Source organism: Budorcas taxicolor, chromosome 18, assembly GCF_023091745.1.
Source record: "Budorcas taxicolor isolate Tak-1 chromosome 18, Takin1.1, whole genome shotgun sequence".
NCBI classification, from domain to species: Eukaryota; Metazoa; Chordata; class Mammalia; order Artiodactyla; family Bovidae; genus Budorcas; species Budorcas taxicolor.
Genome location: NC_068927.1, coordinates 46,914,526 through 46,975,473, shown reverse-complemented (window position 1 = coordinate 46,975,473; position 60,948 = coordinate 46,914,526). Strand labels below are relative to the sequence as shown.

The following is a 60,948-nucleotide window of genomic DNA, read 5'->3' as shown; positions in this document are numbered from 1 at the left end:
TCAGCAGACTCATGGCAGGTGGGCTGAGTTTCAAACTGAGGGTGGGGTCCAGCTTTCTGCTTTTTAAGAGTTCTCCAGGAGATTCTGATGCAGCTGAAGTTCGAGAAAACTCACTTCTAAAAATCCTGAAAGATTGGTGCTATTCTTTGTTTTCCTTGACCACTCTGTGAGGCATACAGAATCTTTGTTCCCTGACCTGGGCTCAAACCTGCACCCTCTGCAGTGGAATCATGGAGCCTTAGCCACTGGACCACCAGGTAAGTCCCTGACTGGTGCTATTCTTATGCTCACTGCACAGAAGAAACGGAAGCTCAGAGGGGTTGAACTGCTCCGGGTGACATGCCTGCTAAGTATCAGAGGTAGGATAGGGCCAGGCCACCAGTTTGTCCTTGGAGCCTCCCCACACTGGATCCTGATGGTGCAAAGCTGCTTAGGAATCCCAGGTCACGTTGGTGTCTGTGGCCCCAGAAAATGGATCATACGCCCCTCCTACCGCAGCGGGATGAGAGTGTTACAGGAGGCTCTCGCCACTCCCAGGGCCCTGCAAGGACAATCACAGCCATTTCCAACCTTTTATTGGGGCTCTATCACACCCCAAATAAATATAATACATTAAACCCAGAGCTGAGGGAATCGTGCACCCCAGGAGGCGCCCCCACAGCCCCAGACGGGCACAATAAGTTAGTGGGGGGCCTGGCAAAGGCCGGGCCAGCTCCCTGGCAGGGCAGGCGACGGCAGCTGGTCTAAAGTGCATCTCGGTTCAGTGGTCCCCGTGTCTGTATGGCCCCTGGCCAGGCCACTGGGAGGGGTGGGCGGGAGGCTCCTGGTGCTCACACTGTGCCAGCAGTGGCCACCGAGCCTCTGTGTCTATCTGTCCGTCTAGAAGGATGGCTGTGTGTCCTCAGGAGAAGCTGTCGTCAGGCTGTGGCTGGGAGTCGAAGGGAGGGTCTGAGACAGTGATGCCTTGATGTAGCTTCTCCAGTGAGAACTTCATCTGCGGGGAGAGGTGGGCAGGGTGGGGGTTGAGTGCTGGCAGGGGTGATACACCCCCACCACCTGCAGCTGAGGAACTGGCCAAGGTCAGCCTGTGCTGAGAGAGGAGCCTTTCCGCATCCAGTCTGACTTCTCACAGGCAGAGAACGAGATGGTTGGGTGGTATCACCGACTCAGTGGACATGAGTTTCAGCAAACTCCGGGAGATAATGAAGGACAGGGAAGCCTGGCCTGCTGCAGTCCATGGGGTCGCCAAGAGCTGGGCATGACTGAGCGACTCAACAACAGACAGCAACAAGGGCAGTATGTGGAAGGGGCCCAGATGGCCTGGGTTCAGGCCATTTTATGGGATAACCTTGGGCAAGCCCTTTAACCGTCCTGGGTCCCTCAGCTGAGACACTGGTCAGTAACATTCCTACATCATAGGGTTACTTCAGGGATCTCCCGGGTGTACGCCTAGGACCTGGCACACACAGTGCTGGGTGCATCTTAGCTAGTCTTACTCCCTGCCACGCGACCTTGGGAATGTCCCTGCCTCAATGTTCCCATCTGTTACATGGCAGGGGGTGGGAGGGGTGGAGAGGTAACAAGAGCATCCCCCTCGAAGGCTGGCCATGAGAAACAAATCAGTTGGTCATTTTAGCTCTTAGAACCAGCTGGCTCAATCAATGTCTGTTGTTAATTTGTGTAGTCGATTCCACGCCCTTGGCAGAGGAATATAATCAGAACTGAACTCAGGATGGGAAGGCCCTGACCTCATATCTCTGAGCGATGGCACACAAGCCTCAATGATCCCTCGTCCCTGTCCTACACAGCCCTTCTCCTTCCTCCTAGCATGATTTCAGGGTGCAATGAGGCCCCTAAAGGTGAACCTCAGCATTACCAGAAAGGACTTTTAGCATCACCCAGCAACGTGGGCTATGATGCCCTTGGGCACCCAGTCAAGGCCAGATGACCCAGCGCCTGGCACCTGTGCTGACCCACCACCACATTTACTGAGCACCTGCTTGGCAGGATCCCGCTAATAACAGCAAACACAGGCGAGGTGTTTACGTGAGCTGGGTGCTACTCACAGGATAACTCCTTTCTAGTTAATACTATTTTCTGGCTACACTCCACAGCATGTGGGGCCTTAGTTCTCTGACCAGGGATCGAACCCACAGCCCCTGCAGTGGAAGCTTGGAGTCTTAACCATTGGACCATCAGGGAAGTCCTGGATGCTAACTCCTTCAATCTTCCTGGCAGCCTTTGAAGTAACACGGATTATCATCCCATTCACAGAGGAGGAAGCCAAGGCCCCAGCAGTGAAGTCATTGGCACAAGGTCATAGGTCAGAATTTGAACCTGGCTGTCTGAATAGACACTGCCAGCAAACTACAGTGGGTGTCTGGGGCAACCCCTCCTGGAAATGAGATCCCTAACTCTTGGAGAACCTCTTTCCCACCCTCACATGGCCCCTTAGTCACCTTGCAGGCAGGAAGGGGTTTAGGGACCAAACCTCGTCTACCCCTGGCTTTTGTGACTGGTTGGGATATGGGCACGTGACCCAGTAGCCAGTGAGAATGAGCTCCTTCCTTTGGCTGCTACCTTGGAGCTGCAGGTACCATCTTGGTCAACCTGGGATGCCCCTGCAACAAAGCCAGCCCCGGGGGTGGGCAGAGTCAACAGAAGGTAAGAGAGACTGATTCTTATTACTGGATCCAGCCATGCCTGAAGTCAAGACATCCTGGGCTTCTTCCCCAGGATGAGAAGCAATAAATTCTATCTTCCATCTCACTGATTTCTCTAGCAACCCTGGGAGGTGAGGACTATGAATGGCTTCCTCATTTAACACAGGAGGAAAGCGAGGCCCGGATGCATTATGCCGCATCTCGGGACATGACTGCAGGCCCCGCAGCCCACGCCGCACCTCATCCAGGAGCTCCACGGAAGCCCGCAGGATCTGCCTCCACTTGTGCACCTCGACGCTGTGGAACTGCTTCTGCAGGGCCAGGATCTCCGCCCACTCCGTGGCTGTCTGGGGGAACTTACTGTGGGGAAGACAGGGCCCGAGTGGGGTCTTGGCCTCCCCCACACCTGCCCAAGCTCCCAACCCCCTGGGGCTACCCACTCACCCCTTGGCCAGGGCCAGACTGTGCCAGGACTCAAAAGTGTGAGCTGTCCTCTCCAGGGACCAGAGGCGGTAAAAGAGGAGGACGTTGAGGGCAATGAGGACGATGAGGCTGGGGAGACGAGGTCAGAGGTCAGGGGTCAGGACACCAATGCTCCCACAAGTAGGGGGGCACCCACTTGACCATACCTTAAAGGGGCACCATGACTAGCCCTCTTTCCAGAGGGGGAAACCAAGACTCAGACAGGGTGAGTGACATGCCTGGGGTCACACAAGCCAAAGCCAGGGTTCAAACCCAGCTGGCCTGATGCCCGAGACCGTAACTGCTGCTCCGGTCACCTCGCTGGGGGAGCTGGGGGCACGGAGTAAGGAGAAGGGGTTGCAGCAAGGGGGCGAGACACGGGAAGGGAGGGCAGGACGCAGGACCCTACCTCACACAGATCCTGAGAAGGCAGAGAGAGGGGGAGACAAAGAGATGAGAGCTGCCCAGCCTGTCCTGGCCACACCTTGACCCCCAACCCCAGCAGCCCCAAGCTGAGCACGCCACACAGCCCCTCATGGACCGCTGTTACTGGCCAACCAAGGCCCAGAGGCTGAGCGTGAGGCTAATCTCTCACTGCCCATGGTCTGGCAGGAGCATGGATCTCATTTCCATCTCCTCAGAGCGCCCTGTTCCCAGCTCAGGCCCGTACATGTGGGAACCCCCCTACCAGGCCAGGATACCCCCAGGAAAGGCCTGTGTGCAGGTGGGTCCCCTAGCCCAGGCCTCTGTGAAGGTGGGTCCTCCAGCCTAAACCCACTGTGGGTGGGGGGTGATCTCAGCTCAGAGTCCTCTGCTTTCCCAGGATGCCTTCCCCAGTGACCCACTGGCTGGCCTGGAGGAAGCCTTCCCCGGCCTCCCAAGGCTTCCTTGTCGGCCTCACCCATTCCTTCCATCACAACCTCATCCCTTTGATCTGGTGCCAGACCTGTCTCGCCCCAGGACTGCTGGTCACTACTGTGTCCCTCGTGTGACACAGCTCAGGGCTGAGCACAGAAAACCTGAAACCTCCATGGGTAAATCTCTCCTGGCTCACCTAACTCCACCTCTCCTGGGAGCCTGCTCCTCCAGCTCCCTGGGTGAGGCCACACCCACTCTGACCACTACCCCAGAGCCCCAGGGTTTCCACCTCCCTGCGGGGACTACCTCTCCATGACAAACTGAGCGATACAAGCTGAGGAGCCCTGCTGGGCGCATCCCAAACATCGCCTCCTTAACCCTTGCTGTGGGGTGAGCCCACGCTCCCACATAAGCAGAGGCCTGGAAAGGCCAAGCACTGGCCCAGGGATGCACAGCCAGGGTGCAGATCCAGGCCTGTATGATCCCCCCAAGCCCGGCCCCCTTACTCACACAATGCTGATGAGAACCAGGGCGCTGGGGGTGCCCGCCCCGGGGCCCTGGTCCACAGACGGTTCCGAGAAGCGGGAGCTGAGGGAGCCTGTGGGGGAGCAATTCCGAGTCAGATGGGCTCATCGCTACTCACCCCAGCCAGGCCCCCAGCTCCTCCCCGGCCCCCCGCCAGGCCCGACAGAACCCACCCGAGGTGTGCATGCCAGTCCGGGCACAGGGGTCAGGGTCTGGGTGCGGGATCCCATCACCGTGAGCCCTCCAGCTCAGAGGCCGCTTCCGCCGGCGCAGGCCGGACAGCAAGCCCCGCGCATCCTTCCCGCTTTCCTCCAGGGACAGCTTCTCGGCCTTGGCGAGCTCTCGCTCTGCGGACACAGGAGAGGGCTCTGCATGGCCGCCCCGGCCCAGCCGTGACCCCAGCTGCAGCCCGTCCGGGCCCCTGCCCCCTACCCAGGTGGTGGAAGTAATCTTCGATGCCGCTCCACGAGTTCTTCTCAATGAGGGACTTCACGAGGCTCCAGGGCTGCTTCCGGTAGCGGATCTCGGAGGACACCCTGGGGAACAGGGCGGAGGGAGGCGGTCAGGGGCTGCCTGCAGCCTACTGTCCCATTCCCCAGGGGGTGCGTGCCCTCTTCTAATTCAGCGAGGGCCCCGTGTCACCCACACACAAAACACACACACCCCCACCCCGGCAAGGGTTCCCTGTGATCCCCACACAACACCCCACTCAGCCTGCAGCCCCTTCTCTGTCCACACCCGCGACCGTGGCAGGTCTCCCACCTTCAGTGCTACCCCAGCACTGCCCACCCAGACTGCCATCCTAGCCCGCACCTCACCCTTGAACCCCTTCCACCCTGCGGGTGTGTCCACCCCCACGCGGGAGTCTGAGAGACACCTCAGCATGTCCCAAGCTGAGCTCCTGGTCTTCTTCCAAGCCCTCCCCACCTTGCCCTCCTGGTCAGTGGCGACTCCGCCCTTCTGGTGGCTCAGGTCAACCACCTCGGGGTGTTCCTGACTTCTGCTTATCTGCCAGGGTGGCAACCAGCATTCTGCGGCTGACTCGAGACAGGGAGAATGTGGCAAGGAGCCCTGGGACCACCCGGGTGTCAGGCGGCGGGGCCAGGGCGCGGCTCACCGGAGGCGGGCCTTGTTCCGGGCAAGGCCCAGGATACAGTAGCGGTGGGCAGTGTAGAAGTAGTCTTGGTAAGGGATGCCCTGCGTCAGCACCTCGGAGTCCACCACACACCCTCCCGCCTGGGGGCCGCGCCGGAACAGCGTCTGCAGGGTCAAGGCGGGAGCCAGGAGTCAGCACCAGCCTCCCTACCCCGACCCTCGGCCCCCCACCTGCCGGCCACCCTGCCCGGCTCACCTGTGTCTCCACCACAGAGGCGCTCTTGGGCCCCAGCGGGTTGTTGATGGGAATGGTGTAGGTCAGCACTCGGCGCTGGTGGCACTTGCTGTCCCCGCTCCAGGGACTCAAGGTCACGTCTGGCGGGTGGAGGGGCGGAGTGAAGACACCATTCTCCAGTCCTCTGCCCTCGGGCAGTAGGAGACCCAGCCTTTTGGGGAAGGTTCCAGTTCTCTGGAGACTGGCTCCTAAACCCGCACCTCCTCCCTGCTCCCACCCCGGTGTCTGCCCCATCTTCCTTCTAGATGCTGATGACCCCTGGAGCCAGGGCCTCTCTCCTGCCCATACTTCTCAGCCCTCCTGGGCAACTGCATCCACTCTGCAGCCCTACTCTCCATGCTACCAGTCCTGGTTTCTCCCCTGAGCCTGAGACCTAGGGTCCTTCAACCTCTTGAAAACCTCCCCCAGAAGTCCTCAGGACCCTGCACAGCCACTGGCCTCCCCAACCCCTGAAACATGGCCCTCTTCACTGGGCCCCACCGTCCTTCAGGCTCCCTGCAGAGCCTTGGGCCTCATCCTGGACACTATCTATTCACTGACTGCCTGAGCACTGTCCTCATTCATCCCATCCTTGCCGTTCCAGGGCACCTCTCCAGCCTCCCCTTGAGGTTCTGGCGTCTATCTCCAGCTCTGGTCCAGGGGGAGCTTCTAACAGCCAAGGCTGACCCTGTCCCTCCCTACAACACTTTGTGACTCCCCAGTACTGCTGGACAGTCTGAGCTTCTCAGTCTGATGTGCCACTCTCTCCAGAATATAAGTATGGTTTGGGGGGATTCGAGAGCTCCCAACCTAAGGCAGTCTTACCCATTCTGCAGAGGATGCTGCATGGTTCTTTTTCATCAATCAAGAAAAGACACAGGCCTCTCCCCTACTTGAACCTCTTTCGTAGCCTCCCGAGCTCCCTGCTGGTCTCCTGGTCGGCCCTTCCGCCTCCCCTGGTGCTGTGGCTTTCCCCCTCCACACCTGGCCTCGGGGGCCCAACCCCAAGGGCCTTCTCCCAGTGCCTGCCTCCAGCTCCAGGAGCTTTGCAGGCACCCTGCTGGCCTCCCTGGACTTCCTCTCTCCCACCCCGTCCCATTTCCCTAGGAAAGTTCCTCCCTTAGGCCTTAGTTTCAATTCCTATCCTTCCAGCATCCTTTCCTGATACCCCCTAGATCACAGCCAGCCCTCTGATACACATGCTTATCTGTGTCAGTATCTCTTCACTGCTATTCCCACTGGACTCGAGTTCATCTGTCCTGGGCTCTGCACTGGCCTGACAGAGCAGTCTTTAATTCATATTTATTAAATGGCTTCCTATCTGCTCCTGTTCTAGGCGCTTCCCCAGTACTGACTCATTTAGCTCTCACGAGAACCTGACAAGGCAGATAAGAGCATCACACCTGCCCCACATGGAAGAAACTGAGGCACAGAGGAGGTCTGCCCCTGGCCCGAGGCCACCCAGCTGGTAGGAGGTGGAGCCCCTCTGGTCTCACAATCGCTGCTTTTCACTCCCTGACCCACCGCACCCAATTTGCTTGGCGGTTCCTGCCGGTCCCCTGGCCTGCTCCTCCCCGCGCCCTCCCCTTGCACCCCAGCCACCTCAGCCCCTGACCTGTGAACTTGCACTGCTGCAGGAAGTCCTGCAGGAAGGGCGAGTCTGAGAAGAGCATCTGCTGGAGCCGCTCGGCACCCACATGGAAGACGGAGTTGATGAGGAGACGGCCGGAGAGGTCAGGCAGCAGGGCCGCCAGGTCGGCTGGGCGACAGAGAAGGATAGTGCAGGGGGCTGCCTGCGCTCCTCCGGGCCCCTTGTGGGGGGCGCTCCTCCCCACTCCCAGGCCTTGTGGGGCGGTCGGGCAGCCCTGTCCTCCTGGACCAGAGTGGACACTGACATGGAGCAACTCCGCTCCCTCCACCACGGGATGGCTTTAGGGTGGGCGTGTGCCCCAAGCCAGATAATCAGAGCCATCACTGTGGGTTGAAGGTGGAGCACACCCTAGGCCCACACACTTGGAGTCCCAGCGACAATGGGGGTGGCCCTGTCACAGGCCCAGCCTCAAGCTCATAACCTTGAGCCTTTGGCCAAGGTGATTGGTTCAGGGTGTGTGCATGTGGGCATGCACAAGTGTGTGTGATCCAGGCCAAGCCATCAGCCACAGCTATGGGACTCAGGGGTAGGGGTGTGTGTGTGCGCATGCATGTGTGTCCCAGGCCAGCCACAGTGATTGGTTCAGGGTGTGTGTATGTGTGCGTATATGTGTGTGACCCAGGCCAGGCCCCGAGCCACAGTGGTGGGCTCAGGGGTAGGCCAGCTCTCCAATCAGAGCCAACCCTAGAGCTTGGGGCAATCACTGGGAAAAGCGGGCTTTCTTTCCACTAGGCTTATCCGGCACAGGGCTGGAGCTCTCTCTGCCCCCACAAGAGTAGAAGCTACCTGAGAATGAAGTGGGCATGCAGAAAATGGAAAAGCTGCTGCCACCAATGGAAATAAGCCAACACTTACGGTCTGGCCCAAGCATTCTACATGTATTAAGCCATTTAATACATAATGGCTTAGGTATAACGGTTGTCTCTTTGTGACAACCCTATGAAGTAGGCATTATTACTGCCAACCCATTTTTCAGATAAGGAAAATGAGGCTCAGAGCTTGAATAATTTGCCCACGTCACACGGCTGGGAAGTGGCATGGCCAGGATTTGAGCCCCAGCCATCTATGGGGCTGTATCTATGCTCCTATCCACCTTGCTAAGCTGCCTTCAAAGCAGAGCAAAATACAGACAGATTTCCAACAAGAACACGTGAATGCCTTCTTTGCCTGTGCTGTGGATTTTTCAGTCCTGTGAGCCAGCAACTCCCTTGGTCAGCCCGTCTGAGTAAAGTCTGTCTGGTGTAGCCAAAGCAAACGAGTCAGGCCACCTGCCTCACCTTCCTCCCCCGTGGACGAGGAAGAGTTACTTGTGTCTGTCAACAGCTCCTCACTGGGCAGCAGATCCAAGGGGCCCAGGGAGGTGGGCCCGTCAGGTGGGGTGGGCTCTGTGCTCGGGGGTTCAGCCACCGGGGTCACTGTCTGGCTGGAGGAGGCGTCTGGCTGGCTGTCTGTCTGCTCCTCCTTGTCCTCCTCTGCCTGCAGAGAAAAGCTTAATCCAAGCTTGTCCCTTGGGTGCCCACATCCAGCAGAAGGCTTCAAGACTGTAGGAAAACCAATGCTGGGGAGGTTGTGTGTACCGAGAGCTCATAGCTGAGTGGCGAGAGGCGCCGGGGCCACCCGTAGGAGGACTCCTCACAGCTTCAGTCAGGCGTGTCTTGGATGCCTGGGCCATAAGCTTTCTTATGCCTGTCCTGTCCATGCCTCATCTGACTGCACCCACCTCATCCATCCATCCATCCATTTCTCTCTCGGCTCTTCTCTCTCTCCCCCTTTCCATCTATCTACCTGTCCCACCTCTGTCTGTCTCTCTCTTTCCCTACCTGTACTTGTTTTCCATGCCCATCTTCCCAGGTCCATCCCATTCCTCCATCCATCCGCTCACTCACCCCTCCAGCCACCTCTTCTCTGTCCATTCCCTGCTGGTGCCCTCAATCTGGGAGTCCGTTCCTCTCCCCAGCCCCACCCAGCACCCTCCTCTCTCCTCTACCCGCCTGCTCACCCCATGGTCTGCATCACTGCTGGCCCGGGACAGGTTGGGGGTGATGCGGCCACGGCGTGAACCTGCAGGGCTTGGCTCCTGGCTGTGGTCAGCTGCCCCCGAGGGGGTGATGTCGCTCAGGGCGATTACATCGCCCACATCCTTGGGGCTCCTGCAGAGAAAGAGAGGAAGTGAGACCACTGTGATCTTTGAGATCCCACACACCCTCCTTGTCTCCCAAACTTTTGTACACCCACCTCGGTTCACCCAGGATTCCAGGAGCTATGTACACAGTCCCCTGTGTCTCCTCCCAACCCCCCGGAACCAGCCACCAACCATCGACTCACCCTAGGCCATTCAGCTGCAAGGGGCAGACATAGTCCTCGTCCTCGCTGGTGAGGCCCAGCTCTGAGCCGTAGCACTGATGCACCAGGTGCCAGAGCTCGCGGGGACTTAGAGTCTGGATGGGCAGAACACTGGGTTGGCCTCTGCCTTACAGTCAAAGCCCTTCCCTCTCACCCACACCAGCCTCAGCCTCAGCAGTCCCCCCGGTGTCCACAAGGGGGAGCATGACTTCCCATCGCAGACCTCTCTCAACCCACTGAGTAGGAGCCAGTATACTGGGGAATTTTCCCTTAGGTCCTCACAATACTTCCACAGCTACAGGTTAAACTTCCCAGTTTTATAGAGGATAATATGAGGCCCAGAGCGGAGAAGTTGTGCCTGAGGTCAGCTCTGAAGTTTAAACCCAGACTCCAGAGCCGATGCTCCCACCCGCCATGCAGTCATGCCCCCAACTATCAATGCTTCTCCCAGGCGTCCTCAGGAGGTACCCATGGCTAGAGTGGCTAGATGAGGCTGATGAGATAGTAATGTTAATAATAGTAGCAGCAGCAGCAACTGACATTCACTGATTCACTGAGTAGTTACCATGTGCCAGGCATTCTTCTAACTCTTCATGTGTGCCAACTCAGTAAGTCTTCAAAACAATTCTGTCAAGTAGGTAGGTGCTAATATTATCATCATTTTAAGATAATGACAATGAGGCACAAAGGTGCGTGTGTGTGTGCTCAGTCGTGTGACTCTTTGCTACCACATAGATTGTAGCCCGCCAGGCTCCTCCGTCCATGGGATTCTCCAGGCAAGAAAACTGGAGTGGGCTGCCATTTCCGACTCCAGGGGATCTTCCTGACCCACAGATTGAACCCACATCTCTTTCATCTCCTGCACTGGCGGGTGGGTTCTTTAGCACTGGCGCCACCTGGGAAGCCCCACAGAGGTGGCGTAACATCATTCAATTAGAAAGTGGAGGTACTGAGGTGATCTCAGAGTGTTGGTTCAGCCCTGGAGCTAACCATTGGACTGCACTGCCTCCCAAGAGCTGATGTGATGGAGCACTTATTCTGGGGCCAGCTCAGCTGCTACAAGGAAGGAATGGTCCCCATCTGATGGATGGGGTTCAGTGACTTGCACTCAGTGATAGGGCTGAACTCCATCCCCAGCAGTCTGCCTGCCCTCAGCCTCCCTGAAGACTTTGATGCTGCCCTGTCCCTCCCTCAGGCTCCTGCTCCAGGACTCTTGCCCCTGAGGATGGCCACAGCTGCAGCCCCCTTGGAGGACAGGATGTAAGCCTGTTTGGGCCTTCTGAGGTGCTGCATGCCAGCAGTAGCAGACCCCAACATCTATCCACCCTCCCTTCCTGCCAGCAGGACCCTGATATGTCTGAGGTGAAAATCTTCCCCAGCCCCAGCGAATTAAAACTGGCTTATACCAATTCATTTTTTCATTTGCCATATAACCCATATAACTCTGCAACCACAGGTGATCATGTGACCAAGTTTTAGCCAAAGAAATGTACGGAAAAGTCTGCTGAAAGGGGCTTTCCCTTCCTGGTAAAGGAATGCCCACTTTCCATCCATCCCTTTCTTCCTTCACATTTGGGATAGTTAAGTGAGGGCACGGCATTTGGAGCTGTAGCAGCCATATTGCAACCGTGAGGCAATAAGCATGTGGACAAAACATCAACAGCAGAAGGATGATGGTGTGAAATAATGGATAAGAGTTTGGGTCCTGAATGACGCAGGGAGCCCCCAACCCCTCCCCCTTCCCGGGATTGCCTACCTCCATGCCTCTTGTTACATCGGCATCAGTGTGATTAAGTGGACTCTAGAACCTGACTACAGTCGGTCAGACCCCCACTCAGCCACAGAAAAGCATATGTGACCATGGGCAAGGCTTTCCCTCTGTGCCTCCTTGGTGGAATAAAGATAACCATATTGCCTCGAAAGGTGGCTGTGATGATTAAGTAAGTTAATTCATGGAAAGCTCATAACAGTTCCTAGCACCCAGTAGCTCTGTTAAGTGTTAGCTATCATTATTACTACCTGAAATACTTCAGCATCTGTTTGCTCAAACCATTGTCTGGTTGGGTTTTTAGCTGCTTGCTGCCAAATTCATGCTACATAAACTCATTCAACCATAATGGGCATTCCAGGACAGCCCACTCAGAGTTGGCCCATAATAGACTACCAGAATGTGATAAGTAAAGGTCTAAAATCCCTTACTCAAAATCTTTGGGGGTAAAACTTGATTCAAAATTAAGAAACTTGGAGATATAAGAAACATTTTACAGTGCCTATACTGCAATACCCAAAATATCTGTATTATATTAGTATCCAGTAAGTGCAGAGTCTACCAGAGGTTCTCAAAGTGTGGTCCAATTTCTGGGTGTCCCCTAGACCCTTTTAGGGAATCCATGAGGGAAAAATTATTTCCATTAAGTATGATAAGTGTTAGTAGCATAAGATATTAGATATTACTTGCCTTTTCCACTTTTATTCTTTTATGACTATACAGTTGGGTTTTCCCAGAGACTGTGATATTATCATTGTTCTGGTGGCTAATCCAAGTGTATTTGTGTATCTTATGTTTAAAAAGCTCCCAGTTTCAATTTCTAATCCAGTATATACTGACAGATATATTGCACTTAAACAAAACCTCCTTGGAGTCTATAATTAAAGAGTGTAAAGGGTTCCTGAAACTCTGGTTTGAGAATCACTGGTATATTCTATACTGGATACTATAATTGTATGTTGAATCACAGTTATATTTAAGATTGACCCCAGTCATACACATAAATATTTTGTGGCCCATTAATTGAGACAAATACAGACCTGTGTTATATAAGAAGCACACAGGATGTTTTAGAAGTTTAAATTAATTCAAACTGAAATTAAATTAAAAATACAGTTCCTCAGTCACACTAGCCAAGAGTTCAACAGGCACGTGTTGTCAGTGGCTGCCGTATCAGACAGCATAGCACCAAGTTCTGTTAGACGGTGCCGACAGGGATTGTAAATCTCCATGTTAGCTCAAGTCAGGTTTTGTTGCCAAACATACCCCAAATCTCCCCATTTTCAGAGCTTTTTTTTCTTTTTGGCCAAGCAGCATATGGGATCTTAGTTCCCTGAGCAGAGATTGAACTCACGTTCCCTGCATTAGAAGCTCAGAGTCTTAACCACTGGACTGCCAGGGAAGTCCCTTCAGAGCATTTTCGATTCACTGGTGGTTACTAACGGGCCATGGGTATGCATTTCTTGTGGGCGGGCTATAGCACTGGAGCCCGTGGAGGCCCTCTGGGCAGTGGCGGGGGCGGGGTCGGGGGTGGCCTATGGAGAAGCTACAGGTACGCTGGACCTGCTGCCCATGAGGAAGAGCTGGAGGGGTCCTCCGAGCCCTAGCATCCCTGGCTCCATGGTCCCCCCTCCCCCGCCTGGCCTCTAGCCCCCTTGTCCAGGACTCGCCCAGGCCCACCTTTTCAAGCAGCGCGTTCTGCCAGAGGCGGAAGATGAGGAGGAAGCAGCGATCTCGGGCCCCAAAGGAGGTGAAGAAATGCTGCAGGAGGGAGAAGGGTATGAGCGGTGGGGGAGACACCAGGCCAGAGGGAGGGGGAAGCTCCACCTGTGCACGCACTGTGTTCCCGGCTCCCCAGCCCGAGGTAGCTATTCAGTCATTCCCTCGCTCACCCCACAGAATGTCGGTTCTGTGGCCAGCCCAGCAACGGTCAACTTTGGAGTCCCAGTGATGAGGAGATGACCCTAGCCCTGCCCCGGGACTCACAGTCCAGGGCAGGAGACAGGGCCAGCTTAGAGTGGCTGGGCTGCTCGGGGGAAGCCCAGGGCACATACCCAGACTCCGACGCCCACTTAGAAGTGGCTAACAGATCCCCTTTTAGCCAAGAAAACACAAAGATAGTCTGCTGGGAGGCTTTCCCCGCCTATTTCTTTCTCCTGTCTGGGCCCCTGGTGTGAGGCAGCCATCTTGGACCATGAGGCAACAATCATGATAGACGGAGCATCAGGGAAGGCTTCCTGGCAGAAAAGGCCTCTGAGCTGATAGAATCTGTCTATTAAGACTATCCCTGGGCAGCTGTGTGAGGGGAGACTGCAGGGCTTGAGTCAGGGGCAGGTGCAGGGCTCCAGGCTAGAGACGACGGGAGCCCAGGCTGGGGCTTGAGAGTAACGAGAACGGGTATTCCCTGCGCGGAGTTGGGTGCAGAGTGAAGAGGACTCTGGGTGGCAGGGAGGAGAGAGGAGTCAGTGAAGAGTGGGGACCCAGGACCCCTGTTCGCTGCTCCTCTCACTCACCTTCTCGTTCTCCGTGCAGATCTGGATGGCATTGGGGATAAGCTTGGCCGTCTTCTCCTTCTTCAGACACGTCACTTCCTTCAACTGGATGGAGATCTGAGAATGAAAGGTGGGTCAGAAGGGGCCAGGCCACTGCCCACCCTGGGCCCCTCCTCGTCCCGGCTGGGTCGGCTCACGGTTGTCTCCCAGCGGAAGATGTTGCTGTAGAAGCAGACCCAGTTCTCGGAGAGATAGAGGCGGCCCTGGAGGAGGATCTCGCGCTGCAAGGCACAGGAGTAATCTGAGGCGGCCGAGAGGAGAGACGGGCAGACACCCGAGTCACAGGCCGGCCTGGCCGGGCTGGCGCACGCGGGGAGGGTCAGGAGGGCGGAGCTGGGGGCTCAGGGCCTGGCTGGGGCGGGGGGCGACGACTCACCCACAATGAGGCGTTCTGCTTCAGGGAGTTTGCTGAACAGTTTCCGGAAGTCCTCATTCCGTTGTTTGTACGTGGGGCTCAGCATCTGGGGGACGTTTGGGAGGTAAGAACTGGGACGGATTTTCACACCCCTCAAATTCTGCCCCCAGAGCTCCTAGCATCAGTCTCAGCCCAGGACAGCCTCTCTGGAGGCTTCACTGTCTAGCTCACTTCTGGCTCCCACTGCCCATAACACAAGAGTAACCATGATGAGAGCCATTTACTGATTACTACAGAAGCCAGGCGCTGTTTCAGGTACCCACCAGCATCACTGACTCTCAGGGAGTGTTCCCGTCAGTCTAGTAAGGTGGGTACTGTTTCTGAAGGACAGAGCAGCCCAGAGAGATCAAGCAACTCACTCAAGGTCACAGAGCATGTAAGTAGCAGCCCGGGAAGAGACCACCCCGCCACGTCTCCTGACCCCAGCGCCCACTCTCTGACAGTGGCAGCCAGCGGCCCCTGGGCCCAGTACCTGTCCCCCTCCCTCATCCCTCCGGCAAGGCCCCCGCCCAGATACTTACACTGTACCAGCTCTGCATCTTCTGCAAGAGAAAGCAAAGGAGTCAGAAGGAGCCCCCGCATCCCCGTCCTCCCACCCCGCCCCCACCCCACCTGAGCTGGCACCAACCTTGCTGTTGCGGATGAAGTTCCGGCTGCCCAGGCTCTGGGTGCTGGGTGTCCCGGGCACCCCACCCTTCTCTGAGGAGCTATCCGACCCCTTCTCCACCATGGTGCCCGGTTCTGGCTCAGGCGGGGGTCGGCTTGGGGGCAAGAGCTGCAGGCGCTTACGGAGGGATGGAGAGCTGCTTGGCGTGCTCCGGCCAGAGTGGGGGGTTGTGCTGGGGGGAAAGGAAGAGGGTTCTTATGAGGGGAGGTAGGCTGGGGGATGGCGATGGGCCTGTATGGGGGGGGGTCCCCCTTCCCTTCAGCCCACTGATTCTCACCCACCCACCCTGTTCCACCTCCTCGCAGAATGATCCAGAGCAGACCCCCCAGCTCCCTGTCCTTGGTGAGTTCATCTATAACCCAGGGGTAAGAAACACATGTCATCTTCTTGTTTGGAGGGTTAAACAAGTCCATACGTGTAAAGGGCTTCTAACAGAGCCTGGCACAAAGTGAGCTCTCAGTCACGCCTGTTGTTTTTCAAACTAACTTATTCATTCATTCATATAATAAATATCTACTTAACAAATACTTTCCACTCAGTTACCTGAGCTAAAAACCTAAGCTGCTTCTTCTTTCCTACTTACTCTTCACTTTTAATCTGTTAGCAGGTTCCCCTGCTCCAGCTTTAAGATCTGTTTCCATTGTTTCTATGTTGCCTACTTCCTCCTGCACCAGGACCTGGCCCAGCCTCCAGACTCTCCATCCTGGACATCTCAGCAGCCTCCTCCCCAGTCCGGTCAGGGCCCTCCTGTCTAAGCTCTCCCCACCGCTGCACTTCACTCCAGGGGAAGGCAAGGTCCTCACCCCATCCCCTGCTCAGGGCTCGCTTCTCTAAGATGCCTCTCCTCGCCTCTCCATGTAAAGCACATTCCTCCTCCCAAGCCCCTTCCCTCTCCACCATTCTCATCTTCTCCTGCACTTCTGTATTTTCTTGTTTCAAATCCTCCCACACCAGCAGGTGCACTTCACAGGGGGAGAGGGTTTCGTCTCCAGGTGCACCCCCCTGCCTAGAAGGAGGCCTGGCACACAGCAGGTGCTCTGCAAGCTTCTGCCCTTGTGGACTGAATGAGTGATTCAGTCCATCTACACCATCCTACCCCACCCCCAAACTTGGATTCCACCAAGTGTATGCCTTGCCCGACCCTTGGCAGCCTGAGCCCACTGCAGATCTGAGTTGGGCCACTGCATTGTGTGACCTTGGGCAAACGTCTGAACCTTTCTGGGCCTCAGTTTCTTCTCGAGTATAATGGGACTACTAGCAACATCCACCTCACAGGGTTGTCTGGAGGAGGACATATATACATAAAGCCCTCCACCTGGAAGTCACCTTTATTAAGAACTGTCAGACTAAAATGGAGCACACAGCCCTGCTGTCAATGCAGCCCATTTGCTGCCAAAGTGCTATGTGGACTCCAACAGGTACCACACAAACACCTCAGCCTAGCCCAACTGACCCCAACTCCAGCCATTCACTCTCTGAGTGCGCACCAAGCCCCTGCCCTGCACCAGGCACAGAAGGGGGCAAGACAGATGCCCACAGGGACCTGGCATTCTGACTAGGGAACAGGGATGATCAATAAGAACAGGTAAATGAGGATGATGACCTCAGACCCTGGTCAGTGCTACCAAGCAGCGCTGCTCACGGGAAGTGCCCAGAAGTGGTTAGAAAGGCAGAGTCCGGGACCCACTGCAGACCTCCTGAATCAGGAAGTGGGAGTGGGGCCCAGGAGACTCTAATGCAAGTTCAAGTTGGAGGACCCCAGAGATAAAGGAGGACTAAGTTGGTGGGGGCAGGGCGGTGTTAGGGCACACTTGAGCTGAGCCCCAAGGACAAGAATCTGGCAAAAGGCCGGGGAAGGCTGTTTTAGGGGCAGGAACAGTGAGTTCCAGAACAGGACTGAGCTTGGCAAGGCTGAGGAGGAGTGAGGTGGCCAGGGGGTGCTGGGGAAGGAGGATGGGAGGCCCCAGGCCCACCCACAGGCCCTGTGGGCCCTGGGCAGGAGTCTGGGCTTCACCCTGAGAGCCCTTATGGGCTGGGGGAAGGGTTTGAAGAGGGGTGATCACATTCCCCTCTTGCCTCATCTTCCTGCCTCTCCAGCCTGAAACGACCCCCCTGGAGAAGAAAATGGCTGTCCACTCCAGTATTCTTGCCTGGAGAATCCCACAGACAGAGGAGCCTGGTGGGCTAGAGTCCACGGGGTCACAAGGAGTCAGACAAGACTGAAGTGACTGAGCTCAAGACCTCCACCCCTCCTAGACTCCTGCAGCTGCAGGTCTGGGGAGGGTTCCTGCAGACAGGTCCAGCACATGCAGCCAGGGCACAGCCCGCGCCCCCAGCCCCCAGATCTTGCTCTGGGCAGGACAAAGAGGAAGTGCTGACACCCTGCGGCTGCCCCACCAGGCAGGCTGCAGCAGTGGAGGGGAGGGGCCTCGCCATGGTGACAAGGCTGGAGGGACTTGGAAGAGAATGGGGTTCTGTCACTGCAGACATCTCACCTCCGGCCTCCTGGGCCTAAACGAGCCAACAGCTCCCTCTGGGCAGAGGCATTTTGTGCATGGGTGTGCACAAAAGGGAACCTCCACGTGGGTCACACATAGCCAGGGTCCCAGGCAAACCGCAGTTCCCCACAGTTGTAAGACGTCTCCCCTACCCCTCACCCCTACACACCCAGCAGTAATATCACAGGTATATTACAGTCACACACGATGCCCCAGAAGTCACACACACACCTGCATGCATGACAAAGACATGAAGCTGCAGAGGGTGACAGAAACAGAAAAGTCCCACGTACATTCACACATACAGCTCCAGGGAAGTTCTGGAGGAGACTTGAAAGTAACATTTCCACAGTGACAGAGAGGGCCACACAGTGAAAGAACAGTCCCAGAGGCCCCCAGCTAACACGTGCACCACCCAGGTAAATTAAGTCCAAGCTCAGCTCAGTTCTCATGGCACTCCCCATCAGGAGCGGAAGACAGAGTGAAGACCTGTTCTTACGTGGCACGAGATGGACGTGGCAAATGCTGTTGCCGAGGGACTGAGAGTCCTACACACAAACAGCCGTGAAGGACTCAGGAACAACGCAGCCCCGGAAGGCTGTGGACACACTTCGACAACACAGTGGCCAGGGATTGAATTTGAAATCATGGGTGGGACATGTCTTATACACAGGAGAATTTTTATAATAATGTCAGCTATTATTATTGCTCCAGATTGTCACAGAGGGAGGGTCCCAGGCTCACTAAGAGCCACAAGGGGTCTCTCTCTCGGATTCTTCACACACCCTTCACACACACAAAGCCCCAGAGGGTCCCAGCTGCTCACATGGAAGCCAAGGGTGTACAACAGTGTCATAAAGGGACACACACAGGAACTTTCACACAAAGGTGGAATCAGACGTAGATTTAAGGTACAACCCCAGAGGCTTTCACTCATACTCACCAAGGCCGGGGCCAGACAATAGCGTCACACATGGACACACTGGTGACTTACATTTGCACACTATGCTAATAATAGGTACAGAGGTAAATTACAAGCACACAGAGGTGAAAGTTCACAGCAGCGAAGAGCCCCTGACACAGGCACACACACTACAAAGTCACAGCTGAACACACAGGCAACTTACAGTGACACCTGGGGCCACAGATGGAATCCAAGATAATAAATTCACACACACAGGCACACGGCCAAGGAGGGCCACAGCTGTTGCTGCACATTAGGAGGCTGAGACACACGTACACATACTCCAAAGTCACAACTAGACACGCGGCTGTCTGATGGAATGAAGTACAGTACACACACACAACCACGTAAAGTCGCAGCCACACACACAAAGCCCCAGACACACACTACGATCCCAGTCAGACACACACAGGGAGCTTACAATACCACATGAAGCCACACACACACACAGAGCCAGAGGATAACCGCTGCCTGCACACCAGGAACACAGATAGGCATACACACGTCCAAGACACCTACAATGCATAATCTAGAATACTCTGGGCCCGGACAGGGACTAGGTCAATTCCGTGCTCAGGACCCCAGAGGATCTGAGGCACGCGGTCGGCCGGCCACGTAGAAGACCCCATCCGAGCAATCTCGAGACTTGAGACAGACCAGAACAGAGGGGGCTCAGACCTGGAGAGGCTGCTCCCGGGCCTGCCCCGGACTCACGGGCCTGGGAGCCCGGTCGGCGGGGGCTCGTCTCCGCCCAGCCTTGACCGCAGGCCTGAAGACCCGGGTCAGCCTCGCGCCCACTCCTCACCTCCCAAGCAGCTGCAAAGGAGGCCCGGGGCGCTCCCGGCAGGCCGCGCTCCTAGCGCGGTGAGCCCGGGACCCCCAGCCAAAGCTCCGCCAGGCTGGCGCATCTCGTCCAGGCAGTGCCGAGCAGACCCGGGAGGCTACCCCGCCGTCAGCGCCCCACCCCCGAGTGCACCCCCGGGCCCCGGAGGCCTCCCTCCCCTCCCCTCCCCTCCGGCCAACCCCGGTGCACAAGTTCCTGGACTTTGGCTGCGATCGCGCCACGCCGGGCCGAGCCCGTGGAGCCCCCGCCCCAGCGACCCCCCAGTACCTCCCCGCGCCCCCGCCCCCGCCGCGGTCCTCACTCGAACATGGATGCGGCGCGGCGGGCGCGCCCAGCCGCAGGGCAGGGCCGGGCCGGGCTGTGCGGGGCTGGGCGGCGTTGGGCGTCCCCGCCGGTCAGCCGCCTCTCCTGCTTTGGCTGCCGTGCCCCCCACCCGCGCCCCAACCCCGCCGCCCTCTGCCCGCACAAAAGGCCGGGGCCGCGGGACGCCGCCGCGGCGTCAGCTCCGCTTTCCTGCCTCCGCCCCGCGCGTCACGGCACCGCCCCCCGCCCGCGGGAGGGGGCTAGAAGGGAGGGATCGGCCCCGGCGGGGGCGAGTGGCCGGGAGGGATCGGCCCTGGCGGGGAGGGGCCGCTGGGCCTCGAGGCGGAGACTCAGATCCCCGGAGGGAGGAAGGGACCGGAGGGCAGGCGGGAAAGCGGGAGGTGAGAACTAGAGGGAGACCCGGGGGGTGGGGGGGTTGCTGGTCAGACGCGAGGGAGGCACGGCGGGGACCGAGCGAGACCCCAGGGAGGAATCCGATGCTGGAGGGAGAATTAGAGATGGAGCGACGGGGCGCAGGAGCAGGAGGAGCGAGACAGAGGTCGAGAGGGGCCGGCGGGGTCCTCAGGGCCCGGAGAGAGCAAGAAGAGGGGCGAAGAGAAACAAAGAGACGGAGGGTCGAAGGAGGGAGACAGAGAAATGGACCGGGGAGGGGGAAAGACCGAAACGGAAAAACACAGAAACAGAGTCGATCAGAAACACAACTCCGCCGTGGTAGCCTGGGCACAGGCCGGACGCGCTCGCCTGGTACCCAGAGAGGGATCCTCCGCTCCAGTGAGGCCTCGGGCCGGGCGCTCTACGTACCCCCCTACTCCCCACCCGGGGCGGAAACTGAGAGAGGAGGCGGGGCTGGGGATGGGAGGGAGATTCGGGGAAACGAGGTGTTGGGGCAGTGGGGACGCGGGGAACCGCAGCTGGCGGGAAGGAGGTGGGGCCCTAGGCCGCCTCCTTCTCTGCATCTCTGAGCGGCGTCTCTGGGGACCCCTTTCAGTGCCAGCCCCAGTCAGCCATGACGTCGAGCAAGTCACCCCAGTCCTGGGAACCCCACTAACTCAGTGATCAGGGTTTTCCCACAGGACAGGGTTGGGAGCGGGGGAGGCGGGAGTGCTCCCCTTTTATAGAAGGGGAAGCCCCGGCCTCAAAGATGGGAAGTGAGTCGCCAAGGTCACTGTTGGTGGACGCAATCCTCCACTGATGCCCTGCTGCTGCTGCTGCTGCTGCTGCTAAGTCGCTTCAGTTGTGTCCGACTCTGTGCGACCCCATAGGCCGTCCCTGGGATTCTCCAGGCAAGAATACTGGCGTCCCTGGGATTCTCCAGGCAAGAATACTGGAGTGGGTTGCCATTTCCTTCTCCGATGCATGAAAGTGAAGTGGCTCAGTCGTGTTCTACTCTTAGCGACCGCATGGACTGCAGCCTACCAGGCTCCTCCGCCCATGGGATTTTCCAGGCAAGAGTACTGGAGTGGGGTGCCATTGCCTTCTGATGCCCTAACCCACCTTTATCTCTGCAGCAGCTGCCCGGGTCTCTCAGTGTCCTGGACTCCTCCCCTGAGAACACAGATTCGGGTGCAGAACCTCACAGCTCCTGGCCACAGCCCCCCCAGCTCAGACTTGCTTCCCACCCCTCTCCAGGACAGGCTGTTCCTGCCTCTTGAAAAAAACTCCATTCCCACGGCTCTTCCACACTTGCACCCTTTCCCTCCTAAAACATCCACTGACTTCTCCATTTTGGTGGGTGTGTGCTCAGTCACTCAGTCCTGTCCAATTCTTTGCAACCCTGTGGACTGTAGCAGACAGGCTCCTCTGTCCATGGGATTCTCCAGGCAAGAACACTGGAATGGGTAGCCATTCCCTTCTCCAGGGGATCTTCCCGACCCAGGGATCGAACCCACGACTCTTGCATCTCCTGCATTGGCAGGTAGAGACTTTACCAATAGCCTCGCCTGGGATGCCCATTTAGGTGGGTGGAATGCCCCAAATTTCAGCCTTTCTTGACCCCTCTCTTTCCCTCTAGTCTCTCAGCAAACCCTGTAGGCTCCTCCTACAAAATCTATCCAGTTTAAACTCTTCTCCCTCACTGCCCCAAACCTGGCCCAGCCTCCATCCTCTCCCTCCCGGACCATCACACAGCCTCCTCCCTGGTCTCCCTGCTCCCTCCCAACCCCTACAGCCTGCTCCCCACACACAGCCTGAAAGAGCCTGTCAGGTCAAAGCCCTCCAGCACAGAGCCTTCTGGCTGCACCTCAGTCCAGCTAAAAGCAAAGTTGCCAAAGACTCCACTCTTAACTTCTCTGGTTCACTGCCTCTAGCTTATTCAGCCTCCCTGCTGTTGCTCTGACTCCCCAGTTCCGGTTCCTGCCCCCAGGCCTTTGCACTCCCTTTCCCTCTGTAGGAAAGCTCAGTTCTTGGACTACTGCCTCTCAAGGTCAGATCTCTGGGTCAGATCCCAGTGAGGCCCTCCTCCCACCATCTCCCTCTGTCTCACTGTTCTCTTTGTATTTCTCTTGGCCTGTTTCTTCTTTTGAAATACTTAAAAAATTTTAATTAGGGAATGTTTATTTCAAACAGGAAAAATACAAGAGTTACCTTGGTCCCCACCAAGCATATACAATAGATGTGGACATTTTACCATTTTCGTACATTTTTCTATCCTTTTTCTGCATCAAGATCCATCCACAAACAATATATCCTGTTGTTCAAAATCTTTTTAAAAGATACACAATTAGGCTCCTACTATCATTTTGCAAGCTGTTTTTCTCCATCATCTTTATTTCTGAGATTTCTCCACATTAACACACAGAGCCCTACTTCATAAACTTTAACTCTTATCCAAATGTTCATTGTTGGAAAAAACCACAATGGACATTTCTGTTAAAGGCCAATGTAGTTCTTTCCCCCTACAGCCTTCAACCTCCTTGTTCCTGTCTCCTTGTGCCAGAGGTAGTGTTTCTTTGTAGAAGTTTTGTTTAAACTTTTTTTTTTTGCCCATGAGCTGCAACAGGAAATACCTTTTATATTGGTCTCCAAGTACACAATTAGAAATAGAATAGGCCCTCATATCTGCAGGTTCCATGTCCATGGATTCAACCAATCAAAGATCAAAACAGAATTTTTTTTTAAATTCTGGGAGGAATACACTTGAAACTAAGACAACATTGTAAATTAACTATACTTCAGTTTTTTAAAACTGGATAGATAATATTATATTAATTTCAGGTATATAGCATAATAATTTTTGTATAAAAATTTTCCAGAATAGCAAAGTGATAAATTAGGAGTCTAAGATTTCCCTGGCGGTCCAGTTAGGACTCAGCACTTTCTGACTCCTGCTTACTGCTGGTACTGGGTTCAGTCCTTGGCTGAGGAACTGAGCTCTCGAAAGCCCTGTGGCTTAGCCAAAAAGAAAAAAGATAAACGGCAAGGATGTACTGTATAGCACAAGAAACTATATTCAACATCTTATGATAAATAACCTGTAGTAGAAAATAATCTGAAAAAGAATAGATACATACATGTATGTATTATTGAATCACTTTGTTGTATACTTGAAACTAACACAACATTATAAATCAACTGTGCTTCAGTTAAAAAAATTTTTTTTCAGAAAGCAAACTTGAGTTTGCTGCCTGGCATCTGTTTACATTGTATTTGGAACTTTCCTGGTGGCTCAGACAGTAAAGAATCTGCCAACAAAGCAGGAGACGCAAGAGACACGGGTTCAATCCCTTTGTTGGGAAGACTCCCCTGGAGTAGGAAATGGCAGCCTACTCCAGAATTCTTGCCTGGAAAATTCTGTGGGCAGAGGAGCCTGGCGGGCTACAGGCCACACGGTTGCAAAGAGTTGGACACGACTGAAGCGACTAAGCACAGCGCAGCACGGAAACCTGTAAGTAACCTAGAGGTATTCTAAACAGGAGAGTGTGAGTAGGTAATATGCAAATACTGCACCGTCTTATGTAAGAAATTTGAGCATCTGCAGCGTTATCCACAGGGGTCTTAGAATACTCCCATGGGTATGAAGGGTCTGCTACGTATGTAATGTCACAAAATTGGTAGGAAACCACACTTGTTCACTGCCTGCTACACTGTGTTATTTTCTTATTCTTTTTATTTTATTATTATTATTATTTTTTACACTGTGTTATGTTCAGTTCTCTCCTGATTCTATTTGGGGGAAAAAAGAAGTGTTCACTGCAGTGTACATTGGTTTCATGGCCCTTAAATGGGTCATGACCCAAAGTTTGAAAAACACCAGTTGGCGAGTATTTTCCTCTGGTCTTAGTAAGCAGTGCTCAGCTGAGCATAGCTGATGATCCCAACACATATTCCAGTTTTTATCTGCATATATTTCACAACTTCCCGTCAGGCCCCTCTGGGGCTAAAGCCACATTCTAACTGACCAACCCCCCACCAGGACAGTGTCAGCCACAGGGAACCCACCTTTAAGCTTGAGTCCTGAGAGAGAGAACCCCTTTCCCATCCCACCACCTAGGTCTGACCTGTCCTGGGGCGAACTCTCCGGGTCTGGGGTCCTCGGCAGCTGCAGGCACTGCGGGGGTGGAGTGCAAGGGGGTGACTCCTCACTGCTGGCTGGTGTTATCTGAATGGTGGGCACCTCCAGGAGCTTCCAGCACTTAGGGGCTGGGCCCTGGACTCGGTGACTCTGTGCCTCTTGGCTCGGCTCCTCGGCTGGGGGCACCCGTGAGTCCTGGGCACAGACATCCTGGGTCAGCAGAGGTGTACAAGGCAGCAGGGGCAGGAACTCAGCCATGCGGATAGCTCTGCCACCCAGCCGGGGGTCTTGGACCGTGGTGTGGCCTCTAGGGGAGAAAGAAGAGGTGAAGGGGAGAGCTCCCATGCAAACCCTGCCCCTCACCACCTCCCGCTGCCCAGTGGGAGGAGGGGTCGGCTGAGCCTCAGAGCATAGCATGGGGGTCAGAGAGATCTGGGTGGGATTCCCATCTCGGCCAACATCCTCCCTTGTGACCCTGGTTCCTCTTCTGGAAGCTGGATGGCCTGATGGACCTCTGAGGGTGGCTGGGCAGTGTCAGGGAGCTCTGACAAGTGGAGGGCTAGCCCAGGGTCTGGCACACAGCAAGTGGTCAGTGAACTCTGTTCGTGCCCCTGGACTGGGGTTTATTTTTTCCAGCGTGAATGCACTGCGGTCAAGCCCTGGGTTCTCTATACGCCCGCCACACCAGCTCCCTTCCCAATACACAGGGCCAGGAAGGAGCCAGGTCTGAGAGGGCCCCAGAGGCCCAGGGGCCTGAGTAACGGCTGATTAAGGCCAGGATTTCCCTTCCCTCTTTGCTCAGCAATTGCCCCTCCCAAGACAAACAAAGCGAGGGAACGAGGCCAGTTCCTGCCCTTATGATTGTGATACTGGAGGCCGCATGGGTCTGGGGAGATGAGATTAGTGTCTGTCTGTCCTCACCGCAGGACACGTTGAGAGGTTTTTGGCACCCTGCTGCAGGTGGTGGGGAGGGACAGGGAAGGATGACCCATGGGACCCAGAGAGGGTTCCCCCTGGTTTGGGAAGAACCTGACCCTTACGGGCCAGGTGGGACCCCAGAGTCCTTCCCAGACACCCCAGTGCCCCTACCTATGGCTTTGTCGTCCTGTCCTCACAGCGTGTGCTCCGGCTCCTAGGGTTAGGGCAGGGGACCAGGCCTTATTCTCTCCCCCGTGAGTCCTGGCTGGGCCAGGGAGTCACGACCTTGTCAGGCGGAATAGAGTGTCCGGCTGGAGTCAGGTTCCTCTCTGGCCAACTGTTCCCGGGAGAAAGGGCTGAGCGGGGGTGGGGGTGTTCCGACCTCAGAGGAGGCCCTTCCCTCTCGACTCTGCCCTGGGGCTCTGCGGCTCCATCTTTCCTGTTGGCTGCAGCCAGTCACCGTGTAGCTTCTGTCCCCATTTCTCCCCCAGCACTGCTCCTCCAAGCCCAGACATCACCCGCAGGCGGCCAGGTCTGACACTCGTCCCCGTCCTCATCCTCCCGTCCTGCTCTTAGTGCCGGGAACCTTCGCGACTCCAATTCCTTCCTCCTGGTGGGTTCTCTTGGCACTCCAGGGCACCCCACTGACAGCTCCTTCTCACGCTGTGCACAGCTCTGTCTCCTCCACCCGACTGGTAAAAGCTGGCGTTCCCCACAGCTTAGCTCTTTTTCAATTTCGTTACATGGTAATTGACACACGCTAAAGACTGTCTGGAGCCTAGTTGTGAGGTAGCAAGTTTAACAGTAAAACGAACCCTTCAGACCCAGTTTGAGAGCCAGCATGTCACTGTGAGTCCCACCCTGCCTCCCTTGCAGAAGTCTCCATCACCCCTCATTTATCAGTTATCAGTCCCTCTTTTAATAGTTTATTTTTAAAGTCATATCGGCATGCATTCCTAACTATTATAATTTTAGCTTTATTCGATTTTGAGCTTTATAAAATGGAACATTCTTTGTTCAGTCACCAAATCGTGACTCTTCTCGAACCCATGGACTGCAGCATGCCAGGCTTCCCTGTCCCTCACTATCTCTTGGAGTTTGCTCAAGGTCAGGTCCATTGAATTGGTGATGCCATCCAACCATCTGCGTGTCATCTTCTATGACTAGCACTTCTCCCTCAGCTTTATTTCTAAGATTCCTCCAGGGGAAGTAGTTATACTTTATCCGTTTTTGCTGCTGCACAAGGGTCCCTTGTGGAATTAACACCACAATATATTTATCCAGTTTTCCTGTCCATAGACCCTGGGTTGTTTCCAGCTCTCTGCTCTGAGGAGCAGCTGAGCTGCCCTGACTGTTCCTGGATCTGCTTCTTGGGTATCTTGTGGGTAGCCAGCATCCCTCCGATTGCCTGGCCATCTGTGCCTCACCTCCGCGGCTCTGCCTCTAAATGCCCAGGCTGGTTCTGTGGATCTGCCTGACTCTGAATCTATGAGGTATTCCCTCAATTGCTTCACCTTTAAAGTAAGTCTTGATATGTGGTGAAGCAAGTCTTTCTATCTGGTCCTTCTTCTACCAGCGTTGGCTTGTCAGATTCCAAGGGGGAAAAATCAGCAATGGGAGTTTAATTGTTATGCTCTAACCAACAACTGATATTTTTACAACACTGAGTTTTCCAAAATTTTCACACAGGGTTACACTGAATGTATTTAGGTATGTCTTAATGTCCCTCTCTGAGTGTTTAGGTTCTTTTTTTTTAAGTCGTGGCAAAATGCACATAAAAGTTACTGTCAGTCTTTTTAAAGTGTACAGTTCAGTATCATTTTCATTCACATTGTTCTGCAAACACAATATGTTTTACCATATGTTAAGGTACTTTTGAAACATAATGGTTCTTGGGACTTCCCTGCGGCCCAGTGGTTCAGACTTCATGCTTCCACTGTAGAGGGGTGAGTTCAATCCCTGATCGGGACACTTAGATCTTGCATGCCATGCGGAGTGTCCAAAATAATAATAATGTTTCATGTAAAGTTCTTTTAAATCTTTTCCTAGATGTTTTTCCTTTGGTATTTTACGTTTTTAAAAAGCTTTCTGTGACAGATATTACACACAAGAAATGGCATAAAATATAAATGACTTAATATATAATTATAAAGGAAACTCCCATGGACCCACCACCCAGGTCAAGAAAAACCATGTTATTCCCCCAGCCCAATCTCACCCCTGTCGTGTAAGGACTGCCCTGTGCCCAGATTTTGCATTTTCAGGAGTGAGGTGCTGGAGCCTGCGAAGTGCTTCCCAGCCAAATCTCTCCCCCCTCCAAAGATAAATATGCCCTTATTTCTACGTTAATTCCTTCCTTTTGTTTTTCTTTGCTGTTTTATTACCTGAGCACATATTCTCCAAAACCCTCATTTAGTTTTGCCTGTTTTTGAATGTCATATAAATAGAATTGCACACTTCAAAGACTTTTGTGTTTGGCTTTTTCCTTTTAACATTTTGTTTGCAAATCATCTACTTTAGTGTGTATGGCTGAAATTTGTTCATTTTTACTAATGTACAGTATTCCACTGATGAAATAAGTTGGAGATAAATACTACTACTTACTTATTGATTATGTTGATGGGTATTTGAGGGCTTCCCAGTGTGTGTGTGTATGTGTGTGTGTGTGTGTGTGTGTGTGCGCGCGCGCGCTAAGTCACTTCAGTAGTATCCAACTCCTTGCAAGCCTGTGGGCCAAGAGCTTAGCTAGCCAGTCTCCTCTGTCCATAGGAAGAATATTATTCTCCTTCTCTCCAAGCAAGAATACTATAGTGGGTTGCCATGCCCTCCTCCAGGGGATCTTTACGACCCAGGGATTGAAACTGTGTCTCTGGGCTTCCCAGTTTGGACTATTAAAAATAGTGCTACTGGGACTTCCCTCATGGTCCAATGGCTCAGACTCCATGCTCCCCATGCAGGAGGCCTGGGGGTTCAATCCCTGGCCAGGGAACTAGATCCCACATGCCATAACTAAGAGTTCCCATGCTGCAACTAAGACCTGGTGCAGCCAAATAAATAAACATGTATTTTTAAATAGCACTGCTGTGAATACTCTTTTACGTGTTTTTGTGTTCCTCTCTGTCACACAGCAAGTGCCTATCTATCCACCCATCCCCATCTGTCCATCTATCCATCCACGAGCACTTCATTGGTCCATTGTATATCCCTGTGCAAGAAACACACTATCTTAATTATATCTACCTAATTATCATATATATAAACACACACACAAATACTAAACATATATATATGCATATGTGTATATATATATACACATGTGTAGTTTTACAACTAGTCTTGATATCTGGGATGGTAAATCTTCCCACTTTGCTCTTCTCTAAGAGTCTCTTGGCTTTTCATGTTACAGGCTTTCCTCAAACGTGCATTACCCTTGTTTCATATTTAGAAGTGGGGATCAGCCTGTGGTTTAACAACTGAGGGGCAGAGGATGACCAAAATAAGAAAAGGCTTTGCAGAAAAACATCAAGAATTCTATTTAGGACAACTTGTTGGTGATGCCTATGGAAGCTCCTAATGGGGAAGTCCAGTGGGCAGCTGACAAACAGCTTCGGGCTGGCCCGGGGAGTCCCCAGCATGTGATGTGATCACCCACCCCAAGACACCTGGCATCAAAATGTCCCTCCCCTCCCCTGGTGCATCTGGTCCCGGAACTCAGCCTCTCTTCCTGCCCAAGATCACTGTCTTCAGAAAACACTGAGCTTGACCCAGATTCCCTCTTTGGGGTTGAGTAATGTGGGGGACCTGGGCTTTATCTTTTCTGACCTCTGCTTTTGCAGACAGGTCTCTGAGGAAAGTTCATGGCTGGTGTTAGGACTGTGGGGAGAAGGAAACTCACTAGCACCTAATGTCCTTGGAAACACAGGAAGGGCTGGTGTATGGAAGTGAAATCTCAAACAGAGCAGGGTTACCTAAGAACACCCCACATGACGCTCCCACGTGAAAGTCCCTGTGTTTCCCCATTGGAAAAACACTGTGGGTTGAAAATCACTTGTTTCTTTTTTTTAAAAAAGTGGATTAAAAAAATATATTATTTTTGTGGCTGTGCTGGGTCTCTGTTGCAGTGTGCAGGCTTTCTCTAGTTGCAGTTTCTGGGTTTCTCTTGTTGCAGAGCCTGAGCTCTGGAGAACACAGGCTTCAGTGAGCTGGCTTAGTTGCTCTGAGGCTTGTGTGTTTCTGACACAGAATAAGCAATAAAGTGATATTTTTGTTCCCCAAATACTTCAGGATTTCCTGACTCCAATGAAACTTGACTTCTGGTTTCTTCTCTGAGTGTATCCACGTGGGTCTAGTTAAGTTTTGACTTCTTACCAAATCTCACCCACTCCCTCTGTATATGCAGGGTATCTTCCCCCAAGTGTGTGACATTTTAACAAATTCCTTCCCACACCCTCCACCCTGGAGAGTCCCAAATTATCTGGTCTTCTCCCCTTCAGTTCTTTATTTGCATATCGAGAGTTCTCCCTTTGGGCTAGACTGAGCTCCATTTCAACAAAACAGGTGCTAACAAGACAGGCGCTAACTGGCCGTCTGTGGGGCAGGCTGGACAGTCCCTCCCAGCCGCCCTCTGCCTGACTTCCCGCACTGTGTCACTGGAGCATTCTCTCTCTTGCACTTCTGCTTTGTCTTGCCACCCTCTTGGGTCGTGTTGGTGCCGCTGTCGTCAGAGCAAAGACGCCCACTCCAAGACCATGTCCTGCCCTTAAACTTCGGTTTATCTGGGAGGAAGCTTGGTGGACCTTGAGTTCCCAAGGAATCAGAACCTTGACAAGGACAAGATAGGAAGGAAGAAGATGGACTTTTTACGTTTTATCAACTAGAGCATTAAGGACTGGGCCTCCCGAGGGTTTCTTCCTTCTCCCAACTTCCTGCCTAGCACCTATTTTTCTGTTCTGTCTTCTAATTATTTTTAGGATAGTTTCTTTTTATTTATTTGTTTTTGGAGTTCTTTTCTGTTTGCTTTTTTTTTTTAACCTTTGTTTTATATTGGAGAATAGACAGTTAACAATGTTGTGATAGCTTCAGGTGGACTGCAGATAGACTCAGCCATACATATACATGTATCCATTCTCCCCTTCTACCTTCTAATTTTATATACTTTATTCCCACCCTGAAAACTAGAAGGGGGACCCAAGACCTGGTGTAAGAAAAGATGCATACTAAGCCACTTCAGTTGTGTCTGACTCTTTGCAGCCCTATGGACCATAGCCTGCCAGGCTCCTCTATGGAGTTCTCCAGGCAAGAATACAGGAGTGGGTTGCTGTGCCTTCCTCCAGGGGATCTTTCCAACCCAGGGATCGAACCCACATCTCTTACATCTCCTGCATTGACAGGTGAGTTCTTTACCTCTAGCGCCACCTGGGAAGCCTTCTGGCCTGTTCTAAAAACCTAATTACATTTTTTTCTGACCATTTGGTTTCATTTCTGCCAAGGACTTCCTAAGACTAAAGATAACATTTTCTGTAGAAAATAGTTGTTTGGGACATAAAAAGCCAACTAATGATTTCCAAGGGAGAAAGAGGGGAGGGGAGGAGGAACAAATTAGGCATTTGTGATTAACAGATACTACCATGTGCAAAATAGATAAACAACAAGGACATACTGCATAGCATGGGGATCTAGATTCAATATCTTGTGATAACCTCTAATGGGAAAGAATCTGAAAAAAAATACGTGTGAGTGAATCAGTCTGCTATACACCTGAAACATTGTAAATCAACTATACTTCAGTTTAATAAATAAATAAGTAAATCAAATAACTGTTAGAGGGAGGGCTTATATGGCCCAGTAGACGTTCGATTCTGTATTTCACCTAGATTGGGAAATCTTCAAGGAAAACTTACAGATATCGAAGGCTTCATTTCAGCAGTGATGTCAGGGGAGGCTTTTGATAAACTGCAGTGATTTTGTAGGCTCTCTCTCTTCCTATGGACACACACATTGTTGGCTGTTCTCCTAGAAAATGAAAATTAAGCCACTGCCAGACATGGTCCCTGTGGTCAATGTGCTTACAGCCCTCATCTATGAAGTGTGAAAAGGGTTATGATCCACCTCCAAGGGTTTGGAGTGAACTAATGAGATAATACAAGCACAGTGCTTAGCCTGGGCTTAAGCCACAGAGTATACCAGTCATGATTTCAGCTGTTACTATATGTTCACGGGTGGTGTTTGGATGAGCATATATGGTTCATGATTTCAACAACCACACTATCCGAGATGCTAGAACCCAGATGCTGGGGAAATAGAGCTAGAAGAAGTATAAGAATTCTAGAATGGGGACTTCCCTGGTGACCCAGTGGCTAAGACTCCACTCTTCCAATGCAGGGGGCATGGGTCCAATCCCCCATCAGGAAACTAAGATCCAGCCTAATAAATGAATGAATTTTATGGTGCAGCCTAATAAATAAATAAATACAGCACTTGCTGAGTGCTTATAGAAAGAAAAGAAAAAGAATCTTAGCATGCTTGTCCTGTCAAAAAAAAATGTTGGTTTTGTTGTGCTGTGGGTGTTTCTTCACATCACATACTAGACAGATCTTAAAGTGAGAAGACGATGCATGCTTGCTCGCAGAGAGACCAAAGGAGGAGGGACTAGAACGATTTCATTTTGCTCCACCGTCAGGCTTGTGAGGAAGGGAGCCCTCCAAACAGGACAGGTTTAGTATGGCTAACTGTTGTTTTTTCTGTTTATGTATCAGGATGATGCATATTTTTTTGCTTTTTTATTTTAAAACACTTAAAAAAGTTTAAAAAGAAAACAGTTAAATTTTAAGCATGGCTAATTTTAATAGGAAAAAACTGGCGTTGCCCCTGCAAAGGTGAGTAAGGGAAGGGCAGTGGTAGGGGAATTGGCTGCCCAAGCAGGGGAAGTGCGGCTGCTCAAAGGCCAGCCAGCCGTCGCTAACGGGAACCACACACACACACACACACACACACACACACACATGAGTGGGCTTGCAGATATGCCTATAAGCCTGCTGGGCCCACCTCAACTCTTGCGTATTGAACAAATACTACCTGTTCTCAGAAAAGGGGGTAAAACTTAGTCTGGCTTGAGAAAGTCTGCCCTCAGAACACCTTAAAATGTTCCACTTGGGTGTTGTGCACGTGACAAGCAAATGTACATAGGTATACATAAATTTACATTTTCAATGCCATCTGTCTAAGCTTCCTGGGTCTGCTATAACGCAGTACCATGAACTTGGTGGCTTACAACAACAGAGACGTATTATCTTGGAGTTCATTTCTGGGGTGTGGAAGCCCTAAGTGTTGGCAAGGCCAAGCTCTCCCCAGAGGCTCCAGGGGAGAATCCCTCCTTGCCTTCTCCAGCTTTCGGGGGCTCCCCGCAGTCCTTAGCTTGGAACTACATTAACATAGTCTTTGATGCCGTCTTCACATGTGTGTCCATTGTGAGGACATTTATTGGACTTAGGGCCCACCCATATGATCCAAGGGGCTTCCTAAGCAGCTCTAGTGGTAAAGAACCCGCCTGCCAATGCAAGAAACTTAAGAGACGTGGGTTCAATCCCTGGGTTGGAGGATTTCCCCTGGAGGAGGGCATGGCAACCCACTCCAGTATTCTTGCCTGGAGAACACCATGGACAGAGGAGCCTTGCGGGCTACAGCCCACAGGGTTGAAAAGAGTAGGACACAACTTATGTAGGACACCACTTATGCACGCACGCACATATGATCCAAGATAATCTCATCTCGAGATCCTTAATTATATCTGCAAAGACTCTTTCTCCAAACAAGGTCATACTCACGGGGTCCGGGGGGGTAGGCTGTGGATATATCTTTTGGGGAGACTGCCATTCAACCCACCATATCACCCAAGAAAAAAGAGTGCAAATATCCACTAAAAGGCATGTATTGAGTTGGCCAAAAAGTTCATTCAGGTTTTCTCCTAAGATGTTACAGAATACCCGAACAAACTTTTGACCAACCCAGTATAAGAATGACGATGACATCATTTGACATTATTCATAGTAGCCCCAAACCTGAAACCACCCAAATGTCCAACAACAATAGAATGATCAAATAAACTGTGATAGAGTCATGACATGGAATACTATACAAGAATGAAAATGAGCCAACTATAGGTACAAGCATCAGCATGGAGGCATTTCCATGCATATGATGTTCAATAAAATTTGTATCCTACTGTTGTGTGAAAATTGTATAAATCTTCATTATGTTGAATTGGTCCACGGTGACTTCAGCTCTGCTGTATCTTTCTACTTTTCTATATATTGATTCTATTAATTTTTGAGCATTTGATATTGAAACTCCAACTAAAAATCTTAATTTATCTACTTAGGAAACTAATTGTAATATATGAAAATTGCTCAGTCATGTCCAACTCTTTGCAACCCCATGGACTATACAGTCCATGGAATTCTCCAGGCCAGAATACTGGAGTAGGTAGCCTTTCCCTTCTCCAGGGGATCTTCCCAACCCAGGGATCAAACCCAGGTCTCCCGCAGTGCAGGCAGATTCTTTATCAACTGAGCCACAAGGGAAGCCCAAGAATACTGGAGTGGGTAGCCTATCCCTCCTCCAGGGGATCTTCCCGACCCAGGAATCAAACCGGGGTCTCCTTAATTGTAGGCAAAGCTAATCCATGGTGCTACAGGTTGGGAAAGTGCTGGCTTCTTTGGGGTAATGACTGGGAGGGCACAAGGGCACTCTGAGGTCTTGGAAGTATTCTATATTCTCATATGCATGGTGATGGTATACATGTGAAAAATGACTGATACCATACATATAAGACCTATACACATGAGAGACACGATGAGAAATAAGTTCTTTGTATTCAAGAAACATAGTGAAATCATTATCGTTATTGCTAACACACATTAAGAATTTACTCCATAACTGGTGAACCATTGATCAAAAATGAGAAGTCATATAAATCAGTGGACATCAGGTAGGAGATAAATCAAAACTTCCAGAATGACAAAACAAACCCTCCACTTGGGGGAGGAGAATGGAGAAGGAAAAACAAAGACAAAATCCCCAGAAACACTCCCAGTGAGGAAAGAGAGGTCAGAAGTTGGATATTGCCACATCCTGAAGCCAGCAATAATTCTTTTTTTTTTTTCCAATCACACAGAGAGGCATGCAGGATTTTAGTTCCCCCACCAGGGATTGAACCTGTGTCCCCTGCAGTGGAAGCATGGAGTCTTAACCACTGGACTGCCGTGGAAGTCCCTGGCTATTGCCACATCCTGGAAATAGCACTTAGAAAATCAGAGAAGTTAGGAAAACAACATCTTTTTCTAATTCTGACTCGTTCGACAAATTTCAGCATATCTGTTCAACCCCCTGTCACTCAGTTTTCCACTACTGTTAATCGACTCTAACTTAACACAGATGGGTACTGTGAAAATGAAAGAATGTACATAAAAGTGTACTGGACTGTAAAGTTCTATGTAAATGGGGAAGAAAAAATATTTCAAGAAGTCCATCCTAACACTGCCAAGTTCCTTTAACCTCTAGGCAGCTTCTTTCTTGAAGTTGGGCTCACCTGTTTCACCACCAGTACAGAGATCTGCCCAGCTTACCTTAGCAATTGTGGAGGGTGCTTCACTTCACTCTGTGGAGTGAGCAAACACTCCGCAGAGGGGAAATGACACACGTGCTGCTCTCAAGAAGTCCCCGGTGGAGACTAGGAGGCACCATCATCAATCAGGGAGCACCCTTCAGGAATATCATCACCAAGCATGGTGGCGGGGGGTGGGGGGGAGTAGGGGGTGGTGGTGGGCAGGGGGTTAGAATTTCTGTCTGAGAAGCCGATGGTTTGACCTGGGTCTCTGAAGCACTTTGAAAGCAAGGGCCTCATCCTGGGAGATCCCCAAGGCTGGGTATGTCCTTCTCCAACGTCTACACCCAGGTGAATTACACTGCATGCCCAGGGTTTTTAAGAGTGTGGAATGCACTGCAGCAATTCTCAGCCTTGGCTGTGCATCCTCAGGGAACTTCACCAGTCCAGACCCCAGGACCGTTATAACCCGAATTCCTGGGGTGGGGGGAGGGTGGTGGTACCTCTCTATCAAAGGGTTTTTAAAGCTTCTGGGGTGATTTCAACATGCAGCTGAGGTTGAGAAGCACTGAACTGGAGTGCCTCTCAAACTTCAATGTGAACACAATTTGCCTGACAGAATGCAGATTTTGATTTCAGTTCAGTTCAGTTCAGTCGCTCAGTCGTGTCCGACTCTCTGCGACCCCATGAATCGCAGCACGCCAGGCCTCCCTGTCCATCACCAACTCCCGGAGTCCACTCAGACTCACGTCCATCGAGTCAGTGATGCCGTCCAGCCATCTCATCCTCTGTCGTCCCCTTCTTCTCCTGCCCCCAATCCCTCCCAGCATCAGAGTCTTTTCCAATGAGTCAACTCTTCGCATGAGGTGGCCAAAGTACTGGAGTTTCAGCTTCAGCATCATTCCCTCCAAAGAAATCCCAGGGTTGATCTCCTTTAGAATGGACTGGTTGGATCTCCTTGCAGTCCAAGGGACTCTCAAGAGTCTTCTCCAACACCACAGTTCCAAAGCATCAAGTCTTCGGCGCTCAGCCTTCTTCACAGTCCAACTCTCACAGCCATACATGACGACTGGAAAAACCATAGCCTTGACTAGACGGACCTTTGTTGGCAAAATAATGTCTCTGCTTTTCAATATGCTATCTAGGTTGGTCATAACTTTTCTTTCAAGGAGTAAGCGTCTTTTAATTTCATGGCTGCAATCACCATTTGCAGTGATTTTGATTTAGTGGGTCTGAATTTGGGGCCTGAGCTGCTGACTTTCTATCAAGTTCTCAGATGCTGCTGGAAACTGTATCAAGGCGGCAGAAAGGAGCCTATCCAGGCGGCAGAAAGGAGCCTATCCAGGCGGCCGAAAGGAGCCGGAACGCAGGCCCCCGCCTTCCTCCCGCTTCCATGCCCCAGGAATTGTGGTTCTTGCGCCATCTGGTGGTCAGAACCCCCCTAGCAGCACCTAGCAAGAGATTTGGAAACCTGCCTGCCTGCTGCTGCTGCTGCTGCTAAGACGCTTCAATCGTGTCCGACTCTGTGCGACCCCACAGACGGCAGCCCACCAGGCTCCCCGGTCCCTGGGATTCTCCAGGCAAGAATACTGGAGTGGGTTGCCATTTCCTTCTCCAGTGCATGAATGTGAAAAGTGAAAGTGAAGTCTCTCAGTCATGTCCGACTCTTTGCGACCCCATGGACTGCAGCCTACCAGGCTCCTCCGCCCATGGGATTTTCCAACCTAACAGATACAATTTCTGGAGTTCTAACAGATACAATTTCTGGAGTTCTGCAGATTCTTCCCTAGAGCCCAGCCACTGACATTTTCATTTCAGCCTTGTAATAACTTGAATACAAACCTGCCTAGACTGCTCACCCTGGACTCCCGGCTTACAAAACTGAAGTAATAAACGGTTATTGTTTAAGCTGCTAAATTTGTGGTAATGTTAGCCACAATACAAAAGTAATATAGAGAATTTTATAGTCTTTACAATAACAGGCCGAATGAGAAACCCAAGCCCACAATTATGCACAATGCTTATTTTCTATTTCAGGCCAATGGATACGCTCTTTTCTTTCTTTCTTTTTTTAATTTTATTTATTTGGCGCTCTGGGTCTTAGTTGTAGCATGTGGGATCTAGCTCCCTGACCACGGATCGAACCTGGGCCCCCTGCACTGGGAGCTCAGAGTCTTAGCCCCTGGACCACCAGGGAAGTCCCAATACGCTCTTTTCTTTCTTTTTAAAATTTATTTTGTTTATTTGTGAAAGAGTCACAAAGAGTCACACATGACTTGGCTACTGAACAATTTATCCGGAGGCACAGGGTCATAGTTGCAACATGTGGGATGTTTTACTTGGGACATACAGGATCTTTAGTTGTGGCATATGGGATCAGTTCCATGACCAGGGATTGAACCTGGGCCCCCCGCACTGGGAGCTCAGAGTCTTAGCCACTGGACCATCAGGGAAGTCCCCAGATGGACTCGTTCTTAACCTCCAATACAATGGCAGAAGAGGCAGAAAGGATTGTACTTCTCATTTATCATGGTTATGCTTACTGTCTTCTTTCTCTATGACTGCACCCTTCTTTCCACCTTATGATGTGTGTTGTCACTGACACTCATGAAACTCTAGGATGGGCCAGGGGGCTAGTTTGTGACAGATTGTATTTTTCCAAAGACGAATTCCATCCTAAGTGCACTTCTTATGATAAGATCTTGAGGCTCCTCCATCACGATATAGGATCTAAGCTCCCTCCCCTTGAAGCTAGCAGACTTGACTAGGGTGGGAGTGGTGCTAGGTGACTTTCGAGGCCAAGTCATAAAAGGTGATGTACCCACCTGGCTTGTTCTCTGAGGGTGCTCATCTTTGGAGCCCAGGCACCATGCTGCGAGGAAGCCCAAGCAGCCACCTGGAAGGGCCCCCTCTAGCTGTCCTGGCCACTGCCCCAGCTGACAGTCAGCATCAGTTGCAGATATGTCAGTAAGAGAGCCTTCAGAAGACTCCAGCTCCCCCGTGTTTTTTTTTTTGGCCATCACCAATGGCTTCCCAGGTGGTGCTAGTGGTAAAGAACCCGCCTACCAATGCAGGAGACTTAAGAGACTAGGGTTCCATCCTTGGGTCAGGAGGATCGCCTGGGGGAGGGCATGGCAACCCACTCCAATATTCTTGCCTGGAGAATCCCATGGGCAGAGGAGCCTGGCGGGCTACAGTCCATGGGGTTGCAAAGAGCCGGACACGACTGAAGCAACTTGGCGTGCACGCGTGGCAGTGAAAGCACAGAGTCCTACCCACTGGACCGCCAGGACTCCCTTCAGCTCCCTCTCTTCAAGTCACTCCAGACATGAACTGCTCCCACTGAGACCTGGGAGTGAAGTTAGTGTTGCTTTAAATGACTGAACTTTAGCCTATTGTTACTGGGCAATAGGTAACTGAAACGCCCTCAGACTCTCACTCGAGGACAATATGCTGAATTTGACTGAATGTCAGGTTGGGGATGAGGACCCTTTGGCTTTGATTAACCATAGGTAAGTTACCTATTTTCCATTAGTTACTATTTTAATCGTGTTTAATTTTTAAAATATTTTTGTTTATTTGGCTGCACTGGGTCTTTGTTGTGGTGCTCAGGCCTCTCTCGTTGCAGTGCCTGGGGGCTTCTGTCTAGTCCCAGTGTTCAGGCTTCTCTTGTTGCGGAGCATGGGCTCCAGAGCACGTGGGCCACCCCGCAGCATGTTGGGATCTTAGTTCCCCAACCAGGGGTAGAACCTGTGTCCCCTGCACTGGAAGGTGGATTCTTAACCACTGGACCACCAGATAAGTCCCTGAAGGGAAAGTCGCTGAGTCGTGTCCAACTCTTTGGGACCCCATGGACTATACGGTCCATGGAATTCTCTAGGCCAGAATACTGGAGGGGGTTTCCATTCTCCAGGGGATCTTCCCAACTCAGGGTTCGAACCCAGGTCTCCTGCATTGCAGGTGGATTCTTTACCAGCTGAGCCACAAAGGAATTCCAAGAATACTGGAGTGGGTAGCCTATCCCTTCTCCAGGGGATCTTCCCAACCCAGGAATTGAACTGGGGTCTCCTGCATGGCAGGTGGATTCTTTACCAACTAAGCTATCAGGGAAGCTGTCAGAGAAGTCCCTGTTAGTTACTATTTTTAAAAGGCAGTCTCATGATAAATTAAGTTCAGTGCTTATAAACTATTAGGAAATCAGCCGTAAATTTTTTCAGAGAAGTTGGCATTTTTTTTGACCTTACCTCTCTGCTATGTAATTCATTTAAAATGCTGTGGCCATGTGTCACTTTTCAGCACGTGGAGGGACAAATGGTCCCTCCACAGACCATGGCCAGGGCCAGCATTAGCCCAGCTGTGGACTCTCCTGGGGACTCACAGACCTGAACCTGAATCTGGAGCTGAGGGGAGTTGAGGAGGGGGGTGCTCTGATACCTCACCTCTTGGTCGCCACCCAGTGCCTACATCAGAGAGGAACCTGACACCTCCCGAGCCTCCCCCCAGTTCATCTTGTCTTAGCTTGGAATTAGGTCCGGTGCAAGCAAGAAGCCATGCCAGGTTGGCCAGCCCCTACCCACCCCCAACCCCCGACCACACGCTGCGGTGACGGTTCTCAGTGCCCCAGGACTCAGCCAGCCTGGGGCATCTTTCCTGGCTGCGTTTTACAAATGATACTGCAATGATCTTTCAAAATGAAAAGTAGCAAATTAAAGTGATTTTATTGTTTCCTAAAAAAAAAAAAAAGCTGTGTTCTTAAATATTCCTCAAGAATAGTCTAGACCCAGAGGGAAGCATAGTTTTAGATATTTTTCTGCAGGTATTTCCCCACTTTTGGGAGGCAGACTTTCTTCAAGGGCCTCCAATGACCCCCACCTCCTGTTACTGGTGCATTTGTGTAATCTCCTTTGAGTGCGGGCCTGATTTCATGACTTGCTTACCAAGAGAATATGGCAAAGCTGACGGAATGATTAGGTTACAAAAAACTGTGACTTCTTTCTTACTAGCAGACTCTCCAATGGCCCCCTTGGCTTGCGTACCCTGATGACACATGCTGCTGGGGTGGGGAAGAGGAGGACCTGGGGGCAGCCTCTGGTCAACCCCTGTGAGGAAAGACATGAACTTGCAAGTGTCTCCTTCCCGGTTGAGCCATGAGGTGAGGCACCAGGTGGCTGGCACCTTGATTGCAGCCTCGAGAGGGACCCTGAGGAGGAGCCCCAGCTAAGCCCTTGCCTGGAGGCCTGACCCACAGAAACTGGGAGATAATAGGTGTGTGTTGCTCTAAGCTGCTAAGTTGAGGGATAACTTGTTATGCAGCCACTGGTAACAAATAGCCGCTCACATGTCATTTCTTTATCGGGATCCCCAGTCACGTGCAAGCTGCACGTGTGCCTGTGCTGCCTTGCCTCCCCACCCCCGAAACACACACAACAGGGTTCTCAGCCCAGTGTGCCAGCCTGTGTTCAAGTGAAGGCAGTATTTCTGTCCCACACTGGCTTCTGGCCTCTTTCTTGGTACCGGTATCTGTGTTTGCTGAGCCTCAGTTCAGTTTAGTCCAATCACTCAGTGGTGTCCGACTCTTTGCGACCTCATGGACTGCAGCATGCCAGGTTTCCCTGTCCATCACCAACTGCTGGAGCTTGCTCAAACTCATGTCTGTCGAGTCGGTGTTGCCATCCAATCATCTCATCGTCTTTCGTCCCCTTCTTCTCCTGCCTTGAATATTTCCCAGCATCAAGGTCTTTTCTAATGAGTCAGTTCTTTGCATCAGGTGGCCAAAGTATTGGAGTTTCAGCTTCAGCATCAGTCCTTCCAATGAACATTCAGGACTGATTTCCTTTAGGATTGACTGGTTTGATCTCTGGTTTGCTGAGCCTAACTTGGTGCAACTGACTGGGTGCACCACCCCTCCAAATCTCCTCCCCGGGGCCTGGGTCAGATTCTGTCTCAAACGGGTAAGGCCTCAGACACAGGCTCCACCCTGAATACTGCAAACCGAGTCTTCTCCCTCTGGACCAGGAAGAGCTCAGGCTCTGCAAAGCCTGTGGTTTCCTCAGGATACGCTGACTCTTCCTGTGGCAGGAAGAACCACTTCCTCTGAGTCATGAACTTTCTCTCTTTCGAGTTCCTGCCTCTTCTTCTCTGGCAGTTCTGAACTGGGGTCCTCAGGCCAGATGTCACTTTTGCTTCTCAATGTTGCTATCTGAGGAGAGGTCTTACCCAGTACAATTGATGGGGAAATTGATGTAGGAGATAGATGAGCTCCAGGTTAGACATTTACAATTGGCCTCCTGTTTACATTTCATGGGGCACCAGGAAGTGGGCTTCGGGCTGGATGCTTAACAACTGTTTGCATTTCTTGAGCCAAGATATAGGTGGGCTCCAGTTAAGGCATTTACAATTAGCCTCCTGTTTGCCCTCTGAAATGGAAGTAACAACAGAAACAGGGTAAATAGCCAATGTTTGTCTCTTGTAAACACCTTAAGGGAATAGTCATGACAATAGACAAGATAAAAGTCATGGCAAGGACAAAGAGGGGCAAAACTCTGTTTGAGTAAAGGATTAAAGGATCTCTGCTCCCCCCTCTTTTGGGACAAGGGAGACACTACACATGCACGGAAAGGCTCCTTGTGGGTCAAACATCAGGGAATAATTCCAGGCCATGATGAGTCTTGTTCCTCCCAGAAGCCTTCACTTTGAGATCCATCTTGGCTGAGGGGTGTGTGCCCACTCCAGGGACACGTCAGTTGTGGAAAGTAATTGCCCTGAAGGAGGAAGCACTGTCCTATATAAATGACGTAACCACCTTTTTACTGAGCTCCACCTCACTAGAGGGGACTCCCACACTGTCTCTCTCTGGGTGTGTATCTCTGCCTTGCTTCTATGTCAGCTAAACAAACTGCTTCTCTATGTGCTCTCCTACTTGTTGTGTTGCTATGTATCTAATAATAACCTTTGTATCTCCATTTACAGGGCTGCCCCAGTGGCTCAGCTGTAAAGAATATGCCTGCAATACAGGAGTCACAGGAGACACTGATTTCTGGGTTGGGAAGATCCCCTGGAGGAGAGCACGGCCACCCACTCCAGTATTCTTGCCTGGAGAATGCCATGGACACAGGAGCCTGGCGGGCTACAGTCTATATTGTCACAAAGAGCTGGACACGACTGAAATGACTGGGCACACATGCACGCATCAGCATTTACCGTTTCTGCCTCTATTATAATGCATTTTTCACTAGGGGCAAAGGTCTAGGGCATATTAGCTTCTAGCCTCTAGCCCTTGCAGGTCTGGTGGCTAAGATTCCTGGTTCTCATTCAGGCTACCCAGGTTCAATTCCCGGGCAGGGAATTAAGATCTTGCTTCACGCCACTGCTCACTGTTGCCTCGCCAAGATCACAGCTCTTTTATTTTTTTTAATTCAATTTTAATTTTATATTGGAGTATGTTGTTGCTGTTCAGTCACTAAGTCATGTCTGACTCTTTGGGACCCCAAGGACTACAGCACGCTAGGCTTCTCTGTCCTTCACTATCTCCTTGAGTTTGCTCAAACTCGTGTCCACTGAGTCAATGATGCCATCCAACCATCTCACCCTCTCTTGCCCCCTTCTTCTGCTCTCAGTGTTTCCCAGCATCAGTGTCTCTTCCCATCAGGTGGCCAAAGTATTGGAGCTTCAGCATCAGTCTTTCCGATGAAAATTCAGGGTTGAGTTCCTTTAGGACTGACTCGTCCCTTGCTGTCCAAGGGACTCTCAAGAGTCTTCTCTATGCTACAATTCAAAAGTATCAATTCTTCAGTGCTCAGCCTTCTTCATGGTCCAACTCTCACATCTGTACATGTCTACTGGAAAAACCATAACTTTGACTACTGGAGTATATTATAGATGATTTACAATGTTGTGTTAGTTTCAGCTGCACAGCAAAGTGATTCAGATATGCATATAACCATTCTTTTTCAGATTCTTTTCCATATAGGTTATTATAGAATATTGAGTAGAGTTCTGAGCTATACAGTAGGTTCTTGTTGATTATCTATTTTATATATAGTCATGTGTATGTGTTAATCCCAATATCCTAATTTATCCCTCCTCTGACTGAAGACTTTTTTGGCCCTGCCCATGGCATGTGGGATCTTAGTTCCCCAATAAGGGATGGAATCCATGCCCTCTGCAGTGGAAGAGCATGGAGTCTTAATCTCTGGACGACCAGGGAATTCCGATTGAGGAATAGTTGGAGCAGGCCAGAGGGCAGGAGGAGCAGAAGTGGATTTCTGCGCTGAGTTTTACTGGGAGAAGAGCAACTTGCAGCAAAACCTGAAACTGGGGCCACTGGAGTATTTCTGCCTGATTGCCCTTTGCCCTCTCTCTGGTCCTACATCTATGTGCTTGTAGTGTGTGACAACACAAGTTGTTTTCCCTACCTTCATACCCCCGATCTTTCCTTTTGTCATCACACATCACATTTTCCATTTGGATTCTGTAAACCAGAATCAAGCACTGCAGACCCAGAAAAACAGATTTGCTTTGGTTCTCAACTACTAGAGGAAAGAATATCTTCCCAGGACTTTTGGGTTCACATGTGTGATGGTTTTAAGAACCAGACATAGAAAGTGTTTTCTGTATTCTGGAGCTAGGGATACTTTAGTTACCAACTAGTTACCATCCCACATTACGAAAAAGGATTCAGCAAGACTAGGTAGGTAACCACACTGACACAGTATTGCAGACAGTTGCAGTCAGAGCTGGGGTGTCTTCCCTGCTAGAGGCTCTTACCTGAAGAGATAGGATGCCAGCAGCTTGCTCATCTTCTGAGAAGTTTCAGTGCTTGTTGCTCCACAGGGAAATACTCTGAGCTTCCCTGTGAGAAATAAGAGAAATGGGAGGCATGCAGTACATAGGTCTTTGAGATGCAATAAAGCACCACAGGCAATGGAAAATAATGGTTTCAGGGCAGGACATGTTGAAGGACCTGAGTGCTAATTTCTTTCACCCATTCAACAAATATTTATTGAGTATTACTATGTTTCAGACACTGTCTGAGGCAGTGGAGCTACAGAGGAGGAGAAGACATACAGAGCCCTCATCACAAATCAGGATCCATTCCAGATGCCACAAAGACCTAACCATAAGGCACAGAAACCATAAGATACCATAAGTATGGACGAGCATTTTTAAAAATTAATCTCAGCTTTGGGGTAGTCTTTGTATGATGCCATAAAAATTTTAAATGTTCACGTTTTTAAAAAGAGTGAAATAATGCTCTCTGAAGCAACATGGATGGGCCTAGAGATGATCACACTAAGTGAAGCAAGTCAGATAAGAAAGACAAATACCATATGATATCACTTAAATGTGGAATCTAAAATATCATACAAATCAATGTATCTATGAAACAGAAAGAGATTCACAGATAAAGAGATCAGATGCGTAGTTGCCCAGGGAGCAGGTGCGGGGAGGGATGGAGGGGGAGTTTGGGGTTAGCAGATGTAGGCAGATGTATAGGATGGATAAACAACAAGGTCCTACTGTATAGCACAGGGAACTATATTCAATATCCTGTGATATATGATAATGGAAAAGAATATAGGTATAGACTTATCTGAATCACTTTCCAGTACAGTAGAAATTAGCACATTATAAATCAACTGTACTTCAATAAAATAAAAATTTTAAAAAGTCTCCCAGTTCAAAGCTCCTAAGATTAAAAACCTAAGTGAAACACCTGGATGTTCTATTCACTCTGATAAGCTTTGGAGCCACCCAGATGGCCATTTGGTGTCTCCTCAATCCCTTGCCTGAAATTTAATCTATGGCTTTGGCAAAATGAGAAAGAAAAACCAGATCACTTCCTCAACTGGCATCAGTGAGAAATTTTTACTCCTTCCCTGGAACAAATGGTATCCATTTGCCTCACCTGCCAAAAACAGGTGATAAATGTGGGCATGGAAGAGAGTCACATTGGGCAGGACTTCTTTCTCCACTGGCAATTTGATTTTATTAACCCCCTTTATCTTATGTTTATAAATATGTCTTTATCATTATGCACAGGTCTCTCATTGGATCAAAGCTTTCCCATGTAAAAGGACCACCATTACTTCTATTGATAAATTTTTGTTAGAATGATATTTCCCCACCTGGGAATTTCTCCTGCCCTGTCTGTTGAGTGTGCAGGTAGACTATTAAATCTAAAACTGAATACTTTAAGGAAAAAAATTTTAATTGAAGAAAATAAAAAGCTGAAAAACTCTTAGAGGAACCTGCCTTCCATAGCCCAAGGTGTTTCCTGGCTTTGATAACTCTGATCCTCACTAACAAGGCCACATCAACGCTTGCTCTGAGATGATTACTGGAAGATCCATGAGCATTCTGTACACATACCACTTTGGTCAGTTCAGACTTTCCTAACTATTAAAATGAACTCATTAAGTTATCCATTTACTGATACATGTCACCAAATTAATGATGCTTTTCCACCTGTCCTCCCATCTAAACTAGCCCACTCATAGAAAGATTTGATTCTCTGGAAATGGCACTATCAAAGATTAACCTTGAGGAACTTCCCTTGGTGGTCCAGTGGCGAAGACTCTCTGCTCCAGATGCAGGGGACCCGGATTCAATCCCTGGTCAAGGAACTATTACTAGATCCCACATGCTGCAACTAAGACCCAGCACAGCCAAATAAAAAATACTTAAAAAAACAACAAAAACCCAAAGGTTATTCTTAAATGTCATTGAAAGGGTTCATATCTGCAAGTTTTAATTCCCCTACTCGCAAACAACAGCGCTGTAAATCAGACACTTTACCCCTACAGTTTTCTTGGAATATCCTCTGTCCACAGTCACTCTTGTAAACTCCAAGAGAGCTCTGATTTATTTGTAATGAATAACAGGCTTTATGTTTTTTAGAATAGTTTTAGATTTACAGGAAAAAATGAGCAGGTAGTACAGGAGATTTCTCTATACTTCTTCCCTGCACACATAACATCTTACATTATATGGTATGCTTGTTACAGTGAATGAGCCATTATTGATACGCTATTACTAACTGAAGCCCATGGTTTATTCAGATTTCCTGTTTCTAATCCAATACACTTTTTGTGTATCAGACTCCGATGCAGAATACCATATTACATTTAGTGGTCATGTCTCCCTAGGCTCTTCTTAGCCGTGACAATAACTCACTTCTGTTGTTTTTGAGGACCTTAACAGTTTTGAGTAGTACTGGTCAAGTGTAGTGTAGGGTGTGCCTCTGTGAGAATTTATCTTGTGATTTTCTCATGATTAGACTGAGTTGATGGGATTTGGGGAAGAAGAACATAGAGGTAAAGGGTCATTTTCCCCACATCATACCAAAGGTACTGTGGTATTATATAATAAGAAATACATTTGGTCTCGTCTCTGGTTCCTGTAAAAAGCTTCCAGAGCCCTCGGAATTTCCTGAGTGATGGAATCATCTTTGTTATTCATCAGTTCAGTTCAGTCCAGTCGCTCAGTCATGTTTGACTCTTTGTGACCCTATGGACTGCAGCATGCCAGGCCTCCCTGTCCATCACCAACTCCTGGAGTTTGCTCAAACTCATGTCCATTTAGTCGGTGATGCCATCCAACTATCTCATCCTCTGTCATCCCCTTCTCCTTCCACCTTCAGTCTTTCCCAGCATCAGGGTCTTTCCAAATGAGTCAGCCCTTAGCATCAGGTGGCCAAAGTATTGGAGTTTCAGCTTCAGCATCAGTCCTTCCAATGAATATTCAGGACTGATTTCCTTTAGAATGGACTGGTTAGATCTCCTTGCTGTCCAAGGGATTCTCAAGAGTCTTATCCAACACCACAGTTCAAAAGCATCAATTCTTTGGCACTCAGCTTTCTTTATAGTCCAACTCTCACATCCATACATGACTACTGGACAAACCATAGCCTTGACTAGACAGACTTTAGTTGGCAAAGTAGTGTCTCTGCTTTTTAATATGCTGTCTAGGTTGGTCATAACTTTCCTTCCAAGGAGTAAGCGTCTTTTAATTTCATGGCTGCAATCACCATCTGCAATGATTTTGGAGCTAAGGAGACACTTTTGAGCACACCTGAGTTTCTGCTAACAAGGTGACTTAAGGTAAGTTCCCTACAAAGGCTTAGGATGGTACTGATCACCAGAAAGATAAGTGGTTTAAGGCTGGAAATTTCAGCTTCATCCATTAACCTCTGGGAAGGAAAAATGAGGGGAAATTGTGGTGGCTTGGAGAGTACAGAATAAATTCTATAAAAACTCTTGAACAACAATATTTGATGAAATTCCAGGTTGGTGAACTCATTCACATGCCAGGAAGGTGTCACATTCCAATTTCATAGGAACAAAAGCTCCTGCACTTGGGACACTTCCAGACCTCTGTGTATCTCTTCATCTGACTGTTCATCTGTAGCCTTTCTAATAGCCTTTGTAATAAACTGGGACATGTAAGTAAGTTTCCCAGGTGCCACTAGTGGTAAAGAACCCACCTGTTAATGCAGGACACATGAGAAATGTGGGTTCAATCCCTGGTTCAGGAAGATCCCCTGGAGGAGGGCATGGCAACCTACTCTAGTATTCTTGCCTGAAGAATCCCATGGACAGAGGAGACTGGCGGTCTACAGTCCATGCGTCCAAAGAGTCAGACACAACTGAAGCAACTTGGGACACATCAGTAAATGTGTGAGTTCCATGAGCCATTCTAACAGACGCTCAAATCCAAGTAGGGAGTTGTAACTTCTGATTTATACTCAGCTGGTTAGAAGCACAGGGGATAATTTGGACACACAAATTGGTGTCTGAAGTGGGGGCATTCTTGTGAGTCTGAACACTTAACCTGTGGGATTTGATGCTATCTCCAGGTAGACAGCGTCAGAATTGAGCTAAATGTGTAGAGCACCCAATCAGTCTGTTGAGAACTGGGAAATGGCTTGGTGGTGTTGGAAAACACACATCAGAACTCAAAGTGCATGTTATCAACTATCCTGGCTTTGCCCAACCTCAGCAACTTGTAAGACTGATAATGAAATAAATAATGATAAACCTAAAAAACAAATTCATGAGTAGAATACACATTCTTTTCAAGCTTCCAAACAACCAAGACAGATCACATCCTGGGCCATAAAACAGAGCTTAAAAATTTTAAAGACTCAAATTTAAAAAGAAATCATGCCCTCAGACCACAACAGAATTTAACTAGAAGTCATCAACAGAATTTAACTAGAAGTCATCAAGAGAATTTAACTAAAGTCATCAACAGAATTTAACTAGAAGTCATCAACAGAATTTAACTAGAAGTCATCAACAGAATTTAACTAAAGTCATCAACAGAATTTAACTAGAAGTCATCAACAGAAACATAGTTGGAAAATCCTGAAATAATTAGAGATTAAACAATGCAATTTTAAATAACATGCAGATAAGAAAGGATATCTCAAGAGAAACTAAAATATATTTTAAACTAAATGAAAACAGAAATATATTAAAATTTGTGGGATGCATTGAAGGAAGTGCTTAAAATTTTATAACATTTAATTTATAAATTAGATAAAACTGAATACTTAAAAGTCAGTTTAGCTTTCACTCTAGGGGTAAAAAGAAACAAATTGAAAGCAAAGTAAGCAGAAGAATGGGACCTCCCTGGTGGTCCAGTGGTTAAGAATCTGTCTACCAATGCAGGGGATACAGGTTTGATCCCTGGTTCAGGAAGATCCCACAAACCATGTAGCGGCTCAACTTGTGTACCACAACTACGGAGCCCACAGGTCTGCATGCCTGGAGCCTGTGCTCCACAAGAGAAATCTGCACTCCACAATGAAGACCCAGTGAAGCCAAATAAACAAATAAAATAATTTTTTTTTTAATAGGAGGGAAGTTCAAGAGGGAGAGGATATGGGTATACCTATGGCTGATTAATGTTGTATGGCAGAAAGCAACACAACATTGTAAAGTGATTATCCTCCAATTAAATATATTTTTTAAAAAAGAAATGACTGTGTCTGGCTTAAAAAAAAAGCAAAGTAAGCAGAAAAAAAAAAAAAAAAGAAAAACCACCAGAGCAGAAATCAGTGAAATTGAAAGCAAAATTAATAGACAAAATCGACAAAACTAAAAGCTGACTCTTTTGAAAAGACTGACAAAATTGATAGCCAGGCAAACTTTATTAGTCTGCTCATGTTGCCGAACCAAAATAACACAGAGTGAGTGACCTAAAGAACAGAAATTTATTTTCTCAGTTCAGAACAGAGTTTATTTTCTCAGAACTAAGAGAAAGTTATTTTCTTTTAGTTTTGGAGGCTAAAAGTCCAAGATCAAGGTGCCATCAGAGTTGGTTTCTGGTGAGACTTCCTTTCCTGACTTGTACATGGCTTCCTCCTTGCTGTTTCCTCACATGGTATTTCTTCCATGTGCTTGTGGAAGGAAAGTTATCTCAGGTGTCTCTTTCTCTTCTAATAAGAACACTGATCCTATCAGGTTAGCGCTCCACCTATATGACCTCATTTAATCTTAATTATCTCCCTAACAGCCCTATCTCTCAATACAGTCACTTTGGGGTCTAGAGCTTCAACATATAAATTTTGGGTGCAGGGGGACACCATTCTGTCCATCAAAATAAACAAACTAAAAAAAATAAAAAAGACACAGATTACTAATTCAGAAATGAAGGAGAGACAATTCACTACTGATCCCATGGTCATTATAAGGATCATAAGGTGATATTATGAACAACTCTGTGCCCATGAAAATTTGATAACCTATATGAAATGGACCAGTTGCTTGAAAGACATAATCTTTTAAAACTTTCAAAACCCACACAATGGGCTGTGTAACTTAGATAACTCAATTAGATCTACACCTATTAAAGAAATTGAATCAAGAATTAATAACCTTGCAGACTTCCATAGTAGTCCAGTGGTTAGGAACCTGCCTGCCAGTGCAAGAGACACAGGTTCGATCCCTGGTCTGGGAAGATTCCACATGCCTTGGAGCGACTAAGCCCATGCTCCACAACATGAGAAGCCATTGCAATGAGAAGCCCTTGCACCGCAATTAGAGAGTAGCACCCCTCCTCACTGCAACTAGAGAAAGCCTGAGCCACAACAAAGACTCAGCACAATCAAAAATATAGACACTAAATAAATTTTTTTGAAGTAATAATCTTTCAGATCAGACAACAACAAAAATAAAAAGCAAATCTAGATGCACTCACTGCTGAATTCTACCAAACATTTAAGGAAGAAATTATACCAGTTCTCTAAAATTTCTTCCATTAGATAGAGGTAGAGGGAATATCTCTTAACTCATCCTAAGGGTCAGCTTTCCCTTAATGTCAAAACCAGACAAAGACATTACAAAACCAATTATAGACCAATACTATGAAAACAGATATAAAACTTCTCAAAAAATTATCAAATGGGATGCAACAATATATAAAAAGAATTATATGCATGGTCAAGTGGTCATACACTGCTGGTTCACTACTGGAAAATTAATATAATCAATCTCATCAACAGGTTAAAGGAGAAAAATCACATGATCATATCAATAGATGCAAAAAATGCATTTGATAAAAATATAACACCCATTCAGGATTTTTAAAAAAATCTCAGCATCTAGGAACAGAGAGGAATTTCCTTAATTTGATAAATAACATCTTAAACATTGCTTTATCTTAATGTCAAAACTTATAGCTAGGGCTTCCCTGGTGGTCCAGTGACTAAGAATCTGCCTTGCAATGCAGATGTCAGCAGGCATTGGTTCAATCCCTGGTCCAGGCAGATCCCACATGCTACAGGGCACCTAAGCCTGTGTGCCACAACTCCTGAAACCCACGTGCCCTAGAGTCTGTGCTCTGCAACAAGAGAAGCCACCACAATGAGGGCCTATGCACCACAATTAGAAAGTAGCCTCCACTCTCCAAAACTAGAGAAAGCCCTTGTGCAGCAATGAAGACCCAGCACAGCCAAAAATAAATAAATGAAAAAAAAATTTTTTTTAACTTAGCAAACAACCCCCCCCCCCCCAAACCCTATAGCTAACAACTTACTTAATGTTGAGAAAATAGATTCCTTCCCACTAAGACAGGAATAAGGCAAGGATATCCCCTCACATCAATCCTAGCAAGGCACATGGTTAATACACAAAATATACAAAAATAAATTGCTTTCCTATAAACTTCATGGGGTCGCAAAGAGTCAGACACGACTGAGCAACTGAACTGAACTGAAACTAGAAATGAACAATTGGAATTTTAAATGAAAATGAATACCATTTATATTAGCACCAAGAAAAATGAAATAGATATCAATTTAGCAAAATATGTACAAGATCTACATGAGGAAAACTGAAGAACTCTGATGAAAGAAATCAAAGAAGAAATAAACAAATGTAGAGCTACTCCATGTTCATGGATAGGAAGACTCAATTTTGTCAAGATGTCAGTTCTTCCCAACTTGATATATAGATTTGAAATTGCACATCTCAGATTGGGACATTAACTCACTGTCTTTTAATTGATATCACACACCTGGTCTCAGGACTTAATGAAGCTCAGGTTCTGTATATCTCATCCTAGAAAGAATTCAGTGAGAGACAAAGTGATAGGTAAGAAGTGGATTTATTTAGAGAGATACACATTCCAAAGACAGAATGCAGTCATCTCAAAAGGTGAGAATGGCTTTGGGAGGAACACAGTCCATAGACAGAGTGTGAGCCATCTCAGAAAGCAAGAGGCCCTCAAATGTGGGGTGATTAGTTAGTGCATAAAGGCTGGGTAATTTCATAGGCTAATGAGAGGAAATGAGTCGACATGACTGACCAATGGACATGAGTTTGAGCAAGCTCCAGAAGTTGGTGATGAACTGTGAAGCCTGGTGTGCTGCAGTCCAAGGGGTCGCAAAGAGTTGGACATGACAGAGCGACTGAATTGAATGAGTGAGAGGATTATTCCAACTCTCTGGAAATTATCCTTTCTGGGAGAAGGGGTAAAGATTTCCAGGATTTGGGCCACCACCCAATTTTTGATCTTTTACAGTCAGTCTTGGAACTGTCACAATGTTGTTGCTCAGTCGCTAAGTCATGTTTGGCACTTTGTGACCCCACGGACTGCAGCATTCCAGGATTCCCTGTTCTTCACTATCTCCACAAGTTTGCTCAAACTCACGTCCATTGAGTTGGTGATGCCATCCAACCATCTCATCTTCTGTCACCCCCTTTTCCTCCTGCCCTCAACCTTTCCCAGCATCAGGGTCTTTTCTAATGAGTTGGCTCTTCACATCAGGTGGCCAAAGTATTGGAGCTTCAGCTTCAGCATCAGTCCTTCCAATAAATATTCAGGGTTGACTTCCCTTAGAATTGACTGATTTGATCTTGTTGTCCAGGGGACTCTCAGCAATCTTCTCCACACCACAATTCAAAAGTATTAGTTCTTCAGTGCTCAGCCTTCTTTATGGTCCAACTCTCATATCCGTACATGACTACTGGAAAAACAAAGCTTCAACTCCATGGACCTTTGTTGGAAAAGTGATGTCTCTGTTTTTTAATACGCTGTCTAGGTTTGGTATAGCTTTTCTTCCAAGGAGCAAGCGTCTTCTAATTTCAAGGCTGCAGTCACCATTTGCAGTGATTTTGGAGACCAAGAATATAAAATCTGTCACTGTTTCCACTTTCCCCCCATCTATTTGCTATGAAGTGATAGGACCAGATGCCATAATCTTAGTTTTTTGAATGTTGAGTTTTAAGCCAGCTTTTTCAGTCTCCTCTTTTACCCTCATCAAGAGACTCTTTAGTTCCTCTTTATTTTCTGCCATTAGGGTTGTATCATCTGCATATCTGAGATTATTGATATTTCTCCTGGCAATCTTGATTCCAGGTTGGGATTCATCCAGCCTGGCATTTTGCATGATGTACTCTGAATATAAGTTAAATAAGAAGGGTGATAATATACAGCCTTGATGAACTCCTTTCTCAATATTGGCTCAGTCCATTGTTCCATGTCCAGTTCCAGCTGTTGCTTCTTGACCTGCATGCTGGTTTCTCAGGTTTCTCATTTCTTTAAAAATTTTCCAGTTTGTTGGGATCCACACAAAGGTTTTAGCATAGTCAATGAAGCAGAATTAGATGTTTTCTGGCATTCCCTTGCTTTTTCCATGATCTAGTGGGTGTTGGCATTTTGATCTCTTGTTCCTCTGCCTTTTCTAAATCCAGCTTGGACATCTGGGAGTTCTCGGTTCATGTACTGCTGAAGCCTAGTTTGAAAGATTTTTAGTATACCTTTGCTAACATGTGAAATGAGTGCAATTATATGGTCTGGACATTCTTTGGCATTGCCTTTCTATGGGATGGAAATGAAAACTGACTTTTCCAGTATTGTGGCCACTGCTGAGTTTTTAAAATTTGCTGACTTAGTGAGTGCAGCACTTTGATAGCATCATCTTTTAGGATCTGAAACAGCTCAGCTGGAATTCTATCACCTCTGTTAGCTTTGTCTGCAGTCATGCTTTCTAAGGCCCACTTGACTTCACACTCTAGGACATCTGGCTCTGTATTGAGTGACCACACCGTCATGGTTATCCAGGTAATTAAGATTTTTTTTTTTTGTATATTTCTCTGTGTATTCTCACTACCTTTTCTTAATCTCTTCTCAGTTGTGGATGTGTCTGGTGGTGAAAGTAAAGTCCAATGCTGTAAAGAACAATATTGCATAGGAACCTGGAATGTTAAGTCCAGGAATCAAGGTAAATTGAGCATGGTCAAGCAGGAGGTTGCAAGAGTGAACATTGGCATTTTAGGAATCAGTGAACTAAAATGGATGGAAATGGATGAATTTAATTCAGATGACCATATATCGACTACTCAGGGCAAGAATCCCTTAAAAGAAATGGAGTAGCCTTCATAATCAACAAGAGTCTAAAATGCAGTACCTGGGTGCAATCTCAAAAATGACAGAATGATCTTGGTTTGTTTCCAAGGCAAACCATTCAACATCATAGTAATCCAAGTCTATGCCCCACCATTAATGCCAAAGAAGCTGAAGTTGAATGGTTCTATGAAGACCTACACCTTCTAGAATTAACACCAAAAAAGATGTCCTTTTCATGATAGTGGATTGGAATGCAAACGTAGGAAGTCTAGAGACACCTGGAATAACAAGCAAGTTTCACTTTGGGGTACAAAATGAAGGAAGGCGAAGTCTAACAGAATTTTGCCAAGAGAACACACTGATCATAGCAAACACCCTCTTCTAATATCACAAGAGACGACTTTACACGGACTTTACATGGACATCACCAGATGGTCAATACCAAAATCAGATTGATTATATTCTTTGCAGCCAAAGATGGAGAAGCTCTATATAGTCAGCAAAAACAATACCTGGAACTGACTGTGGCTCAGATTATCAGCTCCTTATTGCAAAATTCAGGCTTAAATTGAAGGATTTAAGGCCATTCACGTATGACCTAGATCGAGTCCCTTATGATTATATAATGGAGGTGACAGGCATAGTCAAGGGATTAGATCTGGTAGATAGAGTGCCTGAAGAAATATGGAGAGGTTCATAACATTGTACAGGATGTGGCGACCAAAACCATCCACAAGAAAAAGAAATGCAACAAGGCAAAATGGTTGTCTGAGGGGACTTTACAAATAGCTGAGAAAAGAAAGAGAAAGGAAAGGCAATACAGAAAGGGAAAGATATATCCAACTGAATGCAGAGTTCCAGAGAATGGCAAGGAGAGATAAGAAAGCCTTCTTTAGTGAACAATGCAAAGAAATACAGGAAAACAATAGAATGGGAAAGACTAGAAATCAAGGTATAGTTTGCTGACCAAGAACTTGAATTTTTAACGAATTCCTAGGTGATACTGACTTTACCATTTTGAGAAGCACTGAATTGAAGCAACTTTAAATATTAATGTTGTAGGAAGGGGGACCCCTTCCAGGGCCCGAAACTGGGCTCTTGTCTAACACTCAGAAATGAATTGTCCAAGGAGACATATGTGCTGACAAAGCAAGAGATTTTATTGGGACAGGGCACCCGGGTGGACAGCAGTAGGGTAAGGGAACCCAGGAGAACTGCTCAGCCACATGGCTCGCAGTCTTGGGTTTTATGTGATGGGATTAGTTTCTGGGTGGTCTTTGGCCAATCATTCTAATTCAGTCTTTCCTGGTGGCACACGCATTGTTCAGCCAAGATGGATGCTAGCGAGAGGGATTCTGGGAAGTGGATGGACACGCGGTGTCTCCTTTAGACCTTTCCTGAACTCTTCCGGTTGGTGGTGGCTTATTAGTTCCATATTCCTTATCAGGATCTCCTGTCATAAAACAACTCATGCAAATGGTTACTATGGTGCCTGGCCAGGGTGGGTGGTTTCAATCAGTGTGCTTCCCCTAACAACTCCCCTCTGAGAGACTTCATACTCAAGATACTTCTTGGGAATTGGGGCAGAGGTCTCTTTCTTCTGTAACTTCTTCTGTGCATGGGCATAGGCCTGCCTAGCAGAGCATAAGTCTCTCTCTACCTGATCTAAGTCAAGGCATTTTTTTTTTTTTTTTTTGCTTGAAACCAGCATTCACCCTTGTAATAACAGCAATTTAGTTTGAAACTGTTGGCGCCTCTCAGAGATGAAACAGACAGGGGCCAAATAGGAGACCTAACAGGATGGTCATCTCTGGTCCCCAGAAACAGAAGGCAACATTTGGGTTGAGGGTTGCAGGGTTTGTGACCCTTTATGATCGGTTGGTGGTGAGGCAACAGAGCTGTGCTTCAGGAATCTTGTGTTAGTCTGAAGTTACCATCCTCCACCTGGGTGGGGGCTCAAAGACATTGTTATTCATATTTCTTTGAGTAGGAACCAGGACTCTGTCTGGAGGCCGTACCAACCTTTGATTGTTTCTCCTGTTTCTGTATCTCTTCCCTTCCCTGGTTAGCAATTGTTTGAAGCCACACTTTGGAACTCAGGGAAGGTCAAGGAGGCTGAATGAAGCCTATATCCTACAGACAAGAAATGGAGAACACAGAACAGATCTCTACTCCAGAGCCCCATAGAGTTCTACTCAGTTTTAATTTAGGGAACTAGGCAACCATGACTGTGATAACTTCCTGTCAAAATGGAGCATAGGACTGCCTCAGCTTGGAGTATAGACACTGAATTGGAAGTATTTCTGAGTTCCAAGTTCTAGATCTGAGTCTTGTATGATTAAAATCTCAATCCCTTGGTCTGCCATTTTGGTGTAACAGACCCAACTAGAAGTAGCTGGAGGAGTGATAACTGGTATTTAGTAGACAAAATAGATCTCATTTCTTTTTAGGAGAATAGGCCTGAAACCCAGTCTGGACCTGGCACTTGAGGGAGACTTGTAGCCAGGTAGCCAGTTGCCTAGTTTTATAAAAAGCAAGGTTACTAGCTTCCAGCAGACATTGTTTTGAGAAATGGTGGCATCCAAGCCTGACACGACTCAAGTCTTCTGAAAAGATATAACTATCTGGTCTGTTATGCCAGTTTTTCCCAGAGCACAGAGTGCCTTATGCTTGATTTTCACCCTGAACTCCTTTCAGGGGCATTGAAAGTCAGCAGTTGCAGCGGCCATGATTTAATCTTTGTAGATGTAGATGGCAAGTGTCAGTCTTCAGTTGGCAGAGCGCCTTTTTACTCATAAACTTGACCATGATTTTGAGGGGGGCCTTTCATGACCATTTTATCCCATGGTTCTGAGAGTGTCCATTCTCAGGTTTGACAAAGATTTTGTCAGGCCATGACAGGCCACTCAATGTGCTGTTACTGGACTAGGCCATAAAACAGTATCCAAAAATTCTCTGGACCACCTGTCTTACTAGCCTCTTGGTCCAGGAAAATATTCCCTCTTGTTGCTTCTTCCCATATCTAGAGTTACACTGTTACAATCATCATCTCATATGGGACTATATATTATTCTATTAGAGGCCTCACACACACATTTGATGGTGTAAGAAACAGTAATTTTGTAAAGCAGGTGAAATACAAATAACATAGCCAGCAGTATTAGTAAAGTCACAAGTAAGACTTAAGTTAGGAAATTATATATTGGCATCGTCTATAATGCACATAGCCCCGTTTTCTTGTGTTACTAGACTGATTGTCCTTAGTATGATTTAATTGTTTCCAAACACAAGCTGGAATCAAGATTGCCGGGAGAAATATCAATAACCTCAGATATGCAGATGACACCACCCTTATGGCAGAAAGTGAAGAGGAACTAAAAAGTCTCTTGACGAAAGTAAAAGAGGAGAGTGAAAAAGTTGGCTTAAAGCTCAAAATTCAGAAAACGAAGATCATGGCATCTGGTCCCATCACTCCACAGGAAATAGATGGAGAAACAGTGGAAACAGAGTCAGACTTTATTTCTGGGGGCTCCAAAATCACTGCAGATGGTGACTGCAGCCATGAAATTAAAAGACGCTTACTCCTTGGAAGAAAAGTTATGACCAACCTAGATAGCATATTCAAAAGCAGAGACATTACTTTGCCGACTAAGGTCCGTCTAGTCAAGGCTATGGTTCCTCCAGTAGTCATGTATGGATGTGAGAGGTGGACTGTGAAGAAGGCTGAGTGCCGAAGACTTGATGCTTTTGAACTGTGGTGTTGGAGAAGACTCTTGAGAGTCCCCTGGACTGCAAGGAGATCCAACCAGTCCATTCTGAAGGAGATCAACCCTGGGATTTCTTTGGAAGGAATAATGCTAAAGCTGAAACTCCAGTACTTTGGCCACCTCATGTGAAGAGTTGACTCATTGGAAAATACTCTGATGCTGGGAGGGATTGGGGGCAGGAGAAGAAGGGGACGACCGAGGATGGGATGGCTGGATGGCATCACTGACTTGATGGATGCGAGTCTGAGTGAACTCCGAGAGTTGGTGATGGACAGGGATGCCTGGCGTGCTGCGATTCATGGGGTCGCAGAGTCAGACACGACTGAGTGACTGAACTGAACAGAACTGAACTGAACACAGAGGAAACTTTAAACCTAAATTACCATAGCCTGGTGTTATCCATATAAATCCATCCCGTAACTGTGGGAGATGTTTTCCTCCTTTGGTGAAACTTTTCTTGTTGCTCTGATTGAGCTTGAGTAATAGAAAAAAGCTCAAATTTATGGCCAGAGCAGGCATTATTAACTGGCCCAGTGAAGGGATCTCATCTAGTAATATCACAGTAATCTGAATATGACTATAATTTTTTTTAAGTAAAATTTCTCAGGGCCAACCAGTTAGAGTCTTGTAGTAGAGAAATTTAACAAGGTAACTCAGAACTAGACACAGGTAATTGGCCAGAAAACCAACAATTGAATTGATTTCTAAAACTAGCATAGAATCAGGCCTATGATAGAAAAGCATTTGATTTATATGCAAAGGTCTAAGAAGTCAAGAAAACATAAATGATCATACGAATCAGGTCCAGCATCTTGGGCAAGCTGTCTACCTCTGATGTCGTCGTCTTATCCTGGTGTAATGTAGTTTCTCCTGCTTGAGCATCATTTTAAGGTGAGATCAGGTCAGCTGTCTTCTCTATAGACCAATCCAGTGTAGGGGCATTTGGAAGTGGGAATTAATCTAAGAGTTAATTTCCCTTCAGTTTTATTGTGCATGAGCTAGTTAAGAGTACCTGGTAAAAAAAGTCCTTCCATCCAGGTTGGAGACAGTCCCTTAAATTATGTCTTTTTCCAGTCCTGGTTGCAGGTCATGAGGCATCTGCTCTTCATCCAAAGAGAGATTACTGAGATAAGCTTCAGAAACAAACTTAGGGTGTTCTTTAAGAATTCAATTAAATTTTACATTAATATCACATAACAGCAAAGAACTATCTAAGAGATGAGTCTTACTAGATGCAGACCTCCATTAACAAACTGGGATTTAACATTTTTTGAGATATCTTTTTCTCCCTAGAGTTACCCTCATTTTTATCAAATATAACCAAATTAAGTCTAGTCTGTTTGCAAAACAGGTCTGTTCTCACTAATTTTGGTCTGATGATTTATATAACCATAATTGATTATAGACTTTTATTTTGCTGAAACATTTATAGAGTCTCAGACTGACCTTTTAAAATAAAACAGGGCTGGGAAACTCACATCAAAGGCTTATCACAGATTTTGCCTAACAAATCTAGGTGAATTCTTCCCTTTTTAAGGTCTCAAAAATTTCTTGAGATTTTTGAACCCATGGAGATAACCTTCCTAACTCATCTGATAAACTTACTGGAAACCTAAGAATTTCCAATTTTTAGAGGAGCCAGAGAAAAATATAATTATTTTGTTTATAACGTTTAATTTTACCAAAGTATTGTCATAATTAGTTTGAGAGGAAGGTTTTCCCTACTCCCTGAAAACATAAGATTCAAACCCGTAATTTTTCAGATAGAAACCATAAAAGTTATAAGCATATTTGCTGCTTCATTCAGTCCTTCTCTTAACTTTTGTGTAGTCATCAGGTTTTCCATTAGAATACTAGGACATATCAGAATGTTAAGAACTCCATATAATTTCTAGGATATCTATATTAGTAATTTTATCATACACTAATAACATGAGTGGATTTATTACTCATTTGATAATCTTTTTCATGTAATTTAACCAACCAAATAAACAAAGTTTAATATCTCTCTTTGGGATGTTTCAGGGGCCCTCTGAAGCACCCTAAAGTTAGCTAGAGGTCAAAAGAACTTCAAAAGAATTCGATTTAGGAAGTTTTATCAGAAAGATCCATTAAAGCGTTTAGAACATTTGGTCAGATTTAGTCAATGTTGATGGTGTATCATTTAGCTTGTGGATATGTCACAATGGATGTAAATACCAAGGCTCAAGGTCTAGTGAAAGTCAGCTCCGCCATCTTGGACCTAATTGGCTCTAACCAGTTTTCTTATGGCTGTGTCATTCCTAACAAAATCAATTTTGTAATCCATTTTAGAAGATCCTTATCATGCATAACTCTTTTTAGTATTTTTCATACTTTTTTTTTTTTTTTTACTGCAAACACACTTCCTACTTTCCTTTAGCAACCAAGAACTACTTTTATATTAGCATTTTATAGATTGGTGAGCATAAATACCAGTGATAATTTCTAAAACCCTTGCTTTCTTAGAATATTTTAGGATGGCACCAAACATTATTCATTTATAGTCCCAAATCTCTTTAGTTTCTCTGTAAAAGGAAATCAGTGTTTAGTAGTAAATGTTTCAAAATCTTATTTTATTTGGAAATGACCTAACTATTCAATAGACTTCCAACACTTAGCACACCCCTTAAAAATTTAAGTTATGCCAATCTGGAGAGACTATTTTAGACAGATATTTCTAAAGAATAATTATTAATAGAGTTTATATAAAAGCTCATATCTCATTTACATTTTTTAGAAGTTTCTTCACTCGAGGTAATTTCCTTGTTGACAAACCTGTAACAGATATAATATTTAACTTATATTAAACCTAGTACAATGAAAATATCTACTTAATGTTAATTACTCTAAGATAATGTCTATATTAGATAGGTCAACAAACAAACATTAATATCAGGTATTTAATACTGAATATTTCCCAGTTCACATGAACCTGGAATTTATTGTTTAATTTAGAATTATTTGATTTGTAAGCGCTTACCTTTTCTTAAGCCAAATAGAGCTCATTTACAAATTAACCTCAAAAATATTACCCAGAGACAAAGACATACCAAGACATATTTAGATAGACACAGTGCAAGATCTAGCTTCACTTTCTACGTTTAGTCATGAATTCGATATTACAATATAAAATTTACTAGTTTATAAAAAAGTTGAAATAAATAAAAAATTTAAAGTCTTTTCTCCCTTTTCCTGTCTCAGGAGTTAGAGATGGTCTAGATAAGTGTTCCTGAGAGCCCTGGTTTCAAGGCACAGGGAAAGAAAATCAAGTTCTAACAAAGCAGGTCTAAACCAAATGGTGGCCAAAGCAAAATGGCCATCAAAAATCACAACACAGAACAGAGTTAAAACATACACATATAAACCTGGCAGT

At 48.2% G+C, this 60,948-nt stretch overlaps 1 protein-coding gene across 2 annotated transcripts; it reads right to left on the bottom strand.

Annotated features, from left to right (window-relative positions):
- Positions 1-558: 558 nt before the first annotated feature.
- GRAMD1A (GRAM domain containing 1A) lies at positions 559-25,634 on the bottom strand. 2 transcript variants are annotated; one of them, XM_052656701.1, is made up of 20 exons: positions 25,503-25,634; positions 24,400-24,720; positions 15,235-15,445; positions 15,128-15,148; positions 14,568-14,652; positions 14,329-14,432; positions 14,153-14,248; positions 13,320-13,400; positions 9,854-9,966; positions 9,528-9,678; positions 8,806-9,004; positions 7,493-7,636; positions 5,860-5,978; positions 5,626-5,768; positions 4,941-5,044; positions 4,682-4,855; positions 4,494-4,581; positions 3,108-3,215; positions 2,903-3,023; positions 559-994 (listed from the first exon to the last, which is right to left on the bottom strand). In XM_052656701.1, the coding sequence occupies exons 2-20, from the start codon at positions 24,669-24,671 to the stop codon at positions 902-904; spliced, it is 2,427 nt and encodes an 808-aa protein (XP_052512661.1). In that variant the 5' UTR covers positions 24,672-24,720; positions 25,503-25,634; the 3' UTR covers positions 559-901. The 2 variants fall into 2 exon arrangements, with proteins under 2 accessions (XP_052512661.1, XP_052512662.1); XM_052656702.1 differs by lacking the exons at positions 24,400-24,720; positions 25,503-25,634 and adding an exon at positions 19,881-19,995.
- Between the last annotated feature and the right edge of the window lie 35,314 nt (positions 25,635-60,948).

What these genes read in the sequence shown, in the direction of transcription:
- GRAMD1A (XM_052656701.1), bottom strand. Translation starts at nt 24,671, where the DNA reads ATGGCTGAGTTCCTGCCCCTGCTGCCTTGTACACCTCTGCTGACCCAG. An exon ending in TCTTCCGCTGGGAGACAACC is followed by an intron (nt 14,249 to 14,328) that starts GTGAGCCGACCC and finishes TTTCATTCTCAG; the next exon opens with ATCTCCATCCAGTTGAAGGA. An exon ending in CCTCTGTGGTGGAGACACAG is followed by an intron (nt 5,769 to 5,859) that starts GTGAGCCGGGCA and finishes TTGACCCTGCAG; the next exon opens with ACGCTGTTCCGGCGCGGCCC.